Consider the following 72089-nt stretch of genomic DNA (forward strand, 5'->3'; position numbering starts at 1 on the left):
CACCTCAATAATAATATATGACATAGTGTTGACTAAGAAAACTAGATGTGTTAGACACATGAGCTGCCAATAGAGCACAACCACATCAACCTTTCGCTAGCTCAACAACACCTCAAACATTTGTACACTGACACGTGTCAATTTTGTACGGTCCAATCAATGTGCCACATCACCCGGGGTGGATTTTTTTTACACTGTGTTAAATTTGACAGTCGTATGACTGTCATTCCCAAGCATTTTTAAACTGTTACAATGATCGATTGACCATCAAACTTAAGCTTGCAGTTTTTTGCCAAGACCCCTCTCCAAACGCAGTTTTGATTTGGTAGCCTGACTTTGAGAGGCCATTACTCAGTCATCTAGACTCCAAATTAGGTGTAATTTTTTTGATTTTGGGTATAATTTCCTCAACTTTTTAGTAGTAGTCTTCTTTTCTAGTTTTGGCCAAGGATTTGTTAGAAATTGCATCTTTTGGTGACTATACTTGTCCAATCTTGCATTACTTGAAACACTGTACGGGCTCATCTAGACACATTTTCAGGTTCCATTTTTTTTGAAAGTGCATTATTTTTCATCTACTTTCCATATCTGCAATCAGAATATAGGGTTGTATGGACAAAAATCTTGCTTTCAGACTTAGGACCTTTTCTACATTATAATGCTTTGATTACTTTCCAAAATTGTTGTATATCTAAGCTACAATGCTTAGTTCCAAATTTAGGCCTCAAAAGGTAGTTGTAAAAAGCAAAATCAAAAGTCCACTTTGTACATTTTGACAAGTGGCCTATTGTACACCCACTACATATAAAGTGCCAAAAGCATCTTTTTTGGGGGGGTCTTTTGATTGAGTGAAAAGGGGGGGGGGGGGGTGTATTGTGTTTTTTGTGTCTCTCTTGTGTGCTCTTTTCATTTTCTACATCATGAGTTCACCTAAATATCCACTTCTAACTTCACACAATTATTCTACATGGAAAGATATTGCATGGAGTAGATTAATGGAAAAAGGTTTAAGTCTTTATGTTGATGGTACAATTCCCAAACTCATTGATGCTATAGCACTCATTGATTAGCAAAAACAAGACCAACGGGCTTTAGGAATTATCAGGAATTGTGTACCTAGAGATCTCTTCTTTCACATTTCCAATTTCAAGGAATCCAAACTTGCATGGGATAAACTTGAAGCATTGTATGGTAAGGTGGATGAGGAAAAGGGATTTTAGATTGAGGATGATCTACTTCTATTGGATCCAAAGAGCTTTGACATAATTCAAGATTACATCAACAAAGCCAATGAGTTTAAGGCACTACTTAAAGATTGTGGAAATCCCATGAAGGATGAAAAGTTGATTCATCATATCCTGAAGAGACTACCTTCATAGTATGCTTCCTTTGTTTTGAGTTATAATACTCACAGGTTAACCATGGGAAGTGCTTTTCAAAAGCCTACATTTGATGCATTTGTACACATGTTGATTTTTGAACAATCTCACTTGATAGATATGGGACTTCTCACGTCATCAAAGACCAAAGCATTGGTGGCTAGTAATGAGAACCATTCAAGTCAAAGTGGAAGAAGTTCTAACAACAACAAAAAAAGCAGTGGAAGCAAAAATCACAATCTGAGACACAACAATCCTCCTCACAATAAGACAATTCTTCTTCCAACAAGAAGGGAAGTAATGAAAAGAAGGATACAAATTTTTGTGCATATTGCAAGAAACTGAATTATAATGAGCATCATTGCAAGATTAAGAGAATCGATGAGTTGGAAAACCTACTCAAGAAGAATAAAATTCAAGTGCCAGGTACTTCCAAGGATTCAACTCCACCCACTTCAAAGGGAAAAGGGAAAAAACTTATGGCAAACACAATTTCTTCATCAGAATGGATTCTTGACTCAAGTGCCTCCTATCAGATGGGTACTTCAAAGGGAGACTTTTCTTCATTGAAGCAGTCACAGGTATCACACATCTTTGTGAGAGATGATACTAAAATGGAAGTTGAAGGGAAAGGATATGTGGAAATGGAAAATGAGGAATTCAAAGACGTTCTCTATGTTCCAAGCCTTAGCTCTAATCTCCTCTCAATTTACCAAATCACTCGCCTTGGAGATGGCAACAAAGTTGAGTTCCTTCCAGATTCAGTGATGGTGCACAGTCTAAATGATGATTCATTGGTTATAGTGGGGAAAGTCAATCATGACAAGAGGCTTTATTCCTTCTCCCACTTTGTGCCTAAGTCTCCTTCACATGCCTTGTTAACTCAATCTAATTCACAGATCAAACTATGGCATGAGCAGTTTGGTCATCTTACCTTTCACTATCTTCAACAACTTTGTTGCAAAAGCATGGTCAAAGGTTTACCTAACATCAACTTTTCTAAGGGTGAGTGTTCATCATGTTCAATGGATATGCATATCAAGGAGAAGTATGATAAAGGGAAGTCATCAAGAGCATCAGTTGTTCTTCAGTTGGTTCACATGGATTTAGCAGGACCTTTTGTAGTGACATCAGTTAACCAAGGTCACTACATCCTTACTTTTATTGATGACTTTTCATGTTACACATAGGTCTATTTTCTTCATCACAAGAATGAAGTGTTGGACAAGTTTCTAGCCTTTGAGGCTCATGTTGAACAGAAATTCAGGAAGGCCATCAAGGTTCTTTGGATGGACAATAAAAGCAGATATGTGGCCAGAAGACTTAAAGACTTTTGCAAACTTGAGGGAATTGATCTTCAGAATCCACCAGCATTCAGTCTGCACAAGACAAATGTTGTAGCACTAAGGATACAAACTCTTAAGTCCATGGCAAGTTGCATGATACAAGCCAAGTCTCTTGATCCAACACTTGAAGTCGAAGCTATAAGCAGTGTCACTCACATACTTAACATGTCTCCTTATAATGCCTTAGATGGAAAAACTCCTTTTGAGCCATGGTGCGATAGAAAACTAGTTGTGAGTCACTTCAAAGTCTTTGGTTGTCCAACATGGGCAAACATATCTTCCAGGGGATGCAAGGTGCCACAACCTAGGCCTTGTACTTTCATCAAATATGAAGACAATGGTAAGGCATACAGACTTATGGATCTTGAGACTCGTGAGATTTTTGTGGAGAAGGATGTACACTTTGAGGAAAGTTCACCCAGTTTATCCTTTAATCCTCTCCACACTTTATACACTGTGGAAACTAATAGTGACACCAGCGATAGTGCTTCAATAGATTCATATATGTGGAGTTCTATCGACATTTGCAACAAGAGGTCACAACATTAGTATAGTACACATGCATATATTGCCACAGTGATAGGTCCAACACAACAGGGTACACCTTGTCTTCCAGCTCCAGCAACAGGGGATGACTACATAACATACCTTTCAGGTTTGTTTGTGGAGTCATACATAGTAGACTTGGGGGACATCATCAATGATATACATCTTCTCTTTGATGATGACGATCCTTCTTCAATTGTTGCGAGGGCTCACTCTGACCCTCATGTCCATTCTTTACATGATCGATCTTTACAGGTTGACGTAATTGTGGATCCTTATGTACAATAGTTGTAGGAGGTCTCTTTATCTGTTGAGGAGATAGATGGTTCATTGGGACAGGTTCTATGAATATCCTTGTCAAATTTGCACTCATTCTTTTCAGGACTATTGGAAGGGGCGACCATCAGCATCGACATAGGGATAGTTGAGTAGGTTTCAGGGCCACCATACATCATTAGGATTCTTTCTACACATAGGGGAAGCATTTCACTTGTACCTTTGCCATTGTTTCTTCCAAAGGGGAGGAACATTATACAACACTCATGGACTAGCTTCTACCTAGGAGCAACTTTCACTAATCAACACTCTTCATTTGGTTCTTCTCATTCTTCACTTTTGTATGTACTTGATGTATGTCATAACGGGGGGGGGGGGGGTGTCTTGATTACTCCATCCATCCATGCATATTGTCTTTTCATCTCTCTTTTTGGGGAGGGTTTTTCCCATGAGGTTTTCCCTCTTTCTTTGCTTTATGAGAGATTGCATTTTATTATGTACATGGGTACCTAACATGGCCTAGTAGTCAGGACCCATTATGCATTTCATCCTAGTTTTTGTAAGCTTAAGGGCATTCCCCTAAGTTGCACTTAAGGGGGGGTTGTTGGTGTAAATACATATTTACTATTTACACTTACTTAAGTTTACTTAGGTTAATGCATTATTTTATTATTTATTTGGTGAGACACTTAGGAGTTTGTGTACTTTTATGAGTTGTCCTATTGACAACACAGAAGTAAGCAACTCTAATTCAGCATATGGTGTCCACAACACTGGATTTTGCATAAGTAATCAAGTTGTCATGTAGACAACACAATTATTCAAACTCCTACTTTAGCACATGGTGTCTACAAGATTATTTTGCATGCTACACCTTTGTAGACTTATCCTCTCATCATCGCACTTACTTTTGTGCTTAATGGAGGATAACCCATATCTAGTGGATATGTGCCTGGTTGTATGACTTATCATGTTCCTAATTCCTATGCATTCTAAAAGCATTCCAGAGGCCTTTATATACAAGCACTCCTAGTGTACTTTTACATTGAATCAAATACATATTGATATTTTGATCATACTCTTTCTGGTCTACTATTGTGCTTGTGCTTGAGTTCTTTGATCTTGGGTGAATTTTTTCCTAAGGCAAATTCTTACAAATATGGCTTCGACCTTTTATCGATAAAAAAAATAGTTTTATTTAGATTAAATTCAATTATTATTTAAATATTAAATATTATTAAATTTAGAATTTTAATAGTTTTTAAATTGTTTTCTTTAACAAGAAAGAGGACGCCTTTTATAATATCCTATAAAAATACTTATTCTTTTTATGAGTAAATAATAAAGGAATTATTATTGTGATCTAATGAAAACCTAGTTATTGAAAATCATGGATTATTTTAAATAACAACAACATGGGAATTTCACTAAGACCACACAGAACATAGAAAACTACGAACCACACAATATATATGAATGAAAACTCCAACTTTTATTTAAATAAAACTTCATGGAATTTTACATGCTTGTTTTAAATTTACTTTATGATGTTATTATTAAAAAGTAAAGTCCACCAAGATAACTGAGAGGGGGGGGGGGGAGGTGAATCAATTAAAATAACTCTCAATCTCTTTATTAAATTTGAAACATGTAAACAATAAATGCAATAACCAAAGAAAGATAACCATGCACAATAACACCAGATTTGTTAACTAGGGAAACCCTTGATTAGAGGGAAAACCTAGTGGGAATGATGCCTACAAGATGATGTACTGATATAAAGTTCCTTGTGAACGGATAGACCCTTTTAGGAGTCAATGAAATATAATCCATACATAGAGTCCTTGTTAGGAGATTATGACTCTATTAGGATTTGTGCCAACCCAGTGAGGAGTTAAAAGGAGGACAACTAAACTCACTACCCAAATAGCCTCAAAATAGCCTTCACTAGACAATCTTTTGGATAAGCATATCCAAGATCTAATCAGACTAAAAAATAACTCCTTTTCCAATATATTTCCTTTGAAGCTCATAGTAAATCCTCAACATCAATATCTGCTCTACTCATAGACAAATTCACATTCTAGTCCATATACACAATAACCATCCACACTGAATCTCATTGATCTACAAGTTCACATAGCAAAATGATTGCACTGATGATTACAACTAAGGGAAAAATAAGTATTGAGTTGGCCTTAAGGCTTTTCCAATTCACAATAATAATATAGGATAACATTAAGATGTTACAATACACATTGCATTAAAATTAATCTTTTTCTTTAGAGATATTTACAGTAGTCAACTCATAGGAAATATCTTTTGAATAGTCTTTGCCAAACCTCACAGAATGAACATCAGTCTTTTCCATGTGGAACGTAGCATCCTAAACATATCTCTGACCATCTTTTAAGCTCACTTAATCAAATTCCATCTCTTCTATAAGATATAATCAAATTACTAGTACACTCTTTCCAGAAACTGCTTTTGAAATTTGACTCCATAAAACATTGCATAACTCTGACATATCTTTGTATTTCTATTTGTGCTCATGAATGTAGCATCTCTATATATCACTAAATATACTCCTAACTATGCATAACCCAACTCGTTGACCATTGGCTGCACCAACTTCCTTTGCAACTTTAATAAACTTCACATAATAACACAAATGTTGACATAAATGACAAACATTTTCATGAATGCAACACATAAGTACTAAATCATATCTCTAGAAATGCTAACATATTATCCCATAGGAATATCATCAACATTCATGCTAACAGTTATGTCTTTATCTGGTGATGGGTTTTAGGAGATCCTTGTAGTTGGGCCAAACTAGGAATGTATACCAGAGGTGGGGTTTTGTGAGTATCGCCTTCTAGTGACTTGTGACAACATTGATTTTATATGTGGTTTTGTTATGAGATGCAGTTCTTCTATATAAAGCTCGTGTGTTGTGATTTTCTTGATGTATCCTTTGAGGTTTTGATCGGTCATCTATTGATGATTTATAGTTGCTCGGATAGAACTGATGTGATTATTCTAACTTTATGAGATGTACTTTTATGGGAAGTGGCTTGCAATGGAGGTCGAATCCCTAAAGATGCTGCCAGGATAAATCATTGTAAGTTGTATTAATAAGTAACAATAATTATATTAATGGGTTAAAAAGAATTAAAAAGAGTTAGTATGTTACCTCACCCATACCTTGAGTGCTAGTACAGGTTAGGACGGGAGTAGAGAGGATGCTTGGTTGTGACCTTGTCTAGTTAGTTTCCTTATTTCTATGAAAGGATTACTGATGTCATATAGAGTCACTAGGAGGCTAAAGTCTACAGAGACTACCAGGATAACCTTAGAGTTGGATCATGTGATGACACTTTCCCATATACATATTAGGTTTCCTACATGTCTTTTTTTGCCTCTAGGATTAGATATTACTTTCTGTACTTGGCACCCTTGATATAGAATGCTATCAGAATTCGTTTACCTAGATTCTTGTTATAACTTTCAAATTGTTTTAGATTAAGGTAAAAATAGGTTTTGAAGGGACCCAAAACCCTTTAACAAAAGATAAAGATCAACATTAAGCACCACTAGGATTTACAAGGACCTGAAACCTAAAGTTTACCACAAAAACAAAAAAGACCAAGTTTTATAGGGACCTGAAACCGCAAGAGTAAACCAAGTAGAAAACACATCCAGGTTTTACAAGGACCTGGAACCTAAAGTTTAATCAAAAAGCTTGAAATAAAAATAGAACTAGTAAAATAGCACAGACTAGCAACCATAACACCAACGACCATAACCATCACCTACAACAACTCTTTTATGATCTTCTCCACCTCCTTACTTGCCTCTGCAATACTCTAGATAATATCAACCATGGTAGAGTCAGGAACCCCAGGTGCCTCCGTAACATTTTTCCTCATGCTCTACCTAGTTCTCTTACTTGGTCCTCCTGGACTCTTCACCCCAATAATATCTATAGACATAATCTCCTCATTGCTTTTCTTTCCCAAACTGGTTGTCGTAACACATAAACTGGAAGTGACTAGCTCCATCCTTTGCCCACTATCCTTGATTAATTTACACAGTTATAGTTCATACTCCTAAAGTTTTTCAAGAATGTTACCAACTTGGTTTTCTAGATGGGCTCTCATAGCACGTTCGTGATCCAACTCTTTCTGAATATCCCCAACTTTTTTCTTAAGAACCATTATCTCGTTGTATAGCCAAGAATCACCTTGAAGGGATGCCTCAACTTTGAGCTTAGCAATGTGAAGGAAAGATAACTTCACTTGATGAGACTCATCTTTGCGTTCATCATCTACCATATTCGTAGAGTCAATAGTGGTATCCTCATTCTCCTTTATATTGACTTGGAGCTCGGTATTTGTGTCCTACTTCTGATTTGGCTTATCTTTATTATCCTTGCTCAAGTTGTGCTCTTTCATGACAAGGACTTTACCCTCATTATTCTTTTCAGTATCCATGTCCATTTTATCCTCACTAGAATTCCTTTTAGGAGGAGAAGAGTGGTCACTATGTTTCCCCTCTTCATCCCCTAAAGCTTTTGACCCTGCATTAGACTTAGTTTTCCTATCTTTACTATCCTCCACATTATCCTTGTCGGTAGACATGCCTCTACTCCTAGCATAACCATCCAAGTTGGAATCAAGGTTCCCCATTTTCGTTTTGGCATCATCTTCAGTAGAATTTTTAGAATCCGTAACTTCCTCCACATTTTTCTTTTTAATCTCCCTTTTACTGCCCCTTTTGGTACTCTTGTTATCACTAGTATCTTCCTCACTTTTAAATTTCTTTGAGTGAGGTTCATTACTAGTCACTTTCCACTTTTTCTCCACATTTGGAGAGGGTTTAACAACCTTATTTTTGTAGTAATTTTCAATGAGTAAAATTAAACCCTCATAGAGCATGAGTCGTGACTCCTTCTTCCTATGGGCTTGGGGACTTTTAATCAAAGAGTAATTCAAATAAAATGAGAAAGAGACTCTATCTTTGTCCCTAAAATGATTTAAGAACACAAAATGAAACTTGTGGACCCTCTTAGATCTATCATCAAGGATGAAATACTCATGAATGCACGATAAAACATCCCTCCAAATAACCTTAATCTGGCTCAAGTCATAGAAGTCACCACTCTTCTCCAGCCTTTTCTCCTCTTCATCACTTTTTGGAAATTTCTTGAAGGCAACATTTTGAATGTTGGTCTCCTTGCTAAATTTAAGTCCCACCATTAGAAGACCTGTAATCTCTATGATAAATTCCTCAAAAAGTTTCACAGTAACCCAATGCAATGTAACCCTATCTTGTATCCAATTTTTGAAAAAAATACTCTGTAATGTGGGGCATATACCCATGAAGTTTCTCAATATACATCATAAATTTCCCTTTTTGAAGTATATCCCACATAGCCGAATTCGCCTTCCATTCCTTGCAATTATTCGACTCTTGCTTTCTTGTTTCCCCTCCCATCTCGTATTCAACTCTATACTTGCAACTACTCTGAGAAGTAAAAATCAACAAGAAAAGTAAAGTGTATTTGACTTTCAAGAAACTCTTAACCCTGCATACGTGCCAAGTACAATCCATAATTTCACAAAGGTACCTCCTTGGGATACATAGATAATCCACCATAAACCCATCACTTCCCCTCATAAATTCCTCAATCTTGGGTGGTCTTTCCTTCAATAGCATGTGTCTTTTCATAATTAACAATTGTTGTCAGCTCAACTTCCTTGTTTAGGTCATCTTGCCATCTCAACTTTATTTCCCTATAGATTGCTTGATTTGTAGTCCCATCAGTAGCTCTGTTGCCCTCACAAAAAAAATGAGAAATAAAAACATTATCAAATTTTGTCATAAGGTTTTTTATTTCCATTAAACTTCCCTCAATACTCATAGTTACCAAACTCTTATTATTCAGCATGTTAATAATATTAAGGGAATCTCCTTCCAACCAAAAATTCTGAAATCCAGATTCCACAGCCATCCTCATAGTGGACAAAGCAGTCATAGCCTCAACTTTATGAGTAGTAGAATTGCCTATAGGTATTGCAGTGGCATCCACTACCCTGTCGTAGTGATCTCTCGAAATACCCCCACCTCTTGCTTTTCTAGGATTCCCTTTAGCCGAACCATCAAAATTACCTTTAATTCAACCCAAAGGTGGAGATTACCACTTTACATACTATCTTTGGTCATCTTGTTTTATCTTAGTAACTTTACCATTCATAGGTATACTTATTTGGGTTGCATCAAACAATTTCCTCTGAGATTTGAAGTCCTCTTTGATGGATCTGATAATATTTTGACCCAAAACCCAATCAGGAGTTTCCTTATTTCTAAAAATTCTATTGTTTCTCTCTTTCCAAATACCCCACCAAAGATGAGGAAGAGAAATCTTCCAAAGAAAACCTATATCTACATCCTTTGTGGGACATGTCCAGCTCTAAAAATATTGATTAGTGTTGTTATGTTGAACCCAATCAATATTCCAATAGTGAAGGAGATGACTCCAAACATTTTGACTGAACCTGCAGTTTAAAAAGAGGTGATTCCTATCTTCAGAATCCACCTTGCAAAGACAACAATTATTGACCAAATAAACCCCTCTTTTTTGCAAGTTATCTAGAGTCAGAATTTTATTTTGAAGCATAGTCCCAAAAAAGATATTGATTTTAGGAATAAGTCCTTTAATCCATGCTTTAGCCCATATTGAAGGATTTCCTTTCTCCTCAGATCTAAAAATAGAGGAGACCTTGAAGTATCCTCTAGGTTCAATCCCCCAAACCATAATATGCTCTTTTTGTGGATAAAGGCTATGACCATTCAAAGCCAATTGGATACTGGAAAAATCATGATTAATCTCAGTGATATTAACCCATTCACTACTAATCCAATAATTCTCCACAAAATCACCATAAGTTTGTTTATATATATCAACAAAAGTCCAATCCTCAAAATCCTCAATCAAGGGATGATCCAAGAGCCACTCATCATTCCAAAATCTGACTTTACTCCCATTACCCACTTTCCATTTACATCCTTTATTTAAAATATGTTTAGCTCCTTGGATCACATTCCAAATAGTAGAAGATGAAGGGATATTAGGGTAAGATAGAAAATCAGAAAAGGAAGGAGCCTCATAAAGGTACTTTTGTTTCCAAATGGAACTCCATTCCTTATTATCATGATAGAGTCTCCATCCTTGTTTAGCTAATAAGGCTTTATTCATACTTCTTATAGATCTAATACCCAATCCACCTTCCAGTTTGGGTTTACAGATCTTTTTCCAAGCTATCAAGGCCATCCTCTTCTTTTCCTTTGTTCCAAACTAAAGAAAATTCCTTTGAATTTTATCAATAGCATCTGCATATCTAGCTGGAATCCTGTAGAGGCTCAAAGCACAAGTAGGAATACTTTGAAGACAAGCTTTGAGAAGAGTAACTTTACCAGCTTGACTCATCATATTACCTTTCCACCCCGCAAGTTTCTTGTTGAATTTCTTAACAACATTATTTGTTATCCATTTGGGACTTGAGATTATCTCCTCTACATGGTGGGAGTGGATCGTTTAGGTTCTATGAGGTTGGGTGGTAGTGATTCTCGTACCATTAAGATATGATAGTTGGAAACCCTTGTTGGATGTACCTTGTGCAATAGTTCTATGCTTCTATTGTTATAAAGACTTGTGATAATGTTTTGTGGTCATATTATGGTATTATGTACTTTGGATATTTGAGATCCTATGGGATGTTGTATCTTATCATGATGTATATTATTTTAACATTTCATAACCGAGGACATGTGTAGAGGATGAGTATGCATTTTGGTTATGCCATGTGGCATCTTATGTACTTTGTATATTCTTTCATGTGATTTTGTACATGTAGTTATTCTATGACATGAACTTTGTTTATTTATCAATCTTAAATTTAATAAAACTTATGTGTGTGATTCAACGTTATGAAACCCTTAAGAGATGCAATTGTTATTGTATTGCTTATGTATGTATGCAATGTGTATTTGAGTTGTTGCTTCTTCTTTATTATCTCTTTGATTTTTTTAATCTTTCAAAAAAAAGTTGTTTACCAAAATTAGTATAATTAGATGTTAATTTCTCTTGGGTTCTCTAGCAGGGTGTTACACTCCATCTTTAAGGCCATGATGTCTTCTTGGAAGGGAAAATAATCGAAATAAAAATAAATTCAATCAAAATTATGCATATCAGAATTAAGGGATAGAACATCCGAGAAAAAAGTAAATTATTGAAGGAAGGTGCTCAAGGGTCTAGTTACTTGTTTAACATTATAAGACAAAAACAAAAGAGAGAAATGATTTAAGAGATCACCCTATATGGTGATCTTACAAATAATCCAGAAGATAAAATTGGCAAAGCTTTCTATAATCTCTATAGATTCCTATTTACTTTAGAGCACAAAAAAGAAAATGTGCTTAAGTAGGAGCAATGTATGATGTTTATTCCTAGAAGAATATTCAAATAGGATAATTGCATGTTGTCTAGGGAGTTATGTATCGGGGAAATTGAAATCACCATTAAATCCCTAGCTAATGCCATGTCCCTGGGTTTGGATGCCTTGCAAAATTCTATAAGGAAAATATTGATTTGATTGGCCAATAATTAATGGATGTGTATATTGAGGCATATTAGAGAGGCACTCTTCAGCCAAACATAAATCATGAGGTAATCAAACTCCTTCCTAAATAGGGGGAGATAAAATTGGTCAAGAATTGGAGACCAATTGCACTCCTCAACTTGTCTTATAAGATAATTACTACGATCCTTGCTAGGAGAATCATAGGAGTTTTGGGAAATTATATTTGTTGTGCAAAATGGTTTTATTAAAGAGAGATACATTTTAGAGAATTTGATTACTAGTTGGAAAGCTATGCATTAGGCTAAGAAAGATGGGTAGGATTTTCCTATGGTAGAATCGAGTGCCTCTTTGTGATTAGTATGATGATGGACTTTATCTTCCCCCTTTCTTTTGTAAATGGATTGAAATATTGTTTCATGATTCTCCCACTATGATAGATGTTAATGGAACATTGGTTGAACCCATTCAACTTCAGAGAACATCTAGGTGGGGAGGCCCTATTGCCCCTTCCTTATTTATTATTGCAATAGTTGAGTTAGGACCATTGATTAAAGGGATTAGTTTGCCTTATAATAACACATTCCTCGATGCTTAATAATGTTATGACATTTCTCTTCTTCCTGTGCTTAGCGAGGCCAAATTCAATGATGTCCTAAATAAATTAGATTTTTCTTATCTTGCATGTGGTGCTAAGGTGGCTCCCTAGAAGCATGCTATGATTGGGTGGTCTAAGAATCCTCCATACTAGCTTGTTGAGAAAGGGTGGGGTTGGATTGAGCCTTTAAATGTAGTCAAGTACATTGGAACCCCCCTTTGCTATTTTCCCTTCTTTAAAAGATACATGGGACTGGATGTTTCCTAAGGTTGAAAAGAAGAACCTTAAATAGTAGACTCATCTCCTCTTCTAATCTAGGAGGGTCTAGATTGTCCAAAAAGTCTTATCTTCTCATACCGTTTAGTATTGTTCTACATGGTTTTTTTGTAACTACCAAGTGAATAAATTGTAAATGATACTAAGAGGTTTTTTTATGGTCAGATGGATAGGAGAGTAAAAAGAGACATATTGTGTCTTGTGATTAATGCTACAGACCTAAGGAACATGGTGGATTGGGTCTCTAGGACCTAAAAACTCATTGGATTTCTAAATCCACCAATAGTAATGAGCCATGGAAGGTGACGACAATTTTTATATATTTTTGATCGAAACCTAAGAAAGGAAAGAACTAGTCTAACTTGGGGTTCTACGACATGTTATTGAGAGGGCTCAATGTTAAGACATTTGATTATGTTTCTTTCTTCTCACTATGGAAAGCTTAGTCACAAGTGAGGAAATTTTGAATCGGTAGACATGCGTGTGGGAAATCTCCTAGTTATGTGGTTATTGATAGATCAATACAGGGGGTTGTCCTCAATCATAAACCACTTTCTCTTACACAATGTTGTTATGCTAGAATATGGCAATCAACAAGCATCTCTTTAATTGGTGATATCCTTATCGATAACCATCTTGATTTGTGGGAGGAACTTTGTTCTAAGTTTAACATTCACCATTTTCACAAGAAGACATATACTTTGATTTGTAACTCTATTGACACATTCTTTCCTAACAAGATCATGACTTCTGAGCAGTTTATTGATTAGTTGAAGTGGGTTGATAAAAAATCTTTTCTTGGCATTAATTCTAAGAAAATTTGTTTGATAATCAAAGATGGTTCAAAGATCATACAATGGATAAATTAGTCACGGGGTTATAGTTGGTCAAAGTCCAAGTGGTCCTTAGTTCATAACTATTTTTGGAAAACCTTGGTGAACCTAAAAATAAGTGTTTTGTGTGGGAAATTTTGCTTAAGAGAGTTGCTGTTGGGGATGTTTTATCTTCATTGGGAATGTCTCCCCATGTGTGCCCTATTTCCTCTGCCACTAAGTCTATTTCACATGTTTTCTTTGAATGCCCTTTTGCTTCTCTGATATGGTCTTTGTTTGCATGGTCCCGTGTTGGATGGAATACCTGACCCAATCTTTCCTGATTTGAAGTCCTTACTACTTTTATAGATTATTTTGATGATCAACTTAATGCAATTTTTTTTTTCTAAGTTGTTAGGTTTTATGGTTTCTATGGTCCAAGAGGAACGATGATGTCTTTCGTGGATCAAGGAGGGTTCTTACCAAGTTTAATCCTAAACTCACCTTCTTATAGATTATGATACATGTTTCTATAGTGTCAGAGATCCCAACGAGTACATTTAACACTTTAGTACGTGAAGGTATGCTGTTGATATACAAGGCAAATATGAAGTCTGATCATTTCTTTGACACTTGTAAAGATATGTTGGATAAGGAGGAATTGAATGTAGTTGAAGAATTTATGAACATTACCAAAGAAGAGGTTGATGCAATAAATAAAGAACCTAAATAAGCATAAAAGGGATCGATATGCTGTTCCTGAGATAGACCCCCATTGGGGAGATTTGAGTTTGACATAATTGAAATGAGCAACAATATTATTGCCTCATGGGATAAAGTTTAAATTTGCTAATAATTTATAGCTTTCACACTTTCTCTATCTAGTAATTTTGTATTGTAATATGAATCATGCTTAATGGTTGATATATGGTTGATGGTTATTTTCGTAAATAGAAAACTTTTTGAAATTCCTTGATAGTTAATTAGTTTTTTTGAATTAATATTACAATGATATAAATATTTTGTAAACTATATTTAATAAAGAGTACGAGGTAGTCCCATATCACTGTCACCATACATAAACCCAAAAACTATGGCATAGTGTCGTCGACTATAAAACTACCTTCCCTTTTTTTTTTTAAGTAAAAAAGAATATTCTCCATCATATATCTTCAATTTTTTAATTTTACAATATTTATTGCTCTTTATTCCTTTTTACTTAATATCGTTTAGTTACAAAATGCAATTGTTAAGCCTTCCCCCCTTAATTTTTGTAATGGGATAATTAATCGTAAACCATAACTTTTTCTACAATCTAAGACTTCTGATCCATTTGATGCAAAGTGGCGCTTCTTATAAATTATTTTAATTTTTTTGGTTTAAGTTTCCCTGGCGGATGCATTTGGATCCAAATTTTTTTTCACGGGATAGCGAAACACCGTTTGGCTGGGATCCTAAAAGGAAAAAAGTTTAAACTGTTTCTGTGCTCCTCATATACACCTAATGGTGAACTCAGAGCGCATTTTTTGCATCTTCCTCCTTGCAGTCGGAGGCATTTACTCAGCCAGGGCTGACGTTATCCATCTTAATTCTGACACTTTCACAGACAAGGTAGGATTCTTTTCTTCTTGCGCAGTTTCTTATTGCAATAGTTACTCTTTCACTACATCTTTGAACATTGGACTTCGATGTATAACATATTCCCGAGAGTTTCTGGGATCTGGGCATTAATTGACGGAGAATTGTTCAATGCGCACTAGTTGTTCAAATTATTTGCTTCGTTTGGAGAGAAATAAAATAAATCTGGGATAGGATTACCTTCAAAATGGCTACCTTGGAACTACTAATTAAATCGAGCTTTACTGTAGATGCTTGGAAGTATCTTGTATTGTAGGTTTGCAATGGGGCACATCTATGTCCGAATGAAATTTGCCCGATTTTAGTTTTAATTGGTATCATTACTTTGTCAATCACCTCCTCCTGAACACTGCAAGGGGGATATTTTTGGTTTACATGCCCCGATTGACGGTATGTATTTTACCTCAAGGCACCCGGCTTTTGCGCCTGTCCTTATCAATTGGGATACACCATAAGCTTATACTTTCTGTGCCTTGTCTAAAAGGATGCGGAATATTGTATTGAGACACATCAGGTTAAGCGTGCCATCTTGCACTAAGGTTCATAAGTTTAAGCATGCCATATTGCATTAGGGCTCATAAGTTTATGCTTGCTGCACCCAAAGTGAAATGCTTTATTAACACCTCCCAAAATTGCATTTTGTTTATGACTCAAATCTTGCACCTGGTCTGGTCAATTTAAGCCCGTTGTATTAATTAATTCTTGCAACCGGCCTTTTCAATTAAGGCCCAGTATGTTACTTAGTTCTTGCACCGGGCCTTATCAATTGTAGCATGTTGTATCACAGAAAGTCTGCATGTGAACATGGCTGGGAATCTGATATGGGTTTCTGCTATGAAAGTTGAATTGGCTTACTTCTTTAGCATGGCCCGCTTAACTTATTTCTGAATAGTTGTTTTGTGACTCCAATGTTGTGTCTTTGTGACCAGAGTAGTTTAGGATAAAAGAGGAAAGAAGGGTTCCCTTTGAGCTGTTTGCAGGCTACTTAGTCATCAACTGCAGTAACTCTTTTTTCAGGTTTGTAATGTTCTTACAGAAGGGAAGAACTGTGTTACAAAAACCTGAATTCAGAGGCTGAGTTAAGATGAAATATTGGAAGGAAGTATGGAAGGGATGAAATTTTCAGTTTTGGTTAATAGTAACCATGCTAATGACTTGCCACTTAGATTAGTCTCTTATGGTATTTTCTTCTTGTTAGACAGCGATTTACGATTACAAGTGTAACAGGCATCTTGGGTGCAACAAGCAGTTTTAAAGAATGATACTTCCTTATCTTACAGGGTTAAATCACTTTTTTTTCCCACAGCTATGACACTGGATTGTGTGGAGCCGGGTGCAATCCAGGTCTGGGTTTGCCCCTGGGTACATCTAGGTGTTGGGCCAGGTGTCCAGATTTGCTGGGGTTCGGAACAGCAGATCCAGGTGCCTGGGTGGAATCTTGGGCAAACCTGGGCCAATCAAGTTCATTTCAAACCATATTTTCCTAATTTCTACCATTTATCATCCTCATTAATGTTGTTTTGAAAAGACAAATCAGTTTTAGCACTCTTTGTACTGTCTTCTGCAAGTCTTTCTGCAAAAACAAGCTCATCAGCCTTTTAGTAGTTGGAGAATTCAGGACGTGTTGATAATTCAAAGTGTGGAATATCTACCTGGATCACAAATCAGACTCATGTAAGAGCTGAGTATTCTTGTTCTCTGATATGGTTTTGTATGATGGGTTTGTAGGTTTCCCATTTTGACTGCATATATATATGCATATGCATATACATATACATATACATGTACATACACATATACACATACATGTACACATACACGTATGCATACACATATGCATATACATATACATTTACATATACCCATGGAGAATGGGTCTGGAGGTGGGGCCTATTTTGGAAGAAAGAGATATTATTATTCTCGTAGAAACTCATGAGCGCAATGGTTGCAAAGTACCAGTTTTTGAAGGTTACAAAAAAATTCAGTCTGGAATAAAGGAAATGATACAGGTAAAGGGCATGGTGGGATTACGGTGCTACTTCGTGAGAGGTGGTATGGTATTGTTAAATTTGAGAAAGAGGACCCAAATAAACAGTATATATTTGGCTGCAAATATCAGTGAACAAAATAAATTTCAGATTGGCTGCTTGTTACTTTGCTCCGCAAAACTTAAGTTCTATAAGAAGAGAAACTTGGACGGTGAAGACCCCTATGCATTACTGAAAAAAGACATTTTACAGTTCAGTACCATTGGAGATATAATGTTAGTGGGGGATTTCAATGCTAGGACAGCTAATAATCAATCCTTGCAGCTGATTGACAGTGAAAAAGTGACAAATAATTCTCTATGGCTGGAAGAAGGTAGTGATAGGCTCTAGAAGAGAGCCTCTGAGGATGGCAATGGGGGTGTTTCGCAATTTAGGTCTGAATTACTTGGTCTGTGCAATGTGTTTGGTATGGTTATTTGCAATGGGTTGGAAAGATGGCCAAAATAAGGGGGTATCACATGCAAGACGTATAATGGCCAAAGTGTGGTTGACTGTAATCTGTTCACAAAATCTTATAGCTAAAATGCTTGAGTTTAACATCGATGTTTGCCCCATAGAGATGAAGTCTGACCACATGCCTTTATGTTTTAAGATGAACTTCGTTTCACACAGCCCACACAATAAACATGATACTCACGTGCAAAAGGCAACTACCAACAAAGGCAAAATTCTTTTAACTCAAGAGAACAAAGTCATTTTCAGTGCAATGCTTGAACAACAACTTTGTGAAAGTTATAATCTTTTGGCTAGTAACAAGGTTAATGTGGAATGTGAACCGATCAATAGCAGCCAGCTGACCGTTATTATTCATAAGGCTTTAGATGCATGTAAAAGGTCAAACAACAAAGAGGACTACTAATACCTTTCCAACGAATCTTTGGTATGATGAGGAATGTAAGGCAGCAAAGAGATCTATGAAAGGGAAACAAACTAACAAAGAGATCAAAAAATGGTATACCAAACTTATTCACACCAAAAAAGTAGAGTATGTTACTGCAAGAAGGCAACAGTTAATATCCCTAGAAAAGCATGACCCCAAGAAGTTTTGGAAAGAATTACAGCAGGAGAGAACAAATAAATAACAACGTTACGGATGCACAATGTCTTGAGTATGTAAAGCTGCTATCGAGCACCTGCAAGAGGAGAACAATCCTCCTAATGTGAATATTTCGAAGGAAATCTTCACAGTTGATGATATCAAAATAGGGATAAAGAAATTGACAAGTGGTAAAGCAAGTGACATTGATGGGATGCAAGCTGAATTTATAAAATGGGGAGTGGAAATCCTTGCGTCTCATATAAAGGATATTTTCAATCGCGTTGCTTGCGAGGGTTTCCCATCAGATTGGACTACTAGTGTGGTTATCCCACTCTTTAAGAGCGGGGATATTAATAATCTATTGAATTACTGCACTATTATGGTTAACCCACTTCTCATAAAACTTTTTGGGAGCATGATAGAGTGTAGAATCAGAAATGGGCAGAAAGTGAAGGTAAAAGAGCAAGAGGGCAGGCAGGTTTTAGACCTAGACACTCCACCATTGATCATTGCATCACTCTTCGACACATAATAGAGAAAGTGTGGGACAATGAGGGGGAAGAAGCTTACTGCTGTTTTGTTCACTTCAAGAAAGCCTTTGACACGGTGCCTAGAGACAAGTAATGGAATAGAATGAAAGAATTAGGCATCCCAGATGAATATAGAGCAACAATGCATATATTATATGAGAAAGTTAGAGCTAAAATCAGAACTAGTGATGATATGTTTGAGTGTTTTGGGAGTGACATTGGTGATAAGCAAGGATGCCCTTCATCTCCTACCTTGCTTGGGCTGTACATCTATAATCTAGAAACTTGGTTAGATAATATAGAGGGGGAGGGTGTTTAGTTGGCAGGGTATGTGGTGAAGCTTATTTTGTATGCCGATGACTTTATTTTGAGAGCAAAAACGGCGCAAGGATTAAGAGATCATTTAGGGGCCTTAGAGAAATTTTGCCAGGAAGTTGGGATGTAGGTGAATATTTCCAAAACCTAAGTCATAAATTTCTCTCAAAGGAAAAAAGAAAAGCATACTACATTCCTTTTCGAAGGCAGTTTGCTAGAACTCGTGAAAGAGTACAAGTACCTTGGGATTGACTTTTATTATAAACTCAGCTGGGAAACTTGTAGAGCGAAAATGATTCGAGGGGGTTGGAAAGCTTCATTTTGGCTTCTGAATAGATGCAGGATAGCAAAACAATGGTATTGGAAAACCAAGAAGACTTTCTTTGGTTTGCTGGTCATGTCGGTGGTTCTTTATGGCTGTGAGGCAGCATGCTAAAATGTGGATGGAGGCAAATAGAGAGAATGCATAAACACTTAATCACAAGCAATCTCAATGTCAAATCTTCCGTTCCCTATAATTTTTTTTTTGTTGGAGGCCGACGCTTTTCCATTAGAGGCTTTAGCGATAATTCAGTTACTTTGCTACATAAAGAAGATTGAAAACATGCATGACAATCGTTGGCCGAGAATTGTGAAAGAAGAGGCTCTTAACCGTAGGAAGAAAACATGGATGAAGCAAAACATTAAATGGATGGATAAATGGAACATCAAGGTGCAGGGCGGGCATAAAAAAGTTTGTTAGAGAGAAGTTAAAAAGTGCCATGTGGAATAATAACATTGGTAGAAAAAAGGCTTATTACATTAGAGAATTCAACCCAACCACGGATAGTGGCAAGAAAGTGTATCATTGGGCTGCTATTAAAGGGAAGGCAAGGTTGTTATTGGCACGATTGAGGACGGGAGCCCATCACCTTAGGTGCGGTAGATGGAAGAGGCCCAAAGAGGTTTGGGAGGAGAGGATTTGCATGTTTTGTAGGATGGGAGCTATTGAAACAGAATGGCATTTTCTATTTGAGTGCACAACTTACGACAACATCCAAACCTATTATGATATCATCCTAAAGGAGGACAACATGCATAGCTTATTTGAAGTTGACAAGATCAAGCAAACTATGGGTTTTTTTGGTTAAGATCCATATTAGAAGATTGGCAATGGTAAGGAGTATGGAAATTGCTTAGTGTTGCATTCTTTTGGTCCCTTAGATTGCTGTGGTCTTGTGGACGTCATTAAAATCATTCATTCATTCATACACATACCCAAGGGAGAAAACTGCGTACTTGTGTACCCAAATCTGTTTCGTCTACCTATACCCCTATGCATATCTGGATCAATAACTTAGTCCCATAGTCAATTTCTTCTGTGTAATTGTAAAAGATCTTGTGAGTAGAACTGTCAAAATTCTGAGAGTGCAATATCACTTCTGTTTGAGAGGGTTATAGCAATTTGTTGCTACAATTGTCTTGATCCCTTATCTTCTTTAGTGTAAGATTTTATATCTATTTCACAATTTCGCAGGTACTCAGGAGCAGCTTACCTACTATAATGTGATCTCTTTTCAAGTCATGTAGGTTTGTACTAGTCACAGGTGTGATCCACACAATCCACAAATCAGTCAATAGTTCTGTTAAAAACAAGCTTATTCTAAAACTGAAAATTCTGTACAAGCAAGCATTTCCCAACTATCATAAGATGAACTATATTTCTTGAGACAGATAGTTGTGAAAGGCTCTACATATTATGAAATTACCCATGGCAAAATATTGATAGTGACGTTTGGTCTGGGAGTTAAGCTTGATGAGAGGCTAACTTAATCTCACATTTAAGGCTGGTCTGAAGGGAGACCCTAGGCGCATTGCAGATTCACCAACAGTCAAGGAGAACATGTCTTAGCCAATGATATGTTTTACATATCAAATGAATGGCAATCAACTTATCAATTATATCTACCAGTTTTGAGTTGAATAACCTAATTCAGAACTGACCACACACAGTCTAGCAGAATGTGAAGGAACAATTAATAAATCATGAAAACAAAATCGCAATATTGATTTTCTAATTATCATGAAAAAAATTCACAATATTGATTTTATAATTACGTTATTAATTCAAAATTATAGAAATTTGTGGATGTACCTTTACGAAGAATATAATTCAAACATTTATCACTAAGTTACCGATTCCGGAAGCAGATATGGGATGCGGGGATTTTTTTTTTGGATCCAGATGTGGGAGGAAATGTATATATATATATAGTATGACTATGATACTTAACCCTTTATCAAAATTCAAGATATTTCAAAATTCATATGATATATCAATATGTGCTTGTCCAACATTAGAGTTTAGTCTTAGACAATAAGTTCAAATAGGTCACGTTCAAGATTCCAAAAAAAAAAAAACTTAGTTAATGATTGAAGATTCATTCAACTAATATGCATCAAAGTTTGAATCATAGGGATTCGGAAGAAAGTCCACATTCTCATCAATTGCTGAAAGATCATTTGAACCAAACATGGTTCCACTTATGCTAGATGCACCATGTGCCACGCTATCATCATCACCATCTCCGACTGTAGTAAGTTCATGAAGTGTTGCATCCAAATCCACACACTCAGGGGTTACATCCCAAAGCTTTGTTGCCCCTTCCTTGTAATGATCGTTCTTACGTGACAAAAGACGCAAGTTGGTGTGGACAAAGACCAAGTCCTCAGCTTTCTTGGAGCCCAACTGGTTGCGCTTCACTGAATGGATAAAGGAGTATGTACTCCAATTCCTATAAACAACAAAAGAACTAGCAATCTAGATAGTTGTCACAAAACATACAAATGAAAAGCAAATTAATTTTAAAGAATGTGTGAAACACTAAATTCTAGAATACAAGTGTAAACATAAAACTTTAAAATAAATTTACAAATTTTAAATAGAAAACTTACTTGTGATAGAACCTTGATTGCAAGGGGTTGAAGATTCTTGAAATGTTGACCATACATGTACCACCATGCGATAGCTCCCATTCTATTTTAGTCCTTTAGTGCAAATGGAGAATGCCTTAACCCCGAAGCAAACAACCCAAATTCTTCCCACACTTTTTCATGCGTTTCTTCCAGTGGGAAGAGTCTTGTAAGAGCTTTGTGGCACCCCTTGGTAACCTCCTCATCCGCAAATGGTGCAACTCTACCCGACATACCAACTACCTCCTCACTATAGTATCTAGGAGATAAGGCATATGCAAGGAGGTGCAATGGGGTAGTCATCTTATTCCGATGATGGTGGATAATTGTTTGCACTTGTTTGCATAAGGCTCCGCTTTGTGTGGGGTGACTCTCATGTGCTTGTATAGAATGTTTTACCTTCTCAACCATGGTGTCCATGCCATCATGCACATCCCCAAGCAAGGTGTATCTATATTAGCAAAACGAAGCATAGTCATGATGGGTTCGGTAAAATCCAATACATATGCCACACGAGCCCACCAACTCTCATTCATGATCAAATCCCTAATCCTTTGTGCTCTTTCTAAATTTGAGATCTTTCATATGCCCCATTGATTACCGATGACCATTTGGTCCAATGCATCTTTTACCTTGAGGAGTCATTTCATAACAATTGTATGAGATGCAAAATGGGTCTCAGAAACCTAAGCATGTTAACAATATGTCAATTGACAATATAATTATAAATTTTAATTTTTAACTAAATTACAAATCCATGAAACTTAGTAATTTTAAAAAATCAATTTACCTTAAGCAACTCCAATTTGGAGTATGTTCTAAAAATGGATTGTGACATGTGGCAGTTTGTCACAAACATCTGTATGGCCTCCCCCTCTTGGTATATTTTCTTCACCCAATCTATTTGAGTGCCAATCCTCTGCATGATCAAGTTAAGGGAGTGAATAGTGCATGGGGTCCAAAAAATATGCTCATACTGACTCTCAACTAAAGCACTTGCACCCCTACAATTTTTGGCATTGCCTATGACTACCTATACCTCATTCTCACTACCCACCATCTCGATGACCTCTATGAGAATTCTAGAAATGAATTTGAAATCCTTGACTTGCCCCTCACAATCAACAACCTTCAAAAGCATTGCCCCTTTGGGGGAAATTGCAATCACATTAATCAGTGGCCGGTTTCTTGTATCCTTCCAACCATCTGAAATAATGGTTAGACCTGAAGTTTTCCAAGATTTTTTGATTGGTTGAAGGTCTTTCTCTATATGTGTCTTCTCTTGTTGCAATAGAGTCGTACACACCTTTTTATACCCTGGGTTTGTGTAGTCAGCTGGTGATTCTTTGATTGCTGCCACCATTTCCTTCCAATATGGCGATCTCACCAAGTTGAAAGGAAGCCCATTCGCATAGAGGCAACGTGCAATAGCTTCATCAACGCGGTCTCTTGCCTCCATTTTCAATGTGGTGTGCAATGGGCCTCTTTTGCGGGTTGAAATTCCCACTTCTTCCTCATCCTCTCCTAGCATAGGTACTTGCAAGAATGGGTGTTGGGAGGATGTAATTGGTTTAGCAGGTGCATGCATCTTGCTCTTTGAGGATGGACCTTGATAGTAGCTTTTTTTTGATCTATTGATCAATGCATCAACAACTTCTTGTTCTCTTACAAATGAAAGTATTTCTATACTAGTCATCCCAATACCATTTTTGCCTTTGCACATTCCATATCCTTTGCCAACAGGGCCCATAAAATGAAGCTTCACTCGGGAATATGAGCTATTGAAAGGTTTTCCTTTGTTACTTTGACAATAATTGCACTTCCAATAGTATGAGCCACCCCCTGCAACCTGTGATATTTGTGTTGTATGTCTCCACAAAGGAGATCCTATATCAGTTTTGAAATTATCAGTCCCTTCCTCTCCTTGGACCCCCACTGAACTTCGACTAGCACTACCACCGGTATCCATTCTTGCCTAGTTTTTTGCAACCTATTCTATAAGAAAATAAATAAATTTTAATTAGGTCCTAACAACTATGAACATTATGCATACAAGTGGAAAGAAGTGAGAAAAAACTACTAAAATAGATACCCAAACTTGCTTCTACATATCTTTCAAAAAAAAAAATTGAAAAAATTCTTCAAGAACTTGAAAAAAATTCATCAAAAACTTTAAAAAATTCATCAAAATACTCAAGAATGGGATTGATCACTTACCTTGAATGATTTAAACTCCTTTGAGAAAGCTATCTCTTGCTCTTCGATCAATCCTCTTTGAAAATGCTGAACTTGGCTTCACAATGACAATGCAAACTAGAGACCAAATGAGAAGTGGCTGTAGGTGCAAGCAAAGTTCCAAAATGAGTTGTGAATGCTTCAATATTCACCTTTAGGGTCGTTTTAGGGTTTCATAGCAAAAAAAAATCTAAAAAATGCAATTAAAACATGTGTTGAATGGGCAACTTAAGTGGTTTTTTTTTTGGGCCTTTTGGCCACTAGGCTTGCAAATGATCCTGAATGCGTCCGGAAGCCTTGTGGAAGCTGGCCGGAAGCCAGCCACAGGCTCTCGGATGCGTTTGGAAGCCAGCCAGCTTCCGTAGGGCTTCTAGATGCATCCGGGATCCGTCTGCTTCGGATGCGGAAGCCTGGCCCATGCAAGAAGAATCGGTATCCTAGATTTATCATTCTCTTGGTAGAGGAACATGTAGAGCTGTCTATGTGTAAGTGTGGCAAATTGTTGCTTATGGTAATGGAAAGTTTCTTCAATAGATAGAAAGCATACATTGAGGAAAAAAGGGGCTAGGGGCATTAGATTTCATGGTGTCCAAATGTTTCTTAGCCTCTCTCTTTATTCAATATTACAATCTTCTACAAGCTGCCATATATTGCTTCTTAACTCCTTGTTTATCCTCTCTATATTCTCTTTTCATATTTTCTCGTCTTATTTTACAACAGCATATGTAATGCCTCAACCATTACAATTCGTGTGGACTTGACTGTTGGTCACATAGTCTCGATTGTTATATGCATTTGACTGTTAGAAAAAGTCACATATGCAGTATCCTGCCAACACAATAGAATAAATTGCATATACCAACTAGATGAAGAATCTCAATAACACAAACCATGTATTCTTAATGGAATTGATAATGATTGTCATGGCTTTTTAACCTTTCTAGTGGTTCATATTAATGACCACCCTATGCCAAATGTATGGTAATCTGAATCATGTGGTTTGAAATCCAAGTCAGTCCAATCATCCACAGTATTAATCCTTTATGCCCCACATGGATGGATCAGTATGCTTTTCTCACATAATAAATCCAATCTCAAATAATGCACAGATGAACAAAATCTATTAGCACAGATGAACAAAATCTGTTAGCTTCTATCACTTTAAAAGGCATGCTGAAATGAAAATAGTGGACAAAATACATGAGATGGTAATGATTTTTATGTGAGGAAGTCTCATAGGTGGCTTATTGGGATACTAATAGAGCGGTAGAAGTGAGCTTTATCTGTTAATAGCTCGACAACCCTATGTTGGTGTGAAAGTGAATGCGAGGATTCTATTCAAAATGATAATGGTGTTTGTCTGGGAAAATAATGCTAAAATTATCCATAAAGAAAATGAAGGTAGGAGGTAATTGATATCCTGCACAAGCTCATATCAGTTGGACAGTATAGAATCCTTTTGCTGGAAGGATGGTTCCAATGCCTAGAGTTTCAATATTTCTACACCCAGAAAAAACCATATGCAGGAAACCATGAAATAAATTAATAAAACCTCTGTGTGGCAATTATAGGGTAGCTGATGATTTCTGTTGTCTATTTTTTTCTGGAGGAAGCCAATTAGGTGGCTTGAAGCATCAAACAAGAATGGTTTATAATTTCTTCGGATTGAAAGTCTTCTGTAACCTGTATGAATCATCTTGAAATATAGGGATTGTACTAAAGGACCTCTTGAATATAGTTTAAGAATCACAGGAGCTATAGGATTTGTAAATTCTATGCACTTGGCCTTTATCTCCAAAGTCCTAGAATTGTGCATACTTGATAGGTCCTGGTCCATCTATTTTTGATTTCCATAATTTCTTTGTCTTGTCAAGGTAAAAGAAATAATAAATGCAACCTCTGCAACCACAGGCTTAGGTAAAGAGAAAACAATTACCAATAATTTAGGATTACATTCAAACTATCCCCATTGAAATGGATCCTAGGTTATTGATCTGGCTAATATCATATAGGCGTAAACTTCTTTGGTCTAATTTGTCATGTAAAAATGGTGTACATCAGATCAAAATAATGGCAACTGATTTTGCCTTTTCCATTTATTCAGGGTCATGACGTAACACCTTTTATGACTTTCTGATTCAGGTAAAAGAGAAGGATACTCTCTGGTTTGTTCAGTTCTGTGTGCCATGGTGCAAACACTGGTATATTCTTAAAGCTTAAGCTTGTCAAATTAGTACGTCTTGATAGCATCCTTGCATCTTCTTGTAGAAATTTGCCAGTTTTTTTCAGTTTATTTCTATTTGCTGCAATTCCCTTATCTGACTTGAAGAACTCTAGATTTATTTCTTAATTTTAATGCTTTTCTATTTACAGCAAGAAGATAGATTCATTGTGGGATGAATTTGGAAAGGCTGTTGAAGGTGAGGACTCAGTGGAGATAGCACAGGTGGATTGCAGCACTAGTAAACCAGTCTGTTCAAAAGTTGAAATTCATTCATACCCTACATTTAAGTTATTTTACAATGGAGAAGAATATGAAAAGTACACAGGTATGTTATGACTTTAATTACTTCTGTGCAGTTAAAGCTGAATGCATGGAACTTTTTAGTTAATGGTTGTACTAGGTTAGGCACTTGAACATGACAAATAATGTTTACCAGAGCTAGAGTGTGGTTTTCTTTTTCTTTTTGGAAAACATGCATCTGAAAGAAGTTTTCAATAGATTCATAGATAGTTTATCATATTGTTAAGTAAAGTCTCTTCTGGTCTATTGCCAACATAAGCAATGAGGGTGAAAATTACTACATCAATACTTAGTCTGTCCAAAACTTTAGCAGTCCAACCTGTTCTAAAAACAGATAATTATTCTCAGTATAGGTTAGATCCTTTATCCATATAAAATGGCTCACATCTATGTCTAAAATGAAAAATATTCATTCAAAAAGTGAAGGGAGAACAATTTCTTAGATAGCTTGCTTGCATTTTCTTTTTGGTCTTCAGGTAGGATGCCTTTTCAGTCCTTTTAACCAGATTTGGCCTCCTTAATATGACTTTCACCATCTCATCAATTCTTATCCTGTTCTGCAGTTTTGGCTTCTTGAGTTCATCCATGGTTTAGAAGGGAGCAGCCTCCCAGTAGGAAACTTTATTACATGTTCTTAATTCTCATTTTAGCAGTTGTCTTAGGTTTTCTAAAGATTCTGTAGACACCTAAAAATGGCCTTATGAAATTGGGAAAATTCATTTATTTATTAAATAGGCAGTTATGTTTATGTAATTAATTCATTAGCTTCTTCGACTGTTATTTAAATAAATATCCCTATTTATATAAATAATTCACTAACCCTCCTATCCTAAAAATTAAATAATTCTTATTTGTTTAATTTATTCATTTGCCATTTCTTAAGTCTCCTATTTATGGAATAAACACCTTTGTTTATTTTATAAATTCATAACTACACTTCTTTTATATTTACTTTTAGTCAATCACTATCACTCACATGGATCAACTCTTAAATTTTAAGCCTGCACCACTTGTCGTGTGTCACTTCATTTGCCTCTTATGACTAAAGTCAACAGCTTTCCTACCTACTACTCAGTCCTAGCCACTAATTTTTCTAATGTCTCTTAATCTCCTTCACTCCTACGAAAACCCTACCTTAGCTTCAATCCTGTTCAATCTCCTAGCACCTCTTAATCTCAAATGTTGATTTTCATGAGGCTTCTATAAAAGACATTTTTTTGTCTTCTGCCATCTTATGCCATCTTGGAGACCTAATGCATTTGTGATTTTAAGCTATCTTGTAGGCGTGTGATCTTGAGACCTTGGAGATATTGCCCTTGCATATTAGCATCTTTGAGAGTTCATTTGCTATTCCATCATCATTATATTGCCATACTTGCATCATCTTCATTATCAATCAACCATCCCCGTTCTCCATAAGCTCTTGTGCTTTGTGCTACAAAACTGAAAGCACTTACATTTTATCAACACAAGAGTTTAGAAGATATAGGACAAGGGAGTTAAGAGTTTCATGAATGTATTGGTGTTGTTTGATGTTTATCTAACGTGTTTTATGCTTGTTTGAAGAAGTTGTCTTGATATGATGATTGAATACATTATGATTTCTTTCTTATGAATGGGCTAGAATAGGTCTCCACATGTTATTAGATTGTCAATTTCAATTGTTGTCAGATTTCATTATCAGGTTCCGTCCTCGAGGATCTTTATGTTGGCCCTTCATAGTTAAAATTGACTTTGGGATCCTGGAGCTTAAGTGCTTTCCTGGCAGTATGATTGAAAGGGTTTTCTTTTGAACTAGCTTAGCTTCCAAAGCTAGGTTTATTTCTTTATTAATCTTGATACTAATGTCTCTCCGGTCCTTAGATAGACACACTTTACTAACTTACCTATGGGATTTTCTACCTATCCTCAGTTCCATTTTGTATGGTTTTTTCTGGGTCTTCTAGAATGACTCTCACTTTAGAGCTCATTGGAAGCTCAAACATCACATAAGAGCTTTGCTATTGGATTCCATCAGCTAGCTATGGCCACTTCCCTTTTCAACTTCCAAGTTTCCTCACTATTCCGTCTATCAAATTATTTCATAAGAGATGAGTGTTCTTTCCTCCAAACAGTGGGATGCTAAGGTTAGTATTATGGAGCTTCCTAAGGTTGATGTACAAAATCCTGCAACTGGTAGCTCATATGTTTTTGCTGGCATTGAAGAAAGATTCTTGATCTTAGCTTTTTGACCTTTTATCCCGAGGCTCTATTATAAATCGATAAGATCCCTTATTTTGTCGAGCTTCTTGAACTTGAGTTTTTTCAGCTAGACAAGTATTCTACAAATCGCTAATGGGAGGTTTGCTGTAGTTCAACAGTCACTGCATCCTCTCAGATTTCTTTAGTCTTAGAGGCATCCATTAACTACCTGATGTTTTGCCAATAAACAGTGAATAGATATGGTGAGATATGGTGAGATTTAGTCTTCTCTTTTCAATTGACATGAGGGATTAAAGAAATCAACTGGTTCACATTCATTTGATAAAGGATTCTGATGTCCCCACCTATTTTGTCTTGAAATTTGCCCCCAAAAATTATACTAGTAACAAGTTAGGGTTAGGGTTGTGTTGTGAGGTTTTCACACCATCGCCCCAAAATTTTTGGGGACCCCCTTTTTTCTAATCGCCTTGGCAAATTTTTGGATTGTCCAACAATTTTGAGTTTTGAAAATTTTGAGCCTTGGACACTTTTAGGCCAGTGGGAGAAAGGTTAGATTTATTTTCACCCAGTTTCAACTTGATTTTCCAGAGCTATCAATTTTGTCCTTAGGCCAAATAATTTTCTAATTTAATTTCAACTTGGCAGGATAAAGTTGTGAATTTTGTACTTAGACGTTTTCTTCTGAAAATTTGGTCTTAACTCTGTAAATTTGGATAATTCTCAAAAGAGAAATTTTAATTACAGTTAAGTTTTTGGAAAATCTCAAATTTTTCTTTGGTGAAAATTTTTAATTTTGTTGAAATGGGGAAAAGTGTTAATTTTTTAATTTTTAGCTTGGCAAAATTGATTTGATAGGAAATTGCAAAAATTGACTTTAATTGGATTAATTTGCCTTGAAAACTTTTAAGTTTTTAATGAATTTAGTAATTTAATATTGAAAAAATGGCTTTTGGTTAGCCAACATCCAAATTTAATGACGTATTAATTACTAAACCCTCATTAAATGGAAATATTTAACACCCTCAAGGCTATTTAATTTCGTTTTGCAATTGGAGCTAATTGGTAAATTTAAAAGTGCAATTTTCTTTTGGCAAAATTAATTTTTTTTGAGCTAAGTATTTAATTGTGGGCCTTAACTTGAATTTGATTTTTGTTTTTTTGTTTTCTCCTAGACCATGTAGGCCAGCTTTATGGAGAATTCACAAATCATTTCTTCGTCTCCATGTGGGTGAATTTTGTGGAGGAGCAGATTTTTTCCAGACTTGGGCGAATTTTGTGGAAGCGAATTTAGTGGAAGGCAGTTTTTTGCATGCTTGGGCGATTTTTGCTTGCATTTCTCCATTTTCAGACCTTGGCGATTTTTCTTGTGGGCAGATTTTTGCAGATTTTGGTGGTTTTCTCCTCCATTTGTGAGCTGCGATTTGTGCCTTAGGTAGCATTTTGGGCGGATTTCAGACTTCATGCATGGGCGAATTTGAGACAAAGGCAAAATCTTCCATTTTTGGCATTTTATTGAGACAGATCTGATTCTGATTTTTGAGCAATTCATGGTGAAGGTCTGATTTTTTTTCTACTTAGGACTTCATTTTTATACCAGATTTTGGCAATTTTGTTGGGAGAAGAGATACATATGAAAGTTTGATTTTTGCATAGAAGGCAAGTGTTGGATAGTTTTAGGAGTGTAAATTTCTATTTGCAAAGGGATTTGAACTACTTGAAAGTCATATCCTAGGTTCCGAAAAGTCGCTGTAAGTTTATCGGTTAAGGTGAATTTTCATCATTTAGAGTTGCAAGGAGTGCTTAAGCTAACATCCATCTTTCGTTCTGAGTCTAAGAATTGCTCCGCTTGGTTCTTCTTGCCTTTTGGTCCACCACTCTACCATCCCGTAATAGGGTGATGAGCATGGAGGATGATAGTGCAAGTAAGAATCCCAAGCGGGCGAACACTAAGAAAGACAAAGAGGATATGATGCCCAATACTTCCTTCTTCTCGAAAATGAAGAGAATAACTGACACCAATATTTGTACAGTGGACATGATACGGATGAGGGATAGACTGAAGGAAGGACAATCCCCCTTGGCAAAAAGGATTTACAAGAGTGGAATTGTACTCACAGCGGCCTTTCCTCCCACATTGCCCTGTCCAGAATTGATTATGGAATGTGCATTCAAATTTGATCTAAACAGTAATTCCATCATTTTTTATGAAGGGAAGAGAGTGTTGGCCAGCATTGGCGAACAAGCGATTGAAGAAACATTTAACATTCCCCAGTACAAGGGCATGACGATTGTAATGATGGATCAAGCAACTAAGTCATTTCAAGATAACCAAGGAGCCTATTACATGCATCTAAAGCAGAATTGGATACGTGAGGGAAGGAAAGGAGTTAACAGATCATTGAGGCTTACAATGGCAGATTTCAAACCAGAATATGGTGATCTCGTTGTTCTACTCAGTCGGATCATGGGCCCAGCTCAAGGGTTGAGATCTGAAAACTGGATGTACTTCTTCATTGATGAGATTGAGAAAGGAAAAAGAAGGTTTGATTGGGCCAAGATCATAAGCGAGAACTTAGAATTGCAACTCAGAACCGTGGAAAACCAAAGGCAATTCTACCTGAGCTCCTATTTGTTCTACCTAATTGCTAGATTGTACAAAAGTCAGTGGAACTCAAGGCGAAGCACACACCTTGTCCTCCTATGGGAGAAGTTAATGAAAGGCTAGCTAAGTTCATTGCCTTAGCTAAGAAGATGAAAGAAAAGGGAAGAGTTATATTAAAAGATCATTTGATGTAAGCCCAAGTGGCAATTTCCCTTTCTTCTAGAATAGGACAAGTGTCTATTTCTGATTGGCCACCATTTTGGTGCCTTCTCATTGGTTGCCACTTTTTGCACTTTTTTCATTGGTCCATTGATGAGGTGGCAACTTCTCATTGGCCGATGGGGTGGCAACCCTAATTAGGGTTTTGAGGATCCAATCTGGATCGTTGATCTTGTTTTGATCTCCACCGTCCGTTGTATTTCTAGCCCCTATAAAAGGCCATTTGCTCTCATTTGTAAAGGGTTGGAGAAATTGTTGCGAAGATAATACCAAAATGCTCTCTTTTTCATTGTTGCGATTGGCATGTTGATTAAGAACATTGGGTGTTATTGCATGTTTTCTACTTCCACTTAGTTAGATTTCATTTCAAATTGTTTAAGTTGTTCAAGTGAAAGTAAAGTAGATGGATAGTTGTATGGTAGCATTGATAAATGTTTGATAGAGATCAATACTAGGCCACTAGCATCCTAGCGGCTGGTTGGGAAACTTTGTGTGGTAAATTAGTTTATTTTTCCTTAGAATCATTGCACCTGTGGAAGTGAGGCCCCTAGTCAGCTCTCATTAGGTTCGATCCACGTCCGTTCGCTAACCTTCCATTCATAGGAGTAGGAGTAGAATAGTGAGTAGCTGGGTAGTTGAAGTTTAGAGAGGAGAAAGTTAGAGTAGATCAAGTGATAGAACTCATCCATTCACCTCCCACGATCATCGCTTTCCCATCAACATCATCATTGGCAGACACACCCTCCATCATCACGACCATCAACATTATCTGCTTCCACACATTTCACAAACCGAGCCACCATCACCTTCATCCCACCAAAGTCCACGTCATCCTCGAATGAATAGCGTAAGGCCGCCTATGTGATTACCAACAAATCACATCGATAAAACTGAGCGAGTACCCAACGGTGTAAGGAACATTGGAGTTATACTCGTGTCTCATGAGCATTAACTTTTCAAGAGAGGAGTTGTATGTTTGATATCCCATATCGAATATTCAAATCCTCATATGTTATGTAAGTGATACAAAACTCGCATCAACAGGTTGCATCTCACCAAATAAATATTTCTTCAGATAGTGCGATCTCTGGCTTGAATCCGGCAATCACAACATAAGGGATGGAGTATGGATGGGGAAAGCAGATGCAGGCACTAGGAGTGAAATTATTTAATATTGGATCTGTGCTTCTTATCCTTTGTATGTGGGGAATTGTACTAAGTTTTTGGTCTGTGCAGTCCTACCACATCAACATTCACTAAAGAAAGGTGGTAGAATCACTGAGATTTGAATAGTGTAATATCAGCCTAAGGAGGCTATTATTGGACTCACATTCTTGTTTAATGAATGAATTAGGTTGTAACTAAAGGCTGATGCTGAAATCAAATTGTGGGCCCTTGTGGGAGTAGTCATTGATGTAATTTTACATTGTGTAGCAATGAATGAATAATTTAGTTCATTTTCATATTGTTTTGTGATTATTGAATTCCATTGTGCATGATTGAAGAGTGTTTGGTTGCATCGTTGGATAGTTCTTAACTAAATCCGTCGTTTATGTAATGTCCCCATTTGTTGCCAACATCAAAATTTCAAGGATTAGCCTAATATTGGATCCTCGTAGGCTAGTGAGGATGGTTAAGGGGTCTTCTGAGGATTGATTCATCTCCAACATTCAACAATTTATGGATTTGGCCTTTGTTTGATATCATTTGGACTCATTTGCCATACTTACTATGTATAGTAAGTCAGGAGTAATAGAGATGGATCCTTTCTATTTTTAGAAAGTGTATTTGGTCACATGGGGAGTTATGAGGAGAGATTCCTATTTCAGACGGCATGACAACCAGACAAGTATCTCGAGAGATATTAAAGTTCAAGTGACTTAAGTGATCTATTTAAATATTTTAATGTTATTATAAAGTTATAAAGTAACTTAAGTGACTAGAAGACAAAATTAGCGTTTAATCCCACATTGCCTAGTTGTTTGTGTCTTCCCTCATATTGAGGTTATTAAAGCGTGGAGCTACATTGGGATTGATACCATGAATATATGTTATTTTGCAAAATCCTAAAGGTTGCTCGAATGTGATTGGATATTTCCCAAGGATGAAACCCCTTAAGGAAAATAGTGAGGCTGGACGCAAACCTAACATTCACATTGTATTTTTAGAACTGAGAGTGAACTGATGCGTTGATCTTCAGGAGGTTATAGCTCCATGACAGATAGGAGGAAAGAGGATTGAAGTCCGTATAGACTATTAGCACGCATAGGTCTGGTCTGATAGTTTGGTGCTTGGACGACATTCAAGGTTAGTAGATATCCAAAGCCAAGGGAGGTGAGTTTAATGTGGCTGAGAAACCTGCATACTGAGCTTACTGGAAGTCCGGTCACCTTCAGCAGTGCATATTACAGTCAGCAGTTATATACCATAATCCACAGGGAGCATAAGGGACGACAAGGTTAGCGACTAGTATATTGGTTATGACATCTACATTTGCACTTACAGAGGGGTTAGGGGCTATAGACATCACGCTAAGTCTAATACCAGTAAATCAGGATGAGTGTTGGAGTGATTGGGAGTTGATAGTTCCAGAATCGTAGCCATTGGAGGCATGCCGTAGACCACAGTGCAAGCTTCCAGCTATATACGACTAGACTAGGTTCCATTTATCATTCATTTTGTTTACAAACTTGTGTTAGTGGTCTAAACATAAGTAGTATTTTGAAATGCATGCAATTATTATTTCTCTATGATCCCAGAATCATTGTATAAGGTTTGCTATGGTGGTGAATAGTATAAATCAGCACTGTTATTCCCTTAGTTTTTCACATTGTTTGCAAAGTCTATTAGTCATATTGCTGTATTTCCTAGAGTTGGATTTATTACCGCAGTATCAACTTAAAGACCCAAGAATTCATGCCAATTGTTTGACAAAATGCCTTTAGTCCAAACTTGATTTTCTATGACCAGAATAGACTCGGTTTATTACAATGGTATCAGAGCCATAAGACTTGCCATCTTGTGGGAAATATTATCACGTAACAGGTTGGGTTAAACAGGAAAAATGATAGTTAGACATGAGGAGGAAACCTTATAAATTTAGTCACTTCCAACTTGAGCAGTTAGAATCTTCAGAACAAATCGACATAGAGGATAGTTATTCAGTGGATGAGGATTTAACTTTTGGAACAGGCTAAACAGGTTGAAGAGATTGAATAGGCTGAACAGGCAAACAACATTCAAATAACTCATAATGAGACTGAACAGGATTTAGAAGTAAGGCAAATATTGCGGGCTATTAGAGATGGGCAGAACAATATAGCCACTGTACTTCAGCAGCTTATAGGTGCTATGCAGCAGTTAGCTCCGCCTCATAGGGCAGCCCCGAGTCATCACAGTGGAGGTGGTAGTGTGGCAGGATCACCTTGAGCTGCTAGGCCCCCCATACGGAGCATTGACAGACCTTTGATGCTCGTTTTTAATGCAGAGGAAGAGGGAGCACCACCCGCAACACCAAACTTATTACTAGATAATGTTATGGCAATGTACGATGAATGGGATTTATTCCTTGATCCGATTAAGCAAAATTTGTCCTTTGTAATTTTGTTCAATACTTAAATAAAAAAAGAGAGAGTTTGTCAGATCCAGAGACGATTGAGAGGAGAACGAGGTATATGGTTTCTGCCTTTAGAAGGTCAACATCGAGATTGTAGAGAAGGAAGCTTGAGTTTTCCCCGACAGGTGTCTATGATGCAGATGTACCTGTATTTAGTACGACACCTGCTAGTCCTATCTGTAGTGTTGATGATGGACCCATTTCACAAAGATCAGTAGATGTGTTAGTACCCTTGGTGGATAGTGACACCAAACTTCAGCACGTTGAGGCCCCTAGAGTTGTTGCAGTTAATGCAGAGATAGTTGATGCAGTTGTTACTATTGATATTTCAGGCTCTCTTGAGGATGGAATTATTATTGGAGATTTGTATGGGAGTTGTCATAGTGTTGCTCTAGTGCAGGAGGCAGTTGCTTCCTCAGGTGGGACCGATGCATGTATGGAGTCACCTAGCTGTGATGCCAATGATTTGGGTGCTACAGCGGAGTCAGTAGATGTGGATTCATGCTCTAGCATTATTGATTCACATCTTGGCATAGAGTCGTGTGTGCAGAGTCATGTGACGATAGTTTAGGCTCTATTAGGTGATAGGGATGCAGACAGTATGGACACCTTTGGTGATTTGTTTATGAGTTGCATCGGGTATGATACCCCTTGTCAGATATTGGGTGATGACTCTGATGAGGTTTTGAATGAGTCCCAGGATCTTACTATTGAGGTGGAAGATGAGACATGTGGGGATATTGAGATTGTGAGGGCTTCTATTTCTTCGGAGGAGTTGTTTGAGGTACATGGTAGTTGTATCTTGGATGCAGAGTTATACAAGGACGATAGTACATGTATGAGTGATCTTGTGGTGGACAGTTTTGATTCAGTTTCCTATCATAGTGCAGTTAGTGAGACACAAAGCTTGCATAGGAGTCAGGGGTTACAAAGGCATCATCTGACTTATCAGCCGAAGGTGAGTGATAGTGACATTTCTTCATCTCTTGATCATTATGATGCTATTCGGCATATGCTAGCTACATTTGGTTGGGGTGCCCTTGTGTCAGATGAGCATGGTGATAGTAGTCTTTCCCTAGCAGAGGTTAATGTGGTTCGAGAGGCTGTTAGGATCTTGATGCATAGTTACTCTCAGTTAGTTGATGACAGAGATTACCTTTTGGAGTGGGGTAGCACCTGCTATGAGACGTTAGGGAAAGAGGAGAAAGGTGGTTGAGCTCACTCGGGAGCTTGAGGTGACAGTGAACTCTCTTTAGTATACTTAGTTGGCTCTTTAGGAGTCACAATCACAGTTGGGTGAGGTTACCATGGAGTTAGAACGGGTATAGTCAACACCAGTCGCAGACCTTGTTCAGTTACATATTGTAGTTGGTGGTGAGTTTGCTTCTACGGTTGAGGATGAGGGATGTGATGATGTGGCGAACACATTCGTCTAGGATATGAGTGTAGTATGTACAGAGGAGGCGAGAGCATCAGTGGAGACGGGTTCTCATGGTGATTTGCTTCCTTCTATTGAAAGTGAATCTATTTCTTCTTTTCATACAACTGATAGCATTGGACAGTTGGCATTGTTATATTTTCAGAAAGATTAGTTGTAGATTGCAGGGGAGCAAATTGATGCTTCCACATATAATTTCTACTGTACTGAGTCATTCATGGAGTATTTGCTTGAGAGCTCGGATTTGCAGGAGGTTTCATATAGTATATCCGAGGGCGCTCTCATTTGGGGCCCTCGTGCTATTTGACGATTGGTGAGGAAGATTGTAGAGATCTTGGCTACAATGCTTCCCTATAGGGATTTTGTGGTTGGGCTTGTTGAGAGGGTTGCCCAGGATCCTGCCTGACCAATAGTTCAAAGTCAGAGATTGGAAGCATCTTCTGATTTCCAGTTTGATGATGATGAGCCCTTGACAGAGATTGGGAGTTTTTATCGGCATTACACCGTGAGGAGTGCTCATCCCTTTTCTTTTGACCCTAAGGTAGAGGATTTGGTTTTCAATGTTATGGATGGTGACAAAAGGTTTGGAATTCATTGCACCCACAGAGGCATACTTCTACGCTAATGGAGGGAGATTCTGAGATACAGGGTATTATGAAACAGTTAAATGTGCTAGTGAATGAGATGAATCAAAATCGCAAACGGATAACCCAACTAATTTTAAAGCCAAGATTTGAGTAGAGAATGATATCACTTTTTCTAAGAGCGGAAGGTGATGATACAGTTGCGGCTTCAGATTTGTGGGACATTTCCTATGAGACACTGCATGAGTCGGGCACAATTGAGGTAGAATGTGATGAGGATTTATGTCAGGTTAAGTCAGAGGATGCAGTTGTTGGCATGAGCTCTCCGAATCATGTATTTGATGGTGATGCAGCGATAGTGGGAGTAGAAGTATGCAAGGATACTGTCATATTTGCAACCACTTCTGTGTCGGTTGAGCCATTCAATGAGGAGTTTAGCAGTATGCAAGCAGTTGTATATGTGTGCTGTAATGATAGTACACTTGTTATTGTTGATGAGGTGAGTGATGTAGTGATAGTGTCATGTTATACTATCGATCAGCAAAGTGTTGATGTTCACTTCATGAATAGTCCTACATTTGACATGGATGCAACATTGTCTTATGATAATCCGTTGTTTGAGGTTGATATTGATTACTCACCTGAGTGGAGTTGGGCTTAGTTTTCACCATTTGTAAAGATTTAGTTTTGTGTTGAGGCAGTTAGTAATGTTCTTGTGTCCACATATTTTGACGTGGCTACACCCATGGTTGATACAGTTGGCATGAGTGCATATGGTTCTCCTGTAGCTACGTCTCTTCAAGGGATTATTGATTAGGATTCCAATCCAATTTATATTATATGGGTAAGAACCAGGATGAAGATATTCCTTGTGGGGGATTCTTCTAGTGATATTCTAACTTCTACATCATTAGCACACATTTTGAGTGCTATACTGCAGGTTATGTTGTTGGTCCTCATGATGTTAGTGGTATGCAGTTGGTTCAATATTAACAGGGGTGTCACGTACTACTTCATTTGGGATCCAGGTGGAGGTTGGAGTTCGCTGTGATTGCTCGATTGCTTGAGGGCAAGCAATCTCAGGAAGGGAGGACTGTAATGTCCCCATTTGTTGCTAGCATCAGAATTATAAGGATTAGCCTAATATTGGATCCTTGTAGGCTAATGAGAATGGTTAAAGGGTCTTCTGAGGATTGATTCATCTCCAACATTCAGCGATTTATGCATTTGGCCTTTGTTCGATATCATTTGGACTCCATTTGCCATACTTACTATGTATAGTAAGTCAAGAGTAATAGAGATGGAGCCTTTCTATTTTTAGAAAGTGTATTTGGTCACATGGGGAGTTATGAGGAGAGATTCCTATTTCAGATGGCATGGCAATCAAACAAGTATTTCAAGAGATATTAAAGTTCAAGTGACTTAAGTGATCTATTTAAATATTTGAATGTTATTATAAAGTTATAAAGTAACTTAAGTGACTAAAAGACGAAATTGGCTTTTAATCTCATATTGCCTAGTCGTTTGTGTCTTCCCTCATATCGAGGTTATAAAAGCGTGGAGCTACATTGGGATTGACATCACGAATATATGTTATTTTACAAAATCCTAAAGGTTGCTTGAATGTGACTGGATATTTCCTAAGGATGAAAATCCTTAAGGAAAATAGTGAGGCTGGACGCAAACTCGGCACTCACATTGTATTTTCAGAACTGAGAGTGAACTGATGCGTTGATCTTCAGGAGGTTATAGCTCCACGGCAGATAGGAGGAAAGAGGATTGAAGTCCGTTCAGACTATTGGCACGCACAGGTCTGGTCTGACAGTTTGGTGCCTGGATGACATTCAAGGTTAGTAGATATCCAGAGCCGAGGGAGGTGAGTTTGACGTGGCTGAGAAACCTGTATACCGAGCTTACTGGAAGTCGGGTCACCGTCAGCAGTGCATATTACAGTCGGTGTTTATACACCATAATCCGCAGGGAGCATAAGGGACGGCAGGGTTAGCAGCCAGTATATTGGTTACAGCATCTACATCTGTACTTACAGAGGGGTCACGGGCTATAGACATCACGCTATGTCTGATAACAGTAAATCAGGATGAGTGTTGGAGTGATGGGAGTTGACAGTCCCAGAACCGTAGCCATTGGAGGCATGCCATAGACCACAGTGCAGACTTCCAGCTATATATGACTAGACCAGGTTCCATTTATCATTCGTTGTGTTTACGAACTTTTGTTAGTGGTGTAAACATAAGTAGTACGTTGAAATGCATTCAGTTATTATTCCTCTATGATTCTGGATAGATACATCATTGTATAAGGTCTGCTGTAGTGGTAAATAGTATGAATCAGCATTGTTATGCCCTGAGTTTTTCACATTGTTTGCAAAGTCTATTAGTCATATTACTGTATTTCCTAGAGTTGGATTTATTACCACAGTATCAACTTAAAGACCAAGGAATTCATGGCAACTGTTTGACAAATTGCCTTTAGTCCAAACTTGATTTTCTTTAACCAGAACAGGCTCGGTTTATTACAGTTTATTACTGCATCAAAAATTTGGATAGGAGAAAGGCTCATAGAGCTAAGCTGTTTAGTTTTGTTGCCACACAATGGTCTGAGGTCGTTCCGAAAGGCATTGCTTTACGAGACTAAGTATACATACATTTATAACTTCCCAAGTTGTATATGGGCATGCTTTATCATGTAAAATAGCAAATTCCTGAGCAACTTTAATGGTTTCAATGTCTTTGTTGAGAAGTAGTTGGGGATTTAGATCAAGTGAATTCACATAGAAAAGAGGAAATATGCAAATAACACCTTTAGATACTTTGGGAGATTGCTGCTACAAGCTACCAGAAATTAAGAGTAACTCATTGAAGTGTGGTGATTACTTGTATTGTTTTCCGAGTTTGAATGGTTTCTTGTTCCTTAATATATTAGATTTACTTTGAAGTTGTAAAATGAATGAGATTGATAATTTTATTTTGGTGAAATCATTTGCTCATACCTTTTGCAATTGGATGATTTCTATATGTAGTGTAAGGGTGGTCTGAGCCTTTAATGTGAACGCTTAACTTCAGTCATCAAATGTGCATTGTTCTTATGATGGTGTTTATTTGAAATTTATGGTATGAAAATTGCTTGCACAATGTTTGAAGATTGCACCTCCTTTATGTAGTTGTTTCAGCAAAGCAAATTGTGGTAGATTTCACTTGAGCAGTTGTTAGCTTTCAAGATCTTGGGATTAGAATCGGATCACTCAACCCTTATTACGTTTACTTTCAGTACATATTGTGAAACACTTTGAAATACTTTTTATTACCAAATTATTTGAACAGTTCTCAAAACCGAAACTGCAGAGTTTTCTTGAAAGAAATAACGCAAGTCCCCTTGGATTACTAGCACACATCAAGCCAAATGAGCTCATATCCATTACAAAATTGCATGTTCGCAGTAGGAACTTTGGAGTCACCTCAATAATCTTTGCAATCTTAGCACACAAGGGATCTTTGTTCAAGAGAGGAGAGGGTTTTGTGTTGGTGTGGTCATAAAGCACCGATCAACAACACTTACAATTCATGGTATTTAGATGCAGCACATAGTTGCATACATTCCATAGTAGGATTACGTTGGAGAGATGAAGAACCACACATCTTGATAGATTGCCAATTTGATGAACCAAATCAAAACAGAGGCCTTGGGTTTTGTGCTGAGGCCATCAACTGTGTGATTGAATTCAGAGATGTACTACTTATCAAGTGGAGCACAATGTCACCCTAAAGAAGTTTGGAGTAAAGATAAGTCAAATTCTTCCCACTTTTTTGTCTTTGGCTATGAAACTTGGTTGTTTATCTTTGATGAAAATTTCAAGCTCATGGAGGAGAGGCAACCTTGTGTTCTAGCTAGCTATTATGAAGACGTAAAGATCTTTTGGTGTTTTGTTCAAAGCACCCAAGAAGTACTTTCGAGGCTTCATGTTCAAGTTGAATAATATTCATCAGCTTGTGAGTAACCATCTTCAATTTCTTCTCGTTCATCGTTTATTTCTTCTTTTCGACCTGCTGCTTCTCATGATGATGATGACTTTTTGGATGATGTAAGCAAGGGGATTCAATAAGTTGCAATTGCACCTCTTTTTGCACAAAGAATTATAACTATGTGGTGGTAAGAAGGCAGTATGCTAGTGTGGACACCCAAAATTGACAATTTCCATTTGATGCATAATATTCTTTCTGGGATAGATTGTGTAGACAATTTTTTATCACCAGTGTTTCAGATCATACTACATGATCCATCCTCAGGGTGCAGGAGAGCAAAGGAACATGAAAAATGTAGGTTGCAGACTGAGGCAAGTGTAAAAAAAGGAGAAAGGAGGGAGAGAGCGGGAAGACATAGAGACCAAGGAACCAAGGAAGACAAAACGACCAAGAGCAAAAAGAATTAAAAAATTAGACAAACTAGAAGCTACCTAATAAAGCCAAAAGGAACAGAAAATTGAGAAGGGAAACTCAACCACAACAAGATAAATAAATAAATACATACACCTAAATAAATATACAAAATTATACATCATACATGTATATAAAAATTAAGCAAGTATAAATAAATAAATAAGTAAACTTATATATATATATATATATATATACATATATATATGTGCGTGTGTGTATGCATACTCACACACACACACACACACACACATACATATACATACAAATGAGTAAGCGAAAAAAAGAAAGGAATTAAAATAAACGAAGAAATAAGACAGAAGAATTGATATATGAGAAAGTAATATTACATATGTCCAATCCACCAAATAAGAACAAAAAGTTAAAGGACCAAAGAGATAACTATCTATACTGAGGAAAACAATAATAAATGAAAGCAAAGGGAAGGAAAATGAAAAATAAACCAAATATATTTTCATCTACTCCCTCTATCCCATTAATTAAATAATTCGTAATAATTTAATTAATTATCGATTTATTTTCTTTTTCTTAGTCAGCCTCCCTAGGTAATTAATTCAATCAATATACCTATCAAACTATACTGCTTAGTCCATTTTGCCTATTAAATTGAATAAATTCTATGTTTATTTAATTGAATTCATTTATTACCCTTCCCACCAAATTTCCTTACTCCAGGTGTCCCATCCTCTGACATTTCTCACTTGTGTTCTAATTCTGTTCTTAATCTGCTTAATCATGATCTAATCATTTGCTCATGAAGGGATCAACCTTTGCCATAAATGGCCTCCCAATATTCCCCAATCAGCCTTAGGCTTCCTTCTTTTCGGAGGTACTGCATGTGTCCCCTCATATCTCGCAATCAAAGAATAGAAAATTTATTTATTCCCATTCTTCCTTCACTTGGACTATGGGGACAAGAAATGCCTTTATGGCAAGTTCTTGACCATTCTCCAAGTGTATCATTCCCAACCACCACCTTCCTCATGTCCTCTCCCAGGTTGCCACTTGGCAATCTCTCATGGTTTTAGTAGAGAACCAATTGATCCTCCATTGATCTCATGCAATCAATCTTTACCCTTCAATCCATGTAACTCTATTCATACTCCCACATCCATTTTTCATCATTGCATGTATCTTCTGAATCTAAGAGGACCAATATGTTGCAAATATTATTGTCAGCACACATTGAATCTGACATTGCTGGGCTTATCTACACGTCAAGGAGGTCATCATACCTTTGGTGTCGATGGATTTGGTGATGGTTTGACCCCCTTTTTGTGAAATCTCGATTGTCGTGTTTTATTTGTTTTTGAGTTGATTTTATGTTATTTCAATTCCTTTGAAAGTATTTTTCGCTGCACAGAGGTAGATGATGCCCCTGAGACGTGAGATCTTAGACAATTGGAGCATGTGTTGTTGTATATGCAGTTTGGGAGAATACATAGACTTTTAGATGTGTATATGGTAAACTAAATAGGATGATATGATGGATGAAAAATATCTTTTCTTGATGGAAATAACACTTTTGACTTCATCCCTGTTTATCTGACCATGTATGGCAGGTCATATAGGAAGTAGAAGGTTCAGTTGAGAAGTATAAGTTTGGCTTAGTTGCAAAAGGATTCTCCTAATTTGAGGGTATTTACTGTTCAGAAACCTTTGCATTTGTTGCAATGATGAATTTTGTTTGTGTTATCCTTTTCCTGGATATATTACTCCCACGGTTGGGCAGTACAACAGATGGATTTAATGAGTTACTTTTGCAGAATTCTTCTCCTGCCTGCCTGTATATGATCAAACTACAATAATCTCTCTATAGATTCAGATAGGTTCCTCAGGTTTAAAATGGGAAGATAGATGGCTTCTTTATTACCTTAGGTATTTTCTATTCAGCGACCTTATCATTTGTTTCAATGACGAATTATGAATTTGTCATCCTTTCCCTGGCTATATTGCTAACACAGTTGGGCATTACAACAGATGGACGCAATGAGTTCCTTTTGCAGAGTTCTTCTCTTGCCTGCCAGTATATGTTCAAGTTACAATAATCTCTCTATAGATTTAGATAGGTCGCTCGGGTTTAAAATGGGGAAACAGTTTCCTGCTTGCTTTAGGTATTTTCATCTGCCACTTACATCTATAGCATACACACTAATGTTTAATGATGAACAGTTGATTCTTACATCTAATAGCATACACAATTTTTTAATGACGAGCACATGATTTTTGTACCTTTATGTCAATGACTTGATCACTAGAGGGAGTTCCACTTCTTTGATTTAGGACATCAGGTTTTGTTTGCCAGAGCAGTTTGAAATGTTAGATGTGGATCTACTTAGCTGTTTTTTGGTCTTTAGTTGACTTGGTTTGCGATTGGGATCTATCTGCTGTAGTTTAGTATGCCTTAGGTCTGCCAGGTTAATCCCAAACGCTTTACCATAAGCTTGCTCCACCTCTTTTTCATTTCAAATTTTCACCCCTTTTTTTCAATTGTTGGAGAGTGGTCTTCTATTTTTGCCTCATGGTACCTTGATCTTTCCCTATGCTGCCCTTGTCTCTGGCTTTGCACAAGACTTGCATAAGAGCCTCTAGAAAGTAGCAAAGCCCATTAGTTGGTATATTCAGTGTACTATTCAGTTTGACACACAGCCCAGGAATTCAGCTCAGTTAGTGGGTTACATGGACTTTATCAATCTGCCATAGTTGATGTATGCCTTAAGCCTGCCAGACAAATCCCAAATGTTTTACCATAAGCTTGCCCTGTCTCTTTTTCATTTCACCCCTTTTTCCATAGTTGGAGGGTAGTCTTCTATTTTTGCCTCATGGCACCTTGATCTTTCCCTTCGATGCTGCCCTTGTCTTTGGCTTTGCACAAGACTTGCATGAGAGCCTCTAGAAAGTAGCAAAGCTCATTAATTGATATATTCAGGGTACCATTTGGTTTGACACACAGCCCAGGGATCCAGCTCAGTTAGTGGTTTACATGGACTTCAAATGTTTCAGGGATGAATGCTGACTTGGGCTCTGGTTCAGGCATTGGTATGGGATATGGGAATGGGTATGGAATTTTTATTCCTTGGGTACGAGTTCAGATTCAGATTTGTTCGTACACACATGCATTCATGTACTATAAGTTTATTAGCCAATAGGCTTTTACATTGGGGGAATCCTCGCTGGAATCATCTCACGCAGCTGCTTGGGTCAGAAATTGGTCGCTGGAAATGACACTGCCATTTATTGTCAGAGCCATCTCTTCAAAAATCTTCACGCTATCGGCTGGAAAACATTTTCCTGGCCGTGACCTCGGACGATCGACCACAAACATCATTTCAAGCCATGGTTGTTCTGATGAATATTGCATTCTCATTTTATATCAGTGTTCTCCAAAACAATTAAGAACTAAAGGCTTTCATCTTGCTAACGACGAATCGTGTAGTCACTCAGTCACTCAGTCACTCAGATAACTGCAAGCATGTTTCCATGGACACCAATCTCTGTGTTAGCTTTAAGAAGCTGATGTGCTAAAGTATTTTCAGATGAACCAAGTGATACTTAAGGTCGGTCACTCAAGAAAATTGAGGCATTCCACAGGCAAGATTTGATCTATTGCTGGTGACATTTTTGTATACTATGACGGTTATCTGAACTGAGTGGGCTACTCACATCTGATGAAAACAAGGAATTAGGGTTCAGGCACAGGTATGGGATATCAGAATGGGTATGGAATTTTTATTCCTTGGCTGTGGGTTCAGGTTCGGATTCGTTTGCACACACATGCATTCATGTGCTATAAGTTTATTAGCTGATAGGCTTTTACATCTGGGGAACCCTCGCTAGAATCGTCTCACGCAGCTGCTCGGGTCAGAAATTTGATTGCTGCAAATGACACCACCATTTATTGTCGCTTCACGCAATCGGCTGGAAAACATTTTCCCAGCCGCTACCTTGGACAACTGACCACAAACATCATTTCCAGCCATGGTTGTTCTGACGATTATTGCATTCTCATTTTATATCAGCGTTCTCCAAACAATTAAGAACTAAAGGCTTTCTTCTTGCTGATGACAAATTGTGTAGTCACTCAGTCACTTAGATAACTGCAAGCATGTTTCCATGCACACCATATTACGATAATAGAAAAACTTCTATTATTAGTTAATGGTTAGTTGTTTGTAATCTATTGTCAATATTAGAATGTTTCTAATATTTATTTAGCTGTAGATAACTGTTAGTTTTCCTTTAGCTAGAATAGAAAGTTTCTATTCTTTATGATCGTTTCCTAAGGAAACATTGCTTCATTCTTTTGTATATATAGACCTCTCAGTCTCTGTTAATAACAAGCAAGTATTTTACCAGTTACTTCTGTAATATGGTATCAGAGCATGGTTAATTTTCTTTTTGAAAATAAAAATTTCTTATTGAAATTTTCGGATCTTTATTCTCGAAATTAATTTTTTCCTAATTTACCTGCTTTAAAAACACCTAGGTTCGACTAGGTTTTATTTTGGAGACCAACCTTTGCAAAAAATGCGACTGTTTTTTTTGCTAAGGGTTTGGCAAATCACGATTGATTTTTTTTGCAGGCAGATTCAAAATGACAACTGTTTTTTGGCAAAACAACGACGGTTATTTGGGTGTCTCTTTTGCACATGTACCCACTCAAAATCGTGACCAGAAATCATTGCTTCTACCCACGAAGAAAATGTCATTTTTTAGTATTTTTTTTGCAGACGGCTCTGCTTCATTCATGCACCTGTGACTGCAAATTTGTGTCGTACTCTAAGTTCATCCTCTCACCTCCATAGTTGTCTCTGCATACAAGTCGCTCTTTGTGGCAAATCGACCTTCCTTTCCTTGCAAATCACCTTTTTTTTCCTGCAAATCCAACATTCAATGGCCGTTGGGTAGGGTTTTGCTTGAAACCTTGAATTTTGAACTCAATTTTTTTTTTTTTTTTGCTGATTACAGATTCATGGTGGGTTTTTCGAGAGCTCAACTAGGTTGTCCAATTTTCTTAGGTTTTTTGAGCTCTCTTTTGGGTTACCCTTCAAATTTTTTGGTTCTATTTTTTGCCTCGAAGAATGTGCCTTCACAATTTTTAATGCTTTTTCATTGAAAAACGTACAATAGCATCTTTGACTAATATTTTGCTCGAGAGCAATTCAAAATTCAATGGTCGGAATTATGGCACTTGGATGCAGCGGATAATAGCAATTTTTGAATATTAGACCAATCAGATTGTTATGTGCGTTATGCAGCGCTCGACTGCCCCCAGTGCTGATCAGGATACATGAGATTTGAATAATCGGGAGGTGGTGATGCTTCTCAAATTATCCGTAGCTGATGATCAACTCTCTCAAATTCCATCTGGTAAGACAACTGCCGAAATATGGGCACATCTCAAAAATCTTCATGAGACTTCTAACAAAAGCAAAGCTTTCTTCTTGAAGAACACTGTTTTCTATTATCATGGATGAACAAACATCGCTCCAGGCTCACTTGAATAGGATTTAGGAAATCCGTGATTAGTTTACTTGCCATTAGTTGCATGATGGAGGAAGAGGACATTGTGGTTATCACTCTTCGGAGTTTACCCAAGTCCTACGAGCATTTTATCGAGACTGTCAACATCACGTCTTTTGGTGTTGATATGAAGTTCATCGATCTCTGCACATTTTTGCTTCAGCAAGATCAGTGGAAACAACAGTTCAGTAGTAGTCCCAACTCCACCTCCACAGAGCAAGCCTTTGCTGCCAAATCCTTTAAGAAGGATAAAGGCAAGTCTTAGTAGTGTTTTTCGTAGAAGTCCTCTGCTCTAGCTTCAAAAGGCTCCTGAAAGAAGAACATTCAATGCAACTATTGCCATAAGTTTGGTCACATGAAGGTTGAATGTCAGAAAAGCTTAGATGCCCAATCTAAGCAATCAATTTTGCAGCCCAAAGCGAACAGCGAAGAACAACTAAGCAGAAAAAATCTACCTTTTACGCCCTCATGGCTAAAAGACCTGCAGATCATGTGAAGTTGTTTTCTTGGTACATTGATTCACATGCCTCTTGTCATTTCACCCACCGTCGAGATTGATTCACTGACTACCAGCCTTACTCAGATTCTGTGATTTTTGGTGGCGGAGAAGAGTGCACTATTGTTGGTAAAGGAAACATTCAGATTCAGTCTACCAGGACGAATCTCATTTTCCTCTGTGTACTATGTTCCAGGGATGCAACTAAATCTATTCGCAGTAAGTCAATTACTGCAACATTCTCCACACTTGGATGTACCTTAAGTTCACATTAGTGTACCATCACTGATAGGACGACTCAGTCTATTGTTGCAGTGGGTCTTGAGGATCATGGTCTTTTTCGCCTTACTGATTCTGGTGATTCTCGGGACTTAGATATGGCTACTCGACGGTTCTCTGTTAGCACACTTTGGCATCAGCGATATGGGCACTTAAATGCGCATTATCTCTCTCAGCTTGCTCAAGAAGAGCTTGTCCTCGGTTTGCCAAAGATTTAGACTCAATAGCTTGGAGTTTGTGATGCATGCCAGGCGGGGAAGCAACATTGCACACCTTTCACTAGTGGCAATTCATGGTGAGCTTCTCAGGTACTTCAACTTGTTCATGCCGATATTTGCGGCCCTATGATCACTCCTTTTGTTCTTGGGTCCAGATATTTTCTATTGTTTGTTGATGATTTTAGTAGAGAAATGTTGGTGTATTTTCTTAAAAAGAAATTAGATGCATTTCCTATAGTTCAGAAGTTTAAACATTTAGTTGAAAAGAGTCTGGGAAATCTACTATTACTCTTAGATCAGACAATGTGGGGGAATTTTGTTCTAATGAATTCTCTAGCTTCTTGGATACTCATGGCATCAAACGCCAGTTAACCACACCCCACACACCGCAACAAAACAATGTAGTTGAACACCAGAACAAAATAATCACCGAGATGGCTTGATCCATGCTCGAGCACAAACATGTTGTGAAGCAGTCCTGGGCAGAAGCAGTTAACACTGCAATTTATCTTTTGAACCGGTCACCTACAGTGGCAGTCAAAGGTAAAACTTCGGAAGAGACTTGGTCCAGTCGCAAGCCCAGAATCAGTCACCTGAAGGTTTGGATCCCTGATGCGTCACACACCAAGTTGGATGCCAAGAGTTAGAAACTCATGCTTGCTAGATACAATACTCTTCACAAAGTCACCGCTTGATTGACATTGAGACATCTCGTCTCTTGTACAATCGTGATGTAATCTTTGATGTGTAACGCCCCGCTAAGGGATCCAAAAGAATCAACCTAAAGTTTTAACTAAGTTTGCCAAACATTTTTTTTTTAAAGAAAGAATAACATACACATCAATCATAAAGTAGTGGAAGCAATAACATATAATCATAATTAACCAAACATCACAGATCACATTCCTTAAGGATCCCAAGACGTTGAATCACATTTAAGTTTAAATAATACTAAGTCTAACAATTACCACATCCACATGAAGGAATAATTAAAAGTCCAAAGTCCATTTAAATAATATACATTTGTTTTGAATGCCACTTGGCAATAAAATTCGGAATGCTCAATCATCCACTGTACATGTCACAGGGTATGAAAGGCTAAAAGAATATACATTTATAAAAATAGATTACATCATCCTTTTCAGATCCATTAAACAAAGTACAATACAATAAGTGAAATCGTCCATCATAAAGATATAATTATCCATCATAAAGATATAACCCTCCATCATAATACACAAGAATAGAATGAAAGGAAATGCAGATAAGGAAACCCCAGCCATGGTATCAACGGATGGATCTCAATGGTAAGACTAAAAAGCACTACCACTTGACTGCGTGGTAACCCAAAAAGGCCCACTCTCATCGTGCTAAGGAGATAGTCTCAAGTCCCAAATAGGATATCAATCCAAATATCAAAAGTACTCTCTAAGTCCAAGAAACCCTAAAAGTAATTGAACTCAAAGGATCCAAGATAAATCGACATCTAGACCTAGAGGCACACAAAGACACGTAGGAAACCTACTATGTAAGCAAGCAAGTGTTATCGCACAAATCAACGCTAGAGTTACCATGGTAGTCTCTCAGGACCTCGGCCCCCTAGTGACCCTATGCGACATTGGTATCCTCTCGTATTGACAAGGCATACTAACGATGCATGGTAGCAACCAAGCGTTCTCTCTACTCCCATCCTAGTTTGTACTAGCACTCGAGGCATGGGCGAGAACATACAAAGACTCTTATTAGGTTCATTTTACTCTCATTTAGTGTAGTGTTTTCACTTATTAAACAACTTACAATGGGTTACCTTGGCAGCCACTTAGGGCCTCGACCTCCACTGGAAGCCACTTCCTGACATTACATATAGATAACCTACCCTAAGCTCATGAAATCACAAATCAAAGAATCATATAATATCACCTCAATCCTATACAAGTGATTGGAAAACCTCAAAGGATAAATCACAATAACCCATCAGTTCTCTACAAGCAATTGGAAAGTATTCCAAAAATACTAATTGAAGACTCAAAATGGTTAAGTCAAGTAGGTCATAACTTTCATCCTGTCATCCCATAATAACACTGAATACAATAACCAACAATATAAACAAACTCATAAGAGCATACCAACACATTACCATGGTTGAGTTTAATTCGGGGCACTAATTGTTGGATCACCCGAGAGGACTCCTTGCTTACCAGTCTTTAACTCTTTATTATCTTTCTTTTAATGTTTTCATGCACCTTTATTGCAATATAAAATATCTTAATTTAATTCACTTGACTTTTATTTTTAATTAATTTATTAAATTTTATTCTCATGCATACTTTATGCAATCTTAAAATTCTTTAATAAATTAATATCATTTCCATGCCTTAATTTAGTTTCGAAACGTTAATTGATAAAATATTTATTAAGTAATAATAATATTTAACATTTATTTAAAAATGGACTCCTAAATATATTATTATTAAATAAAATATATATTATCACGTTCTAAAATTAAACTTATAATTTTATCTTTAAATTTAATTATTTTTATTTAATTAATTTTCCAATTAATTAAATATAATTAAATATTAAAAATATCATAATAATTTTCCATTAAATTAAATCGTTTAACTTGACTTAATTAATAGAAAAATCACCAAAGACTTAAAGGACGAAATACGAAAACCCATCATAGAAAATAACATACAAGATCAAACTAAAGGGTTATAATCACGAACTTATGTCATACGACGCATTCGAAAGGTAATCGACTCAGATAGTTGTCCTAATTTTCTAGGACAAATGGGTTTAAAGGTTAGGATTTGGACTTAAGAATTTATCTTCCCTCTCTTACCATTTAGATAATGCGATAGGGTATGCTCATCCTGGCAATTCAGGGAAGTCGATACCTGGTAGCTGCAATCTGCATAAAATCCACATATGTACAAACACATATATAATAAGCTAAACAGGCAATGGCAGGAAGTGGTGCATCGTGTAGATCCCTTCTAGTAGGTGACTACGACTCCCTTCTTTAACCATATCAGAAACGTCATACATAAAGAAAATATACACGCACACCATACACATGCAGTATGGGGTAAGTATCCATAAGAAAACACATATGATAATCCATCTAACTAATTATCATCAATAACTGAAATTACTGTAATAATCATCATGCATATATGAAGTATAGAGTACCAAGTATTCTCCTCATATAATCAACTAAATGTGAACAATACATGATAATCTCAAAACAATACTATTAATAATCAAGCATAAAACTGGCCTAAAAGAGTTCGGCAATGATAACAGAAATGTAAACTAGGGGTAGGCACTACATGATGAGTAGCGAGGACCATTCGTCCTTGTTTCTCCTGTTCTTGATCCAACAAACTAGCTAATGAAGTCTCATGATTTGGGAGTTAGGATTCTATTAGGTCCACTTGATGGGAGGGCTCTAGTAGCTCCTACAACTCCAGTTATACAAGTGATCTCTGTACAGACATCTCCAACTTCTCTTGCAGGATCACCTTGCTTTGTAGATGCTTCACCTGAGTTTGATCTGGATTCTTCTGATGACGAACTTGATCACCAAGCATCTTATGATACTAATGTTGGTCATTCTCCTCTGTGGCCTAAGTGGCGGGCTAAGACACTTGTTGATCTTCATGATGATGAGCTCATTGATGAGAGAATTGCTCGGAAAAAGAGCAAACCTATAGAGTCTGTTAGCTTTGCTCTCATGGCCAACATTTATATTGTGTTTGAACCTCAAACATATTCCGAGGCTAAAGGAATTCTAGAGTGGGAACAGGCTATGACATTTGAAAACTAGAGCTTGCTATTGAATAACACCTGGGTCCTATCTGATCTTCCACTAGGGAAGAAACCGATTGGCTGCAAATGGGATTATAAAATCAAATACAAATATGAAGGTAATTTGGATAAGTACAAAGCTCGTTTATTTGCAAAGGGCTTTTCTCAGCGTTAGGGCATTGATTATGAGGAGACCTTTGCTCCTACTACAAAGGTGAGCACCATTAGATTAGTCCTAGCCGTGGCAACACAATTTGGTTGGAAGATCCATTAGATGGACGTCGAGTGTGCTTTCCTGAATGGTGATCTCCATGAAGAGGTCTACATGACACAATCTCTTGGTTTCAAGGTTGTTGATAAAGACCATCAGGTTCTCAAATTGGTGAAAGCTCTCTATGTTTTGAAGTAGGCCACTAGGGCATGGTACGTAAAAATTAGTAAGTACCTGAATGATCAAGGCTTCAAGAGGAGTTCTTCAGACTCAAATTTGTACATCAAGACTATTGACAGTGACATCATCCTTCTGGTTATTTATGTGGATGATTTGATCATCACTGACAGTTCGACATCTTTGATTCTGGGAATCAAACTGAATTTATGCCAGCTTTTTGATATGACTGACCTTGGGCTCACGCATTATTGCCTAGGTGTTGAGGTTTGGCAACAGTTTTCGGGTATATTCATCTCTTAGTCCAAATATGCCAAGGCTCTGTTAGACAAATTCCGTATGTAGGATTGCAAGCTTGCATCTATACCCATGGAGAAAGGTCTCAACTTATCAACAAAGTTTGATTCTCCTCCCGTTGTTGATACTACATGCAGGTAACTAGTAGGCACCCTCATCTACCTCTCTGCTACGAGGCCTGATATCAGCTTCGTAGTCAATTATATCTCATGCTTTATGACAACTCCCAAGGCTGATCATTGGATGGCAGCAAAGCGTGTGTTTTGTTATGTGAAGGGCACTTCAGATTATGGAGTTCTTTACTCTTGAAGTTCTAATCCTAGACTAGATTCAGATTGGGCAGGCTCTGTTGATGATAAAAAGTCATCTTCTGGATGTGTTCAGTTTGGGATCAGGTGTTGTCACATGGACCAGTAAGAAGCAACAGGTAGTTTCTCTTTCCTCTACCGAGGCTGAATATGGGGGAGCAGTTAAGGCAGCGTGTGAAGATGATTGGCTTCGTTGAATGCTTGGGGACATGCAAATGTCACCAACAGGACCGATCACTTTGTTTGTAGATAACAAAGGCGTTATAAAGTTAGCACGAAATCTAGTCTTCTATGAACGAACCAAGCATGTGGATGTTCACTATCACTACATATGACAACTGGTTGAAGATGTGACACTAGATCTGCAGTATGTTCCTACCACAGATTAGACTACGGACATTCTCACCAAGCCTCTTGGCCTTGATAAGTTTGTCAAATTTAGAGGACAACTTGGTGTTCTAGATAGATTAACCATTAAGGGAGGGTATTACAATAGTAGAAAAGCTTCTATTATTAGTTAATGGTTATCTATTTGTAATCTATTGTCAATATTAGAATGTTTCTAATATTTAGTTAGCTGTAGATAACTGTTAGTTTTTTTTTAGTTAGAATAAAAAGTTTCTATTCTTTACGATTGTTTCCTAAGGAAACATCGTTCCATTCTTTTGTATATATAGACCTCTCGGTCTTTGTTAATAACAAGCAAGTATTTTACTAGTTACTTCCGTAATACACCAATCTCTGTGTTAGCTTTAAGAAGCTGATGTGTTAAAGTGTATTCAAATGAACCAAGTGATACTTAAGGTCAGTCACTCAAGAAAATTGAGGCATACCACAGGCAACCTTTGACCTATTGTTGCTGGTGACATTTTTATATGCTATGATAGTTATCTGACCTGAGTGGGCCACTCACATCTGATGAAAACAAGGAATTAAGTGCGACCTGATATAGCAATGAGTCATTAGTTACAATAGATATTTTACTAGTGCAGGAGCATTTGCAAGCAATAGTCCATTTAGGTGTGCCAGCTTTGGATCTAGTAGTCATCCTCTGATTCAATGGAGGCCCACAAAGAAACAAAATGACTCCATTTGAAAGCAATCCAGATTGATTGTTTCAACTTTCCTTCAAAACATTAAAATATCAGAGCAAAACATTCAAATATTTATCTTCACATCGATTGTTTTTCTCGTCTTCTCAGCCTTCTCCTTGTAAACTCATTGATAGAGCACTAACTGTAAAATCTTTACCAACCAAGCACATATCATATTAGCAACAGTTAAGGAACAATATTTTGTACTTATATGGTGTTCATTTCTTTACACAATTTCAATTTTAACTAATTTGCAAAGCAGAACTCTCTTAATTCATCTGTGTTTTATATGCACACATGTCCAGTCATATGGTTCCAATATATGCTTCACTAATATTAACTCCACCCGGTAAAGTGCTCGCGTTGTCCCAGAAATTCAGGTTCCAAGACAGTGTTTTGAAGAAAAGTCCCAGTCCACGTGACTGGGGCCTGGCACCCCAGCAGGAGGGCTGAAGCCCAGGGATAGAAATAAAAAAACATGATATAAAACAGGACCAGCGAAATCAGGGATATAAATGTACTTGCATGCATTTGCTACTGAAATATTCAGAAGCATTCATATATTCCTGAACACACTTTAAAACATTCAGAACAGACAAATATAGACACTATTGGCTATACCCTTGTAACTTATCAGGTACAAGCGTTAGTATATACATGTTCAAACATCGAAGTTATAAATATGGAAAGAAGAGTGATACTCATAAATCCATTATTGCTAACAAAAATATAAATAAAATCACTTGTATCACTGATATATTTTCAGATTACACACATAACAAATTGATATCATTCTGAACATGATCAACAATTATAACTATAAATGTTTATATACATGTTCAAACATTGAAGTTAAAAATATAAAAAGAAGTGATACTCGTAAATCCACAATTGCCAATAAATCTGTAAATAAAATTACTTGTATTTCTGATATGATTTAAGACTACACATAACAAATTGACATCATTCTGAACATGATCAACAAATATAACTATGGGCTGGCTGTTACAAATCTATCCAACAGTAATGTATTCAGATCTGTAAATAAAAAAATCAATCCTTGACCTCTAAATGAATTGAAGTAGATTGATGTTCCCAACTGTCATACACTAAGGGCATCACATAGGCCAATTCTGACTTGAGTAATATTACCAAGCTGTTGCAAGATACTATCTAAAGCTGATATAAGTGTATGCTGATGAACAAATCAGAATACAGACATAAACTCATTTACTGCCATTGGGTATTTCCTGGGTACCTGGGTTTGCCGTGTGTCTTTCACAGAAGGGCCCACAGAAAAACCAGGAAGAAACAGTACCCAAATTGTACCCGTAGCAGAACACGGTAACTGAGCTGGCACATGTTAACTATCATAGCTCTTGTCTTATTGTTTGATAATGTGAGAAGCAATCAGTTCGTGCATTATATTTGACAGAGGCAATGCGCAGAGGAATCAAGCTTGCCAGCTTAGAGACTTTATGGATGTTTGAGCTATTGACCAAGTTTGGTCTTCATCAAGAGCACTTTAACCATTTTGGGTGACAGTTTAAGTTCAAGTGCAATCCACGTAGCACGCAACCTAATGAAGCACCAACATGTCAAGCATAATAGAGATCCGCACAGATTTCATCTGGCAGCTCATCCATTATAAATGTGATCGATCTGCAGTACTGAAACGGGGTTGGTAGACATCTTTATTAAAACATTTGGAACAGTCAAGTATGTTTAGTTTTAGTCTTTATACCTCTAGGGTAATCCAGTTCCTTCTCCTTCCCCCAGTTCTTCACGTTAATCCAATGGGGGTATTTTAGTGTATAGGTTTTCTCTTGGACCTAGAACACACTAAAATTAATCCATTAGTATTACTTATGTCTATAAGAACATTCTATTGAAGAAACTTGAGAAAATGATTCGAGAGAAGTTGACCCATTAGTACTACTTATAAGTGCAGAGCTAGTGTTGAGGTTGAGGTTCAAGAAATTTGAGGAAATGATTTAAGAGAAGTGATCAATCGTGGTGAACAAAATTGACTGCTTTGACAAGTCAGGGCATCCGACCTGAAAACAGACTTGTTATCTGAATGCTCTGGAGTCGATCCTCTACTATTTAGCTCAATTCTGGTGTCATTTTCCATGTTTCTATCAGACTGCAATTGTGAATTAGTTCCTGTCTATAAGAAATAGAAAAACCATGGAAAATTAAAAAAATTTGATTTATTTAGAGTTTGACTAGTTTTGATTGTAATTTAAAAAATAAGGTGGGAGAATTTCAGTATTAAATTATTAAGGTCTACTGAAATGCACTAGTGTTGGTAGGTCTTCTAGGCTTGAATTTCTATATTTGTAATATTAAAAAAGATGCTGGACTTTTGCTTCAGGACCCAGGGATGTTGAATCCTTAAAAGCCTATGTGGAGGATAAAGCAGAAAAACTTGCTAGAGGAGAGCTAGAAAACGAACATGCATCGCTCTGAAAAAAATACTGTAATCTTTCTGAACTTGTATCAAATCCACTCTTTTCCGCCTCAAGTATTGGCTAGAATACATTCTGGACATGCAAATTAATGTTTATTTTCTTTAAGTAAAAAATTTAAAATCTTTTTATACCAGATGAAAAATGAGGAGCTTAGTGAGGTCAATCTGGAATACTAAGAGAGACAGCAAGCCTTGCTTGTACCCTGCAATACCTTTCAATTTTGGCTACATGCATTATGAGGCTGTGAAATTGATTATATGATTGCATATGTGTAGTCAAATCTTTTTTTTTAGCAATGATCACATGGCATTAATGTATGCCAGATTATTTGAAATGTTCTTGATTGTATAATATTAATATTTTACTCTTGCATTCTAATTAGTTTCATCAGTCTTTCTTGTAATTTAGTCAACAATCAAATGTAAGTTTTAGTTGCAAAAACAAAAACGTTGCATTATTTGTCCAGAACCTGTTGCTGGTTGCTTAAATCACCTGAATTTATTTCACATCCTTAAATTTGTTTGCCCTTTGCCTGTAGCAAGTTTCATATTTGATATTTCCATGTCAGACAACATTCTGTAAGAAGAAAGAAATGGGTCAATAAAAGGGAATGCCTAAAGTATTATCTACTAAAGAAAATGAAAAAGTGTTCTTTGGGCTAGTGTGAATCTTGCTAAATTGCATGGTATACATTTAAAACCATGAAATGGAATCACTTGTTTTGACAGAAGCAAACCTGCAGATGAAGATATAATTTTAAAATGAAAATTACATCATCCATTAAGCCCTTTGTCTCTGATAATACGTTCATCGTGAGTAGCAAAATGAGGTACTTTCCATTTTAGACGATGGATCAGACTAGTTTTTGGGTTGTCCTTAGATTCAATGGAGTAATCTTTTCTAGAAGTAAAAGATGTGGCAGCTCTCCTGACATAGGATGCAATTGATTGGTAAAGCTAGGTCCATTTAGGTGTGTCAACTATTATTAGCCAACCTATTTTTATCGGCACTTGCATCTGTCATGTTATTCTCTCTCCAGCATAGACTTGAGAGTTCTAATTATGTTAACACTATGGTGATATTGTATAGTTTACATGTAAATATGAACAAAGTGAATTGATATTTCTTGCATTCTCTCTTTAAAAAAAAAACAGTTTGACTGCCCAAAACATTATTTCAATTTTGTATGCTGCAATCTCAGGGCACTTGATTCCTGTACTAAATTAATTAAATTGGTGAAAGTCAAATTGACTAGCAATTGGGGATAGTTTCTTTTATAGGAACATAATTGGATATCTCTAGTAGAAGGAAGAGGATGGTGTGGACATTCTATTGCAGCTACTAATTATTTATCTCTCATCTTATATGAATTATTTAACTGCCAAAAAATTAATTCAGAACAAATATTGAAAAATAACACAAATGCAACTTAACAAATAAAATCACAAAAAAAAAAGAGTGGCGCAAGATATTCTTGGACAAATTGTCTTTGGAAAAACGCTACTACAGACGAGGAATTATATTAAACTTTAGCAAATTAAGAGAGATATAAATTACTTTCCTCTTTATGGTATAGCTTTGACAATATTCTCCTCCAAAAATGGTTCTCCCAATTTCTCTTGCTGAAATTCCACTGCTGCTGTCTCCAATGCTATCATCTGACCCTTGTTGTCATTGCAAAATTATTTACTAACACTACAAATTCATTTTCTATCATTGCAAATGCCTCTCAAGTGTTGTTCTTTCTAAATGCCCAATGTCCCTCTTTATACTACCCACATTGGAAACCACCTATTGAGATTTAATCTCAATCAACAATTGGGATAAATTAGATCTTAGCAACCTATAATATATTGGTTGTTAGATGTCCCTGGACCACCAACCAACCACGTAGTAGGGGTTAGCATCCCCCTCATTGTTGACAAAGCTTATTCCTTGTAAGTATCAATGTGCTTATACCATGCTTTGGGAGCCTTCTTGAGTCCATACACGACTCTTCAATCTGCACACTTGAGTCTTATTGCTATGTGCAATAAAGCCTTCCAGTTGTACTATGTGTACTTTCTCTTTCAACTTGCCATTAAGGAATGTTGTCTTGACATACATTTGATGGATTAGCCATCTCATTTGTGCCACAAATGAGATCACGGTTTGTATAGAAGTATATGTAGACGCTGGAGCGAATGTCTCCTCACAATTAATTCCCTACTGAGAGAATCTCTTTGCCACAAACCTTGCCTTGTATTTCTCGATGCTACCATTTGCACCATGCTTGATCTTATATATCTAGCGTAATCCAACCATAACCCTATTTGTTGGTCTGGGCACAACCTCCCACTAAAATTATCTTTGCAGTTGATGTGAAGGATTTCATTTGATGAAGTTTATAAAATTATTTCTCTAGTCTCTTCTTTAATCTCTGAAGACAAGGTAAAGGTTTGAATTCTTTGTGATTTTGTGCCACAATGTATAATAATATATGAGTTTCAGCTTTCCCTACGAAGTGGAGAAAATAAATTGTTTGAAGTAAAACAAAATAGATCAGCATTTTTTTATTTTGGGAGGCATTTTTTGTTAGATTGTGTGGAATTTGGATGTTATCTTATGTCTGCAGCTAAAATCCTCCACGCTCCCCATATTTGGGGTGCAGTTCAATTCCATTTCGGGTGTATTTCCCTTGGGCTTATTTAAATCAAGATTTATCAGTGCCCACTGCCACCTAATTTATTCCACTGTTAACATTGCATTTTTTATATAATTTTTAAATCACAAATCAAACAAATTATTTTCAAATCAAAAATTTCAGGTCATTTACTAAAATACAGCATGTCCCCAAGATCTCTATACTTTGCTACAAGCAGTTTAAAAAAAAATTTAAGTAATGTTTTCAAAATTAATTTTAAAAACCTATAAAAAAGATATTAATTTTTTCAGAAAAAAGAAATCATTTTTTTGAAAGAGTTCTTGTAAGTTTCTTTAATGCTTTTTTATTTTTGAAAAATAATAATTTCGGAACAAAAACTTGTATTCTATCTTGAAATTTGCTTTATGAAAAATTCAAAATATCATTGTTGGTACTTTTGACCTTTTTAGTCTATTTTTTTCTAGCAAAATACACATAAATTCTAAAATGTATTTTTGTTTTAATTAGTCAATCAAATTTTAAAATAATTTTTTGTGGGACCATTAGATTTCAACTAATACACAATTTTTTTTCTTTCTATCCATTATAATATTTTAATACTTGAACAATAGATGTAAATTCTATTCATGTCATTTAAGAAAAATGAAATGTAGATTTTTAAGCTTTAAAAAAATATCTTATTTGCTAGCATGATTGTTAGTCCTTGCATTTTTTGAATACTAGATGATTGAAATCAATTTTAACTCTTTTTAACTATTTTCTATTTTCGACTGCTTACTTTGAAAATATCATGTACTATTGATATTTGAAGTCTCTAAGTTTGTTGTCTTCTTTCTGTTTTTTAACATACAAATTCATGTACCATGGAACTTGAAGTCTTTAACAAAATGAACTTGTTTGCTTATTTATTGACCTAATTTTGGGTTTAAATTTAAGACAATTGAACTTTAGTTTCATATTTGGTACCATATTAAATAATTTCGGCAAAACTCAATCAAATGTCTGTAGTATCGATTAACATAACAGATGATTAGCTATACTGATAGCTACAACCTGCACTATGAATCCAAAAGGCAGGGACTCTAGCTCCCAAAGATTTTTTATTTTATTTTAGAATTAATTTATGTTCTAATAAATGATAATTATTGATTATAGTGGCATTAGCTCATCTTAAGATTTTCTTCAAGCTTTCTTGTGTGATTGTAGAGACATTTACTTGATCTTATAATTGCTTATGCATTTTTATGTTCAAGAATTCAAATTATATTTTTGAGTTAGTCTAATTAATATTTTAATTAGTAGGTTTAATTTAAATATTTTGTAAAGTGATTTGCATGCTAGTAGAAAATATTAGTTGTGATTTAATGCAAAGGAAGATATTTAAGTTACGAGAACCATAAGAGATAAGGACTTTTTGATAGATGAGGTGTTACGACAAATACACTAAAAGTTATCAGTTTGAAATTGATGGCATGATAGACAGATGAGACAAGTGCGTGCTACTTTTGTGGGATGTCATCAAATCGCTCCCACTATGTATTGGAAGAGAAAGAGAGAGGAGGGACATTGCAAGTTGTACAAGCAAGAAAAACACAGGATGGTTCATTTAAACGAAGGGAAGGGAAAAAATAACTAAAATTTGGACTGGTAAGCAAAACATCTAGGTTCTTTAGTTTTGCTTATTCCTTACCTAGACTTATGTAGTAGTTCATAAATAAGAAAGGGCTTACAAATTTATATTTTGGTTTAGTTTCCAACGTCCTTTAACGAATATGGAACATGTCCACATTCTTTATAGATGATCAATATCTCCATAGGAAAACATGTTAGAGTTTCTCTATGTCATCATTTTTATTCTAATCTCATTTTGGTTCTAAAAATTTGCTCATGGTTTGCAAGAACATCTACTCTCTCTTGAGCACTTTTGCAAAATGGTTGGGATGCAGGTCAATATTAGCAAGACTAAAATTATGATTTTTTTGAAAAACAAAAAACATCATCATAAGTTCTATTTTGAAGGTAGCATACTTGAGGAGGTTACAAAGTATAAATACCTTGGCATTGACTTCAACAAAAATCTGAGTTGGGAAGGTTGTAGAAAGAAAAGATTATTAGGTGGGTGGAAGGCATTTTATGTGCTTCAAAATAGGTGTCGGGAGGTAGAAGTTTGGGATTGGAAAACTAGTCAATCTCTGTTTGGTCTCCTTGTGCTACCAGTTGTTCTTTATGGTTGCGAAGTATGGGCTACCAACACTTCAACCTTACAGTGGAAACAAATTGAGAGGATTCAGAAGCATTGGATCACAAACAAGTTTAAAATCAAGAACATCATCTCATATGATATTATGCTTAGTGAAGTGGGGTCTGCACCTATTGAGACAATTGCTATGGTGCGCATCATTAGCTACTATTAGTTCAGGGTTTTTCAAACTTTGTTGTGTCGGCTTGAACTATAGATCTTGTGAGTTATGACATGAATTTCAAACTTGATTTCCATATCAATAATTTTATTCAGCTTCATGCCTTTGCCATCTCATTCATCTAGGGTTAGCTTAGATAGTTCTCCTCATGCTAGGGTTTTGGTTGCCTTGACTTTTCCATCATTGGGTAACCAGTAATTTGATGGATCATCTTCTTGGTGATTATGACTAGTTGCTTGAGCCGGAAGGTCATATAATGGACTTGACTCAATACAAGCCTAATCCACTTCACTTGAAATATCCTTAGCATATAAACGATATGGGTCAATCCCTTCACTTCCAAATGCCTATGTTTGGGTTTCAATGCTCCATTCTCACACAACATATTGTATGCCTGATCTAGCTCAAAATTACCCAATTCTTGAATCAAATAGTGATAAAAAGTCTTTATATCATGAATTAGGAGTACCTTCAGAGGGATGGATGAGTGTGCTCCCTTAGGATTTGTTTCTTCAATGATTGCAAGGTATAGTTTGAACTTAGGTGTTTGCAATCTGTGTTCTTGAACAACATTTTATAATCCTTCCGAACCTTAGTGCTTGATAAAGCTACCATAATGCTTGGTTGATGAAGAGCTCTAGATAGTAAACTTGCCTATAGACTTATCAACAAATTTTCTCAAGATTGCTTAGGGGTTTGAAGAATGTAACAAAATAACTTGCACAATAGAAGAAATAATATAAAATATTATATAAATACTTGATAATAAATGAGGGTAATAGTCCACTTCGAGGGGGCAACCTCCAAATATGTCTAATGTGAAAACACTTCACAATATGATGTTGAAATAAGACTCACAACCTTCTATATATACCTAATTATGCTTAGGTTGAATAGACATAACCCTACATAACATCTAGGATGACCTACCTACCTAAATAATACTATAATAATATGATAACATGAATTAATTAAGGATTAAGATAGCCACAAGTTGACTATTCATAACCCTATATACACCAATATTAAGGGCATAACATGCCCCCTCTCTTAAAATAAGCGTTGTCCTCAATGCTAATCAGGGGTGGATTCTTTTGAATGAACTCCTCATCCTCCCATGTGGCCTCTTCAACTAGTAAATGTTGAAAATAGATTGATACAAGTATGATAAATGTGTTTCAATCATTGTTTTGTCACTGATGTCAAACCTGCTACTTGCTGGTAAGACAATTATTTATATGATTCAAGTACTATAATTTGTTTGATTGATGAAGAAGATTTGATTAAATGAGGTAACAATAACACCTAGAGGAAAGGTTGAGTTATGATATGAAAAAGAGTACAAGGATTAGTTAAGACAGTGATATTATAGTGCATTGATTATCTACTTAAGGTTGCAAAGGTTGGTTACACTAAGTAAGTTTAGAAGAACAAGTTAAATGAAGTTTGTCTGCCAAGCTTGACCGAGTGGACAGTAGGTGCTAAGCAGAAAATCAGTTGGAGCCAAGCAAAATCAATTTTAGTGTAAGTTGAGTAAAGTTCAGTTGATGCCGAGCACCAATAAACTTTAGTTCATGCCGAGTGTTTTGACAGTGGATGTCGAGCAATGCAGTATGTGCTAAGCATCATAAGCCAGTTAATGCCGAGTGTCAGCATTATGAGAAAGATCGAGAATTCGATGAATCTGAGCTGACAAGTTTGATTTCTTGGATTGTGTGAACCGTTTGGAAGATAAGATTGATGAGCTAGTGGCACAGATTTCAAGATGAACTGTTTTGAGGTGAATTCAAATAGGATTGAAGAAGTTTCTAGAAGGGAATGAAATGAAATGATGGGTAGATTTATTGAATCCTACTTAATTTAATCTAACCCTAAAATAGATGATGGAGGATGAACGAGAAAATATCTTAATTCTAAATTTATAGAGATGGCTGGTCAAAAGCAAGGGTTGTCATTTGCGAGAACCTAAGAAAGATAAGGAGTCTAGGGTATTTGCTTCATTTAGTGACCTAAGAGAAAAGACTGCTTTGGCAAACAAAGCAAGAAGGCTTAATGGTATGGATGCTTGAAGGTGAATAAGCTATCATAGTTGAAGTGTGTGAAAGCCAAGCAAAATGGAGGATTGAAACATAGATCTGTAATTTGCAAATGAAGTTGTAAGTTGTTGTCAGATAAAGGCTTACTGTTACTCTCTAATCAGTGTATCAATTTAGGGTAAATCCTTTGGGTTAAGGTTGACCTAATAGTCATTTGTAAATCCTTGAACTAGGTGACAGTCCAAGTGAATGATCTAAAGTCCTCTAACAAGGCTCATTCCTAATAGGGTGATTGAAATCCTTTAACTAGGTCACATTTAACAGTGTGCATTGTAACCTTTAATAGGGTTGGCCTTTCATTGGGCATCACTTTAGAAAAGTGAGAATGAGTAGCATGTTATTGGTGGTTTTTTTCAAATTGGGTTTCCGCATTAAATCATTGTGTCAAATGTTGTTGAATCTGTTACGTTTCATGTTTACATTTCTGCAAATTGATTTGATAGTAGCCTAAAAAGTTTGAAGTGATTGCATAATCTTATGGATGCATGCATGATGATAAATGTTTTATGGATATGGGTTCACTAAGTTGTGAAAAGTTATAATTGTATATATAGACCTTGGATAACTAATTCACCCCCCCTCTCAATTATTCTAAAGAATTCCAATAGTAAATTCTTCCATTGGATGAGATACTGGGTGAGGGTTATATTCCTCAACTTCTTCGTGCATGTTTGAAGAATGCAATTTGGTTCCAAAATTATTCTTCCTTCGTCATCAATCTCTGGTAGTATTGTTTGAGTAGGAATATTTGCCCAATTACCTTCTTCAAGCAAGAACCATGAAAAACTAGATGTATCTTTGATGTTGGTGGCAACTCTAGCTTGTAGGCAACACTACCAATCTTTTGCATGATTAGGTATGGTCCATAATATGGTGGAGACAACTTATTATTCTTTTTTTTTTTGGCTTCATTGAGATTTTTTTATAAGGTTGCAATCTTAAGAAGACCAATCCCCAACTTTAAAATTTCTTTCACTGTGATGTTGGTATGCTTGTTGTTTCATTCGATTTTGTGCGATAGCTAAATTCTCTTTGAGTCCTGAAAGTACTTGTTGTTGATGAAGCAAGTGATCCTCTATTGCCTGAACTGTTGGTGACACATTTAATGAAGATGTGATGGAAGGAGGATGATATCCATAAAGTGCCAAAACTAGAGACATTTTTGATGAGCTATGAAAAGAAGTATTGTACCGCTATTCTGCAAGAGGTAGCCAATCTACCCATTGAGATTGTTTCTTTGAAGTGAAACAATGTAGATATCCTTCCAAACATTTATTAACAATTTCAGTTTTCCCATTTGATTGAGGATGGTATGAAGAACTATGAGCCAATTGAGTACCTAAACATGAGAATAAATCTTTCCAAAATTGACTAGTAAAGATAGGATCACAATCACTAACAATAACTGTTGAAGTTGATGAAAGATTAACCCCACAGCTCCCAAGAATCACCTCCATGCAAACACCTATTACAGAAGAGAGAGGCAAAAAGCTATGGAGGTAGGAATTGCCAGATCCATAGATGAAACATTCGTGATGAGCAAAAAAGAGATTGCTATTATCAACAATAAAATTATCTCAATTCTCAATTAATACAATGAGAGATAGTCCTTATAAAGGAGATCGAAACCCTAAAGAGGTCTATCCTAGGTTGGATTAAAATAATTAATTACTAGATGTCTAAAGTTTAGCTTAAGCAACTAGAGTTAATTAGGAAGTATCTAATTACTTTAACACCCCCCCCCCCGCAAGATAAACTTAGGGAGTAGCTAAAAAATCTAGAAACTACTACTGAAAGTAGAATTGGGTCCCGACAAACAAGGCCTGATGAGGTACCCAAGCACAACCAAATCTTTGAAAAGAGGAGAAATAGAGAAAACCACATGGGAAAAACCCTACTCCAAAAGGAGATGGAAAACATGTTGAAAGAAACTAGTGAAGGACAGAAGAAGCCTCCAAACTAGGGAATGTCCCAGAAGATAGGAACAAGAGATGATTATGAAGAACATCATTGAAGCATGTAAAAACTACAAAGCTTTGCCAAAAAGTAATTGTTGATATGAAGAACCTCCACTAAAATACAACCTGACTAGGTAGAGAAGATTGTAATCTGCATTGAATCAGGGGGCACACAAAGGCAAACAACTAAACTCGAAGATACATATGACATGAAATACCAAAGTTTGAAGAGCTGATCAATCAAACTAAGGAAGCATCAGAAACAACAGAAGAACCCCCCCTAATGCATACAAGGGTGAGGTGACAAGCAACTAAAAAAGTGGGCCAAAAGAATTGCATGTCAAGGAACCCGGATCAAGATGCACAAAAGAGTACATATGAGTGTACTGAGGTGATCAATCTCAGACACATCATGAGGCTAATGTCACGAAAGGGACACTCTTTCGACAAAGGAAGATGACAAACAAAGGCAAAACATCAACCCCTATGGCACTTTAATCAAAATAGTGCATGTACAATAAGAAACAAGATATGGTGAATCCCAAGAATACAATAATCTGCATGATTGTCCTCAGATGACATTGCTTGAATAAGAAGGCAAAACAAGGCAAACAACTGAAACGAAAATACAGATGCAATATGACACTTTATCTCAATGCGTTTGCAAGAATGCATACAAAAGATGTTTAAATAGATCAAAAGAGACATAAGACTAATACAATAGATAATACAAGTCAGGAAAAATCCTCTGAAGCAAAGAAATCAATCCCAGACCTGAAACAACCAAGATATCCACCAAAATACAAAAATGCAAAAGACTGAATAGAATGTGCCTGGAGCAGATTTTGGAAAAAAAACCAACGTCATTGAAAGAGCTCAGAAAGACCTTTCCAATGATATAAAGAATTCACAAATCGGAGATCGGATGCTCAAGATATGTCTCCAGGAGTGCAAAAAGGAACTCCTAATTTTGATACTAGAAAAAGCTATAAAAAAACATCAAAACTGAAAAATAACTATACGACTGCGACGGGCTCGAAACTAGCTTTCTAAGGATATCTTGTTTGCAAAAAATAGAGTCCGTATGCCTGAGATATGAGCAAAATTGCGAAGGTGGGTCCAAACAAAGGCCGAGAAGGTGACAGGTAGTGGTGATGCAATGTTGATGTGGCATCAACGTCATCAAGTGATGAGGCCAAATTTGATGGGCAGATAGACTTGAGGCAAAAAAATGCTAGAAAATGAATCCTGTTGGAGAAAAATTCCAACCGTCGAAAACAAGACAACGATGTCATAAATCAGTGTTGTCGGTAAAAGAGCCGGTGCTAGAAGAAAAATTTGATGACCAAAAATAAGGTGGCATATGTCAAAAGCTGAATGAATGGAAAAAAAAAGTCCATAAAATCGCTTGGAAAAAAACACAAATTGTTGTTTATTGCAAATAACTTTTGACGAGGGATGCCACATGGCACAAGCTACCAATTCAATGTAGATTTGGTAGTGTTTTCAAGGTACAACATACAAGAATCCCAAGGATTGTGTAAGGGAATCAATATTAGAAAAGACAAATACCACCAATTGTGCACTAATATAAACCAAAAAATCAAGCACAATAGCGTTGGCAAAATGAGTTTCTCATAGAAAAAGGCATGAATGCTGGAACTTTCAGCCAAGAAATAAGGCAAGAGCATTAAAATCACAGATAACTTACTCACTGCTGCAAACACCACATAGAACTCCAATATCTCAAAGGGCCAAACCATTACATGGAGAATTTTGACACCTGTCCATATGGAGCACACATAGAGGTACTAAATATGGAGGTTGGAGGTCAATCACATGGCACCAAAATTAACTCCAAAAGTGCCACTTCTCCCATAATTCCACGATCATCTAATGAAAGATCCACTCCAAAGGATACCAGACCTCCAAATAATTCTGCATGCTTCTCCAATAAATCATGCAAAAAAATTGCCTAATCCAAGCTCTTGGCAGGAGAAACAACAGAAGAACCCCCCTAATGCAGACAAGGGTGAGGTGACAGGCAACTAAAAAAGTGGGCCAAAAGAACTGCATGTCAAGGAACCATGATCAAGATACACAAAAGAGTACATATGTGTGTACCGAGGTGATCAATGTCAGACACGTCATGAAGCTAATGTCATGAAAGGGACACTCACTGGACAAAGGAAGATGACAAACAAAGGCAAAACATCAACCCCCCATGACACTTTAATCAAAGTAGTGCATGTACAATAAGGCACAAGATATGGTGAATCCCAAGAATACAATAATCTGCATGAGTGTCCTCAGATGACATTGTTTGAATTAGAAGGCAAAACAAGGCAAACAACTGAAATGAAACTATAGATGCAGTATGACACTTTATCTGTGTGCATTTTCAAGAATGTAAACAAAAGATGTCTAAATAGATCAAAAGAGATATAATACTAATACAATAGATAGTACAAGTCATGATGAATCATCTGAAGCAAAGAAATCGGTCCTCGGACTTGAAACAACCAAGATATCACCTTTATGCAAACACCTGTTATAGAAGAGAGAGGCAAAAAGCTATGGAGGCAAGAATTACTAGATCCATAGATGAGACATTCGTGATGAGAAAAAAAGAGATTGCTATTATCAACAATGAAATTATCTCAGTTCTCAATTAATACAATGAGAGACCATCCTTATAAAGGAGATCGAAATCCTAAAAAGGTCTAACCTAGGTTGCATCAAAATAATTAATAAAAGAATTAATTATTAGATGCCTAAAGTTTAGCTTAAGCAACTAGAGTTAATTAGGAAATATCTAATTACTCTAACAATAACCTTTGGTGTACCATGCAGCTTTTGGATATTCTCCAAGAAAATTTTTGCCACTATACTTGCCGTAAAAGGATGTGATAATGCAATGAAATGTGCATATTTAGTGAGGCGATCAACTACTACCATGATGAGATTATGACCTTTAGATTTGGGAAGCCCTGTGATGAAGTCCATGGATGCCTCTTCCCAACGCTTGCTAGGAATAGATAAAGGCTGCAAAAGACCTAGTGTCTTAATTGTTTCCCCCTTATTTCTTTGACAAACCAAACATTCAGCCACACATTTTTTAACATCGCCTTTTGGCCCTTCCCAAAAAACTTCCAAAATCCTAAATGATCACCAATGGGGACTCATGTAGCTCTATGAGAATCTTGTGTTTAAGAGTGGAATTCTTGCTGATATACAATTTCTCTTTATACCAAAGAATATCCCCTTCAAAACAAAACTTATCAGAACTACTAGGATCACTTTTCAATTGCTGGATGAGATTACTTGTTGCAACATCATTTTGCCACTTTGCTTTGGCTTCTATCACTCAATTTGCTTGCAATATTGAAAGGGCACACAATAAGGCTTCATCTTTTTCATCCTTTCTAGAAAGTGCATGGACCACAATATTTTCCTTCCCTTTCTTGTATACAATTTCAAAGTCATATCCCAATATCTTAGTGACCCATTTTTGTTTCTCTTCCAAAGATAGTCTTTGTTCCAAAATATATTTTAGGTTATCATGATCTGTCTTAACCTTGAAGTGTCGACCCATTAAATAAGGCTTCCATTGTTTAACTACATGAAAGATTGCTTGCATTTCCTTCTCACAAATAGGTTTGAGTTGATTTTTACCTTTTAATTGACGACTCTCAAAAGCAATTGGTCAACCTTCTTGCATGAGAACTGCTCCTATCCCATTTCCAGAGGTATCCCATTTCACAATGAATTCCTTAGTGAAGTTTGGAGTGGCAAGCAGTGGAGTTGTACACATAGCCTCCTTCAATAGCATGTTTGTTCTCAAGTTGTTAACCTTTTGATAAGAGAACCTTTCTTTGATACCAATTGTTGGAAATGTAATGATAACCTAGTGATTGAGAGGCGGGGGGGGGGGGGGGGGTGGGGGGCGCAAATCAGGAACCACTTAAAACTTCTTCTTCTTCTTAATCCCACTTTATTAGATTATTTAATCTATTTGCATGCATGGAACATAATGTAATAAAGTAACAAAACCATAAAACTATGACAAAATAATTGGTAACCTAAAAACCCTCCAAAGAGAAGGTAAAACTAGTGTGAGGATGACACCCACAATGCTTCACTACTACAGTAATAAAGTTGGCCTGTTAAGGCTTACAATTGATCACTTCTAGTGATCTACTCAATTAAGAGTAAATAAGACTTCTAGGTCCACCTTGTAAAAGAATTTAGACATTACAATAAAGTATGCACTCTGTTAGGAGATTTTGCAAGGACTATTAGGTCTACTTGGCTAGAGGATTTGAGATTGATGCACCTATTAGGATGAATGAACAAGTTGATCTCTGTTATGCAACTTTATTTGCTGATGAAGATCCTTTAAATTGTATAGTGATCACTTGACTGAAGACAAAAAGAGTCTCTTCTTTGCCTTTGTACTGCTTGACAGCCTCCTAATCAATTCACTATTCTATTACCCATATTCTCTTATGATAATAAATGTAACTCCATGATATCTCATTTGGATGAAACAAAGTGTCTTCCTTATATATCAATCCAAAGAGTAACTTTGTATTAGATTAGCTATAATAGCCTTACAATAGTTTCAAAAACAATTACCAAGTCAGCTCTGTTAGAAATTTATTCAGTGCTCCTCTCAGGATTCGTGATAAGGGCTTAACTACCTCTTATGTACTATAAGTTGAGTGGTTGTAACAGGCGGTGCAAAAAAAACCCCACTCTAACAAGTGGTATCAGAGCTTTGTCACATGTTCAAATATTCAGACCCTCAAGTAACGATGAGGGGGAGATTGTTAGAAATTTATTTAGCACTCCCCTTAGGATTCATGACAATGGCTTAACTATCTCATATGTACTATAAGTTAAGTGGTTGTATTGGGCATTGAAAGATCGATCTTTTGGTGCAATGATAACCCCACTCTGAAAAGCTCAGTGTTAATACTTGGGTCTAATAACTTACTCAAGTGATATGGAGACACTCGAGAAATAGTGTCAACTCGACTGACTTTAGTACTCGGTTGACTCTGGATGCTCGGTTCACATTGATCACTCAAAAAACTTAGCTAGCTCAGTTGACACTTGTCTTCCTACTCGGTTCTCATTCTGAAACTGAAATGCTAAACTAACTTGGTTTATACTAGAGCTCGGCTGCCCCTATAAACTTGTTTTACACTAGAGAAGATAAGATAAGATAAATTTATTAATGTCCAAAAAGAGAACAACGAGGGCATAATGGACTAGAAACAATACAAAGGGATAACATCAGCAGGGAGAGCACCAAATGGTGTCTGTAGAAAGAAAGTGAAAGAAAAACAACAAAATAACTAAGAAAAGGAAATAACAATAGCTATGAACTTCTCATAGGCAAGAAGCAGTCCAGAATGGAAAGGTGGACATTAGGGCAATCAAACACTCTGGAATGTTGCCTCTGAGGTCTACTAGAGGGACATTTCCAAGTATAATCTCTGTGGGGTCTTATAGATCTGGTGTGAACTAAGATAGTGTAGAAAGACTGCTTTGATCATTGGGCAAGAACTATGGGACTAAAGAAATAGGGGATGAGATGTATAGGGGTTGAAGTTGAGCAAAGCTGGTGCTGTATAGTGTGTTCGTGAAGCTACATGGTCTCCTGAAGGTAGAGTGCAAGATAGTGCTGGTCAATATATCTGAAGAATGAGGGAAGAGATCGACATTCTCTGAACAAATAGTAGAATCTCCCTCGAATCTCATAGTAAATAGGACAGGGAAAA

General features: G+C 36.6%; 1 protein-coding gene across 2 annotated transcripts; it reads left to right on the forward strand.

Moving 5' to 3' along the window:
• The first annotated feature begins 15158 nt into the window (after window positions 1-15158).
• On the forward strand, window positions 15159-57650 carry PDIL5-1 (PDI-like 5-1). 2 transcript variants are annotated; one of them, XR_016364738.1, is made up of 6 exons: window positions 15201-15489; window positions 26778-26836; window positions 27009-27184; window positions 30534-30917; window positions 57086-57190; window positions 57317-57650. XR_016364738.1 is itself a non-coding variant. In XM_089831069.1 (5 exons), the coding sequence occupies exons 1-4, from the start codon at window positions 15382-15384 to the stop codon at window positions 57178-57180; spliced, it is 438 nt and encodes a 145-aa protein (XP_089687195.1). In that variant the 5' UTR covers window positions 15159-15381; the 3' UTR covers window positions 57181-57190; window positions 57317-57650. The 2 variants fall into 2 exon arrangements, 1 of the variants encoding a protein (XP_089687195.1); XM_089831069.1 differs by lacking the exon at window positions 30534-30917 and having other exon boundaries at window positions 15159-15489.
• The last annotated feature ends 14439 nt before the right edge of the window (window positions 57651-72089 follow it).

The sequence above is a fragment of the Cupressus sempervirens genome, chromosome 5 (genome assembly GCF_028749045.1).
Source record: "Cupressus sempervirens isolate cs-2001-9-10 chromosome 5, ASM2874904v1, whole genome shotgun sequence".
Lineage (NCBI taxonomy): Eukaryota > Viridiplantae > Streptophyta > Pinopsida > Cupressales > Cupressaceae > Cupressus > Cupressus sempervirens.

Bases quoted from the DNA above. Each gene is read 5' to 3' on its own strand.
- PDIL5-1 (XM_089831069.1), top strand. From the start codon at position 15,382: ATGGTGAACTCAGAGCGCATTTTTTGCATCTTCCTCCTTGCAGTCGGA. The intron at 15,490-26,777 runs GTAGGATTCTTT...TTTCTGATTCAG, and splicing joins CTGACACTTTCACAGACAAG to GTAAAAGAGAAGGATACTCT. The intron at 27,185-57,085 runs GTATGTTATGAC...CTTTTGCTTCAG, and splicing joins AGAATATGAAAAGTACACAG to GACCCAGGGATGTTGAATCC.